The sequence below is a fragment of the Chiloscyllium plagiosum genome, unplaced genomic scaffold (genome assembly GCF_037043375.1).
Source record: "Chiloscyllium plagiosum isolate Xiang-an unplaced genomic scaffold, Cpla_swu_hap1 HiC_scaffold_45, whole genome shotgun sequence".
Lineage (NCBI taxonomy): Eukaryota > Metazoa > Chordata > Chondrichthyes > Orectolobiformes > Hemiscylliidae > Chiloscyllium > Chiloscyllium plagiosum.
In genome coordinates, this window is record NW_028270183.1 from 8707313 (window position 1) to 8772585 (window position 65273).

At 46.1% G+C, this 65273-nt stretch overlaps 1 protein-coding gene across 1 annotated transcript; it reads left to right on the forward strand.

Annotated features, from left to right (window-relative positions):
- Positions 1–6865: 6865 nt before the first annotated feature.
- trip10a (thyroid hormone receptor interactor 10a) lies at positions 6866–56953 on the forward strand. Its single transcript, XM_087983174.1, has 15 exons — positions 6866–6878; positions 8962–9115; positions 13294–13350; positions 15453–15600; positions 16704–16766; positions 18406–18510; positions 20544–20672; positions 21929–22075; positions 23061–23258; positions 31396–31554; positions 40452–40561; positions 44946–45078; positions 46060–46178; positions 47267–47400; positions 49516–56953. Exons 1-15 carry the CDS (start codon positions 6866–6868, stop codon positions 49668–49670), a joined length of 1824 nt encoding a protein of 607 aa, XP_087839300.1. The 3' UTR covers positions 49671–56953.
- The last annotated feature ends 8320 nt before the right edge of the window (positions 56954–65273 follow it).

The following is a 65273-nucleotide window of genomic DNA, read 5'->3' on the forward strand; positions in this document are numbered from 1 at the left end:
TCTTCTCTCCCCTCTTCTCTCCCCTCTTCTCTCCCACTCTCTCCTCTCTTCTCTCTCCTCTCTCCTCTCTCCTCTCTCCTCTCTCCTCTCTCCTCTCTCCTCTCTCCTCTCTCTTCTCTCCTCTCTCCCCTCTCCCCTCTCCCCTCTCCCCTCTCCCTCTCCCCTCTCCCTCTCCCCTCTCCCCTCTCCCCTCTCCCCTCTCCCCTCTCCCCTCTCCCTCTCCCCTCTCCCCTCTCCTCTCCTCTCTCTCCTCTCTCTCCTCTCTCTCCTCTCTCTCCTCTCTCTCCTCTCTCTCCTCTCTCCTCCTCTCTCTCCTCTCTCTTTCTTCTCTCATCTCTCTTCTCCTCTTCTCTCCTCCTCCGTCCTCCTCTCTCTCCTCCTCTCTCTCCTCCTCTCTCTCCTCCTCTCTCTCCCCCCGCACTCTCCCCCCGCACTCTCCCCCCCCCGCACTCTCCCCCCGCACTCTCCCCCCCCCTCTCTTCCCCCCCTCTCTTCCCCCCCTCTCTTCCCCCCCCTCTCTTCCCCCCCCTCTCTTCCCCCCCCCTCTCTTCCCCCCCCTCTCTTCCCCCCCCTCTCTTCCCCCCCTCTCTTCCCCCCCCTCTCTTCCCCCCCCTCTCTTCCCCCCCACTCATCCCCCCCCCTCTCTTCCCCCCCCTCTCTTCCCCCCCCTCTCTTCCCCCCCTCTCTTCCCCCCATCTCTTCCCCCCCCCCTCTTCCCCCCCCCTCTTTCCCCCCCCCTCTTTTCCCCCCCCCTCATCCCCCCCCCCTCTTCCCCCCCCCCTCTTCCCCCCCCCTCTTCCCCCCCCCTCTTCCCCCCCCCTCTTCCCCCCCCCTCTTCCCCCCCCCTCTTCCCCCCCCTCTTCCCCCCCCCTCTTCCCCCCCCCTCTTCCCCCCCCTCTTCCCCCCCTCTTCCCCCCCCTCTTCCCCCCCCCTCTCCCCCCCCCTCTTCCCCCCCCCTCTTCCCCCCCCCTCTCCCCCCCCCCTCTTCCCCCCCTCTTTCCCCCCCCCTCTCTTCCCCCCCTCTCTCCCCCCCTCTCTTCCCCCCTCTCTTCCCCCCCTCTCTTCCCCCCCCTCTCTTCCCCCCCTCTCTTCCCCCCCTCTCTTCCCCCCCCCTCTTCCCCCCCCCCTCTTCCCCCCCCCTTCCCACCCCCCTCTTCCCCCCCCCTCTTCCCCCCCCTTCCCCCCCCCCCCTCTTCCCCCCCCCCCTCTTCCCCCCCCCCCCCTCACTCCCCCCCTCTCTCCCCCCCCCCTTACCCCCTCTTCCCCCCCCACCTCATCCCCCCCCCCACACTCCCCCCCCCCTTACCCCCCTCTTCCCCCCCCACTTCACCCCCCTCTTCCCCCCCCTCTCCCCCCTCTCAACCCCCCCTCTCTTCCCCCCCACTCTTCCCCCCCCACTCTCCCCCCCCCCTCACTCCCCCCCCCCTCATCCCCCCCCCTCTTCCCCCCCCCTCTCCCCCCCCTCTTCCCCCCCCACTTCCCCCCCTCACTTCCCCCCCACACTCCCCCACACTCCCCCCCTCTCATCCCCCCCCCCTCTCTCCCCCCCCCCTTAACCCCACCCTCCACCCCCCCTCTTCCCCCCCCTCTCCCCCCTCTCTTCCCCCCCTCTCTTCCCCCCCTCCTCCCCCCCCTCTCTTCCCCCCCCTCACATCCCCCCCCCCTCTTCCCCCCCCCTCTCTTCCCCCCCCACACTTCCCCCCCCCCTCTTCCCCCCCCCCTCTCTCCCCCCCCACTCTTCCCCCCCCCTCTTCCCCCCCCCACTTCCCCCCCCCACTACCCCCCCCACTTCCCCCCCCTCTCTTTCCCCCCCCTCCCCCCCCCTCCCATCTCCCCCCCCACCCTCTCCCCCCCCTCCCCCCCCCTCTCCCCCCCCCTCACCCCCCCCCTCTCTCCCCCCCCTCTCTCCCCCCCCTCCCCCCCCCTCACTCCCCCCCTCTCTCCCCCCCCCTCTCTCCCCCCCCCCTCTCACCCCCCCCCTCTCACCCCCCCCCCCTCTCCCCCCCCCACTCACCCCCCCCTCTCTCCCCCCCCCCTCCCCCCCCTCCCTCTCCCCCCCCACCCTCTCCCCCCCTCCCCCCCCCTCTCCCCCCCCCTCTCCCCCCCCCTCTCCCCCCCCCTCTCCCCCCCTCTCCCCCCCCCCCTCCCCCCCCCTCTCCCCCCCTCTCTCCCCCCCTCTCTCCCCCCCCTCTCTCCCCCCCCCTCTCTCCCCCCCCCCTCTCTCCCCCCCCCTCTCTCCCCCCCCCTCTCCCCCCCCCTCTCTCCCCCCCCCTCCTCCCCCCCCCTCTCTCCCCCCCCTCTCTCCCCCCCCTCTCTCCCCCCCCCTCTCTCCCCCCCCCTCTCTCCCCCCCCCTCTCTTCCCCCCCCTCTCTCCCCCCCTCTCTCCCCCCCTCTCTCCCCCCCCTCTCCCCCCCTCTCTCCCCCCCCTCTCTCCCCCCCCTCTCACCCCCCCCCCTCTCCCCCCCCTCTCCCCCCCCCTCTCCCCCCCCCTCTCTCCCCCCCCTCTCTCCCCCCCCCCTCTCCCCCCCCCCTCTCTCCCCCCCCCTCTCTCCCCCCCCTCTCTCCCCCCCTCTCTCCCCCCCCCCTCTCCCCCCCCCTCTCCCCCCCCCTCTCTCCCCCCCCCTCTCTCCTCCCCCCCCTCTCTCCCCCCCCCTCTCTCCCCCCCCTCTCTCCCCCCCCTCTCTCCCCCCCCTCTCCCCCCCTCTCTTCCCCCCCTCTCTTCCCCCCCCTCTCTCCCCCCCCTCTCTCCCCCCCCCTCTCCCCCCCCCTCTCTCCCCCCCCCTCTCTCCCCCCCCTCTCTCCCCCCCCTCTCTCCCCCCCCCTCTCCCCCCCCCTCTCTCCCCCCCTCTCTCCCCCCTCTCCCCCCCCCCTCTTCCCCCCCCTCTTCCCCCCCCTCTTCCCCCCCCTCTCCCCGCCCCTCCCCCCCCCTCTTCACCTCCCCCTCCCCCCCCCCTCCCCCCCCCTCCCCCCCTCTCTCCCCCCCCCCTCTCCCCCCCCCTCTCTCCCCCCCTCTCTCCCCCCCCTCTCTCCCCCCCCTCTCTCCCCCCCCCTCTCCCCCCTCTCTCCCCCCCTCCCCCCCATCTCTCCCCCCCTCCCCCCCCTCTCTCCCCCCCCTCCCCTCTCTTCCTCTCATCTCCTCTCTCCTACCTTCTCCTTTCTCTCTCTCTCTCTCTCTTCCCTCTCACCTCTCTCCCTTCCCTCTCCCCTCTCTCTTCTTTCTTCTCTCTTCTCTCCCTTCTCTCTCTCCTCTCCTCTCTTACCATCTCTCTCTCTCTCTCTTCTTTCTTGTGTGTGTGTGTCTCTCTCTCTCTTTTTCTTTCTTTCTTTCTCTCTCTCTCATCTCTCTCTCTTCTCTTCCCTCTCCCCTCTCTCTTCCCTCTCCCCTCTCTTCCCTCTCCCCTCTCTTCCCTCTCCCCTCTCTTCCCTCTCCCCTCCCCTCCCTTCCCTCTCCCCTCCCTCCCTTCCCTCTCCCCTCCCTTCCCTCTCCCCTCCCTTCCCTCTCCCCTCCCTTCCCTCTCCCCTCCCTCTCCCCTCCCTTCCCTCTCCCCTCCCTTCCCTCTCCCCTCCCTTCCCTCTCCCCTCCCTTCCCTCTCCCCTCCAATCCCTCTCCCCTCCAATCCCTCTCCCCTCCAATCCCTCTCCCCTCCAATCCCTCTCCCCTCCAATCCCTCTCCCCTCCAATCCCTCTCCCCTCCAATCCCTCTCCCCTCCAATCCCTCTCCCCTCCAATCCCTCTCCCCTCCAATCCCTCTCCCCTCCAATCCCTCTCCCCTCCAAGCCCTCTCCCCTCCATTCCCTCTCCCCTCCATTCCCTCTCCCCTCCATTCCCTCTCCCCTCCCTTTTCTCTCTTCTCTCTTCTCTCTCCTCTCCCCCCTCTCCTCCCCTCTTCTCTCTCTCTCTCTTTTCCCTCTCCCCCCTCTCTTCTTTCTCCTCTCTCTCTCTCTCTCTCTCTCTCTTTTCTCTTCTCTCCCCTCTCTCTCTTCTCTCTCTCTCCTCTTCTCTCCTCCCCTCTCCTCTCTCTCTCTTCTCTCCTCTCTCTCCTCTCTTCTCTCCTCTCTCTTTCAATGTACTATTTCAAGTGGCTCGCACTAAATGATACAGTTAACTCTATGCTTTCTCTTACGTGGAACAAAAATGTCCATCAACCCACTTTCTTAAATAAGTACAAAATTATTGATTTAACAAAGATGCAAAACTGGCTAATATGCACAGTTTTGTATGAAATCTACTAAAAACCCAAACCCCCCCCCCCCGCCCCACACACACACACACACACACACACACACACACACACACACACACACACACACACACACACACTCCAGGTCAGGGGAATACAATGGTTTTTCTTTGGAGAAAGTAAAAGAACAATTTTGGCCAATAGTTGTTGATTGTTGAAAGGAATTAGAAGAAAAAGGTATGGAATGAACATATTTCAAATTCTATGGATAGTTGGATTTATTTTTAAAAGGGTTGCACATTGGAATGTTTTGTTTTAAAATGACACTTCTGGGAGAGCACATGACAACTTTCATGGATTGATTGGACTAACTTGCTAGAAATCCACTGCCTGGATTTAAATGCTGCCTTTTTTTCCCAAGATCCTTTAAGGATGTCACTAGCGTAGCCTGCTGGGCGGCATGGTGGCTCAGTGGTTAGCACCACCTCCTCACAGCTTCAGGGACCCAGGCCACTCTCTGTGTGGAGTTTTCATGTTCTCCCGGTGTCTGCGTGGGTTTCCTCCCCCAATCCAAAGATGTGCAGGTCAGGTGAATTGGCCATGCTATATTGCCCATAGTGTTGGATGCATTAGCAGGGGTAAAGGTAGGGTAGGGGAATGAGTCTGGGTGAGTTATTCTTCAGAGGGTCGGTATGGACTTGTTCGGCCAAAGGGCTTGTTTCCGCACTGTAGGGAATCTAATGTGCATCCCTAATTACAAAGATGACAGTTAAGAGTTAAGGTGTTCAGATGGCAGCTGACCTGGGGTCTTGTCAGACACAGCTTGCTCAAGAAGCACAGTATCAAGAAGTTTTCTAGTAACTCTTCTAGAGGACACTGGGTTCCATGTGCAAGGTTCTTTCAGCAGAGGCAACCTGGACAGACTTTTATCAGGCTTTTGCCCCTTAACCACCAACAATGTAGTAATGTTACTGGACTGATAATCTCAGACTAAGGATCTGGGGTTGTGGGTTCAATCCCACCCTGACAGATGGTGAAGTTTGAATTCAGTAGAAGTCTGGCATGAAAAGCTGGCTGAATATCAGCCATGTAACTCCAATCTATTTGTCATTTTACAAAGAAAACTGTTGCACTAAATGTCCTTCAGGGAAGTAAATCTGCCAGATTTATCTGGTGTGGGCTACATCTGACTCCAGATCAATGTAGTTGTCTCTTATCGGCCCTGTGGGCAATTAGCGATGGACAACAAAGGCAGGCTCAGACAGTGAGGACAACATCCAGAGAGGAATAAAATAAGACAACCTATAAACCCAGGTAGTTGACGTTTTAAGATGTGAGTCCAAGCAATTCACTGAAGTTTTTCCCTTCTGACTTTGTAGAAGTGTCTTAGTTTGAAAGCAGTTCCAGTATGTCCTTTCATCAACCCCTGAGAACAAAATCCAGTTTCCACAGAATGTGAAACACATCCATTTTCCTGCGCGTCTTCAAAACTCAAGTCCTCACGGAAATGAAATTAAATATAAAGCCGTTGCGATATGTCATTTTTCGAGCATGCCTTTGTTTCTGAAACTGCGCAGCTTATTACTGCATGCCAATCCCCTCAGATATGCAAAAATCAAACTCCTAGGACTAGAAATGAAAGGTTTTTGTCTTGCGTAAAAACATGGAAACATTAAGGATATGATTTATAATGTGTTTGGTGCATTGTAATCTGAACTGATTCCAAAAGCAACAGAGTGGTGGCCTAAATCTGGGGAAGCTTTTGAATTCTTTTTTTTTCAAAGGGTTATTCGGAATCATCAAAGGGTTGAAAAATGGGGCAAGGTTCTGTCAGTGTCTCGTCCCAGTGCTATAATGAGGGAAACATTCAGTCTGTCTGAGGGAAAGCCAGCTACTATTTTCAATGCAGACTTCTGATTAGTGAAGTTCCTCTTGCTGTGCAAACAATTTATTATCTAACTTCCTATTTGGGTTAAAGTATATGAAATGTAGCCTTTTGACTTCTCCAATCTTTAGATATCCCTCTTTAAAATCTCTGCTTTTTCTCCCAACTCTTTGCCCAATTGTTTTTCAAACATCTGTTCATGGGATGGGGCATCGCTGGCTGGGCAGGCATTTACTACTCTCACCACTAATTGCCCTGAGGGCAGTTTAGGTGTCAACCCCATTGCTCATGGGTCAGGTGTCCCATGTAGGCCAGACCAGGAGAGGATGGCAAATTTCCTTTTACAAGGATGTTGCAAGGGTTGGAGGATTTGAGCTATAGGGAGAGGCTGAACAGGCTGGGGCTGTTTTCCCTGGAGCGTCGGAGGCTGAGGGGTGACCTTATAGAGATTTACAAAATTATGAGGGGCATGAATAGGATGAATAGGCAAAGTCTTTTCCCTGGGGTGGGGGAGTCCAGAACTAGATGGCATAGGCTTAGGGTGAGAGGGGAAAGATATAAAAGAGACCTAAGGGGCAACATTTTCACGCAGAGGGTGGTACGTGTATGGAATGAGCTGCCAGAGGAAGTGGTGGAAGCTGGTACAATTGCAACATTAAGAGGCATTTGGATGGGTATATGAAAGGAAGGGTTTGGAGGGATATGGGCCGGGTGCTGGCAGGTGGGACTAGACTGGGTGAGGATATCTGGTTGGGTCTGTTTTCCATGCTGTACACCCCTGATTCTGTGACTGTATGACATGAGTGAACCAGGTAGGATTTTACAATGGCTGTAATTAGGCTAGTTTTTCACTCCACATGTTTAAAACTTGAATTGGGTGGCATGCTCTTCGGGGGCTCAGTGTGGACCCGATGGGCCGAATGGCCTGCTTCCGCACTGTATGAATTCACAACTCACTGTCTGCCATGGTGGGATCCAAGCCAGGTCCTTGGAATATTGAGTTGGATTGCTAGTCCATTTTTACACATTAACACTGTGCCAATGCCCCTCGAGGTTAGTGAACTGCCTTAATATGTCCTTTGGTTGTTCATTTGTGCCTGTTAAGCACCCTGGGGTGCCTCATTTACTTAAAGATGTTATAAAGATGCAAGCTGTTTTCGAAGGTTCCCTCTGGGGAGCTGAGCGGATGATGTCAGCTCTCTCTCTCTCTCTCTCTCTCTCGCTCCTTAATTCCCTCTTTCCCGTAGCCAGGCACATATGTGTGCAGCTCTGCACAGTCTGAGGCAAGGTGACATGGCTTGTGTCAGCAGAATCACATCCTGTGCTCCCGACACCGAGATAAACTTCCTCCTGACCCCGTAAATCAACAAAATGTCGCCTAAGCGTTTAGAGCCAGTCTGTTCCCTTGGCCTTCTCTGACGTGATGCAATTTAAGTGAATTATTATGCCACAGTTTGAATATGGGATATCAAATAACAGTGAAATATATCTCTTAGCAGTGAAATGACCACAAGAGTGGACAGAACCCAAAGTCTTGTTATGAGTAGTTGGAGACTGTATCTCTCCCTCCATGTATCTTGTTATGCGTGTGATTTAAGGGAGCTGTGTGTACTCAGTGCCACTGTCTCTCTCCCTTCTTGTCAATTTGTTGATTTGAAAAACGTTGTTTGAAGAGGAGCTGTTCTTTCCTCAAAAGCCATGCTTTGGCTTTCTTAATACAGTTTCTCCATCCAAGAGGTGTCAGCCACAGCTCCATGATCAGAATTCCACGTTGAGGGTTGTGGGTTTAAATCCCACATACAGACCTGACACGCTATCGGCTGGCCATCAGTATAGTACTGAAGGAGAGGTACATCCTGAACAGCTGTGTGATGCAGGACTCTGTGTTGTACGGTCTGTCCCCTGGGACACAAACATTGACACTGCCTGGAGAACCATCAACTTAGTGAAAGACGCTATTTGATCTGCCTGAACCTTGTAAGTCTTCCAGAACAAGAAGTTGACTTTGACTGAGTATTGCACATCGTGAGGTCCAGGACCACCTGCTGAGGGATACACTAGAGTCTGGGACAGCTCTCTGCCGAAGTACAATGGGGTCCAATTGGTTATCAGACCCTCTGTATGCCTGAAAATCTATGTAGGTGATATCCTGCATGAGTAGGAAACCACAGGGAGTGTCAGATTCCAATGTTTGCTTTTCTTTATCTGCAGAGACTATACAGAACTGTTTTAGTACCTTGTGTGTGTACATAAAAGATAATTTTATGAATTAAGTATATTTTTGCCAAAAAATCGTACTGACGGGACAGTTGTCCTGGTATTGAACAGAAGAACAGGAGAGTTATCCCTGGTGACCTGACCAACATCAGCACCCAGATGGGTAACCAGTCATTAGCATATTTTGACTTGTGGGAGCTTGCTGTGCTAAAGCCAGCTGCTTTGCTTCCCACAACACGACAGGTGATGACCACCAAAAGCACATCATTTGCTGTTAAGCCGTTTGAGGTGATCTGAGGTCATGAGAACAATGTAATGAGTTATCTGTTTTTGTACACATTTTCCAAGGTTACCTTTCCCCCTTGGGTCGTTGACCTGAGGGGAACGTTTCATGTTGGAGGTGTGTTCAGTGACTCTGTCACTGAGCCCATGTGGTCTCCTTGTCGTGTGATCCCTGATCACCAGTGTGGGACTTCCCAAACAAGATCTACCATCACGTAAGAACCAGAAGCAGAGCAAGCTGATGTTTAATCTGTTGGCGGCTGTAACCAGTTCAATCGTTCACTTGGGCTCTAAGGGCATAGTGTGCTGATTGCCGCACAGATGGGGATGAGAACAGTGCTCTGCATTCTCGGTACCACATAGCAATGTAATTCCATTTTCCCGCCCAACTTGAAGTTCTGACCACCTGCTTTCTTGTCTGTTCCTTCACCAAGGACCAATATGACATCATAGACCGGCAGACCCAATGGGGGATTGACCTAATAGAGAAATACGTGAAGTTTGTGAAGGATCGGACGGAAATCGAGCAGTCATATGCCAAGCAGCTGAGGTAAGCTCGCAGCCTGTGGGTATTTGAAGCCCAGTCAGGTCCAGGCTTGAGGCCTAGTGTCTGGTTTCCGTTATGTCATCTTTAATCACTGCCCCTGTGAGCTCACAAACCCAGCCACATTCAACCCATTCCATCCTTGTTATGCAATTGGACGAATCTGTTAAAGAACCATTACTCTCACTTCCCCAAACTTAGCCAAAACAATCCCAAGATTCCGCCCAGTGAGTCTGGTAATATGAAGAATCAAACTGTGCGTGAGGAAGAATGAACTCTAATTGGGAATGTTTCAAAGAGCATTGAACACTCTGGTTTTTGGAATCAGAGCACACAGTGAAAATGAGTGATATCTGGCTGGGAGACTGAGCCTAACGCCAAACAGAGCAGAACTGGGCCTTGGCGTGGTACAAAAATGCTCCACGAGTTAATTGGCTTTATCTGAATCTTCCAATCCCAATAGGAAGGCCAGCATCTAAAACCATGAGGTGGAATGGGGAGATGCGCTATCTGCTTGAGGTTGTTGGAGCAGATCAAGAAACCTCCCTATGTTTTGGATGGAATCCTTATTCCAAGTCACCAAAGCAAATTAAAGAAAATTAGAGACAGAAATGTATTGGAACACAAATGGCAATTGCTGAAATTTTAATGACAAGCTGGGATAGGATATGGAAAGATTTTGGCAGCAATGTTTAAAAAGAGTGGCCCATGGTGACTCTCTGGGGGGGGCTGGTCCAATCAGTCTCATTTTGCAGTAATCCTGCCAGGTTAGTCTCTTTATGTATCTGACCAATTTCCTTTTGAATCATTGGTCATCTCCACTTCCACCTCCTTCCGAAGCAGCTTTTTCCATCCAGGTCATTACTAACTGCTTACATCAAAAAAGCTCTTCCTCACGTTGCCTACAGTTTACATACAAAAAATGTAAATAAAATAAAAATAAGTTGCATTTGTATAGCATCTTGGGATCCCCTAAAGCTCTTAATACCCAAGGAAGTACCCAGGAAGAGTAGTCCCCCTGTGATATCGTAACTTCAGGCCTTCCCTTTTTTGACCCATTGTTGATTGGCCTGAGACCCTTATTTGGTGACTCCAAATAATTTCTGTTGCTGCCCAGAATTGTCAATCCCTGTGGGTCTATTGGACTTTCTACCTGTTACCAGCTGCACAGCTCTGAATTCGAAACCCAACTTGGCGGACCTCCAGCAAGCTGAGATCTTCATCCATGACTGTAATTTTTAGCAGGAAATGTTCAAGGCATACTATGCCCTCCCCTCGCCTTTCCCCACCACAATATCCCATCCCCCACTATCCCATTCCCCAACTTGCTACCAGATCCCGCTGATGCAGAAAACGCAGTTGAAAAGATGTGTTTCACCATCTGGGGCTTACTTCCTTTTTCAAATGCCTTCAACAGCAGACCAAAAAAGGGCTGTCAATTGAAAATATTTCAGGAAGGATTCTAAGCTCACCACATTTCTGTCCTCCCAGATACTTATTCAGCTTCAACTGAGAGGCAGGTGCGTATTCACTGTTGGTTATCACATCTGGTTAAAGCAGTGGGAACAAGCACTAATTTATAGGCCTTGGATTATTTTATTGTTTAAAGTAGAGATGAAGAAAGGGAAAGACTCCCACATGCCCTTCCTTCCTCTCTGACCTTCACGTTCTCATCCCCTCTGCCATACATTGTCTTAAAGTGCTCACTTTCTCTCCATGTGCTCTCTGTGGAGTTTTTTGTATTGATGTTCTCTTATCTTCTCACTACCTCTCTGTCCTCATTCTCCCTCTCATTCATAAATCATAGAATCCCTACAGTGTGGAATCAAGCCCTTCGGCCCAACAAGTCCACCCCAACCCTCCAAAGAGTAATTAGCCCAGACCCATTCCCCTACCCTATTACTCTACATTTACCCTTGATGAGTGCACCTATCCGACATGTCCCTGAACACTATGGTCAGTTTAGCATGACCAATCCACCTCAACCTGCACATCCTTGGGCTGTGGGAGGAAACCAGAGCAAGCCCGCACCGACACGGAGAATGTGCAAATTCCACACAGACAGTCGCCCAAGGCCGGAATCGAACCTGGGTCCCTTGTGCTGTGAGGCAGCAGTGCTAACCACTGAGTCATCATACCACCCATCGTTGTCACACATACACATGAACACACTCATGTTTTCAGCAACATTAAAGTGACTGCATGCTCTCTGCTTAAGGAACCTTTACAAGATCTTGCCCTGTCCAGTTGGTAAATGCAGTGTGGCATTCCCTCGGTCTTATTCCCATTCTGTGCAACTGGGAGCAGTGGATCACCGCTGAGACCCTGCGAAAGGGGAAATTGGACATGAATCTTGCTCCTGGTCACAGTCCCTGACCCCTGTTGCTGCAGAAAAATAGCAGGTTCACATCCGACTACCTTGGGATGCTTTCCACAGTTGAATATCCTGTCAGCATTTACTCCCGCACAGCTCACAAATTTGAAAAAAAGTCTTGAGTGCGAGGTTTAGGAAAAAGGGGGCTGTTTCTATACGATGTTCATTCCACCGGGAGTGAACGTGGACTGGAGCAAGAACTGAGGAAGTAGAGGAATTTTATTTAAAGAGGCCCTGTATTGGAATTTCTTCCTAACGCAGAATATATAGAATGCAATTTGATTCAATGGAGACTTTCCATCACCACCTCCATTTCCTTTTCTCCCCCAAGCAGGACATTCAAATCATGATCATAGAATCCCTACAGTATGAAAACAGGCCATTTGGCCCATTGAATCCCCACCGACCCTCTGAAGATCATACCAGCCAGACCCAATCTTATCCCTGCATTTCCCATGGTTAATCCACCTTGCGTATCCCTGACACTGTTGCTAAATTGAGCAATTTAGCGTAGCTAATCTGCACATCTTTGGTCTGTGGAAGGAAACCCACGCAGACACTGGGAGAATGTGCAAACTCCACCCAGACAGTCGTCCAAGGCAGGAATTGAACCTGGGACCCTGGTGCTGTGAGGCAGCAGCGCTAACCACTGAGCCACTGTACTGTCCAGATCCCAGTCCCCACATTACCTATATTGCACTGCGATGTAACTCCAAACATTTACTCCATTAGAGCTATTATTGAAGCAGTATCCCATTCTGAGAATCTGTATGGCTGAAAGTTGAAACGTTTTGCTTAGATAAAGGAATTAAATGGTGAAGCTTGAGTGGTGTAGAAATGCTGAGACCCAAACCATGACCACAACCTCCATTTTGTCTGTGCTGTCGTCTATGACCTCAGCGTTTTAATTCTATAAAATGATTTAATTTTGTTTGCAGAGGCACATTTTGTATTAATAATGCTGTGGTTTACAGAAAACTGGAGTATTAGTGCAGAGACAGTGGGATAGATTGAGCAAGATCTGGTCTGAAAGTGCTTCATTCCCAAAATGAGATGCTAAAAATCAGGGAAGGGTCCTAATTTGCATAGAGCAAAAGACACAAGCTCGAAGGAGGAAAGACTGTATACTACAGCGCAGTAGACAGCAAATGTGTTTACATTTTGCATAATATTATCTGTAGATGAAGGTAGCTCCTTCAGTACTGGATTGTCTTCCCCATTGAGCGTGTTTAGTCACCATCCACCAGAATATTCAGGAGATGGTGCTGTTAGATGAGGTTCAGATATCTGCTAGAAACTGGAACAAGAAAAACCCATTTTCGCCCCATTCACTGAGATCACGGCGAATCCGTGACCTAACTCTGTGTTTCAAATCCTGAATACCACTGATTAAAACAGTTCTATCAATCTCCGATTTAAAGTTGATGATTGACCGAGCTTTGAATGGTGCTTGTAGAAGAGCGTTCCAACTTCTACCATTCTCTGTGTGCAGATTTGTTAGCTCCCCTTGAAAGATCTGACCTTTTAATGTTGAGACTAGGCCCCTCTGTCCAAGACTTGTTAACCAGTGGTAATAATTTCTCATTATCTAATCTATCGATTCCCCTTAATGTAATGGAAAGGTCAATCCAATCTACTATTAACCTTGTAACTGTAAGGGAGTTCAATTGTCATTTCTGTAAATTTCCCCGTGTCATTTAATTGAGGGCTCAGGTATCACTCTGTGGTCTAACCAGGGCTTTGCATCATCATGGACCAATGAGGAGAAGAGTGGTTTGCTCCAAGTGATGATTGTGCTTCCTTCCCTCAGGACATTGGTGAAGAAATACAGCCCCAAGAGGGTCTCGAAGGAAGACCATGAAATGAAGTAAGTCGCTATCACTCGGCTGAAGTGAACAGAGGTACCTTGTTACATCTGGAAGCGGGGCATGGTTATGGTCACACTGGGTCGTTGAAGAGGTTATGTTGCACTGACAGACCCCAGGAGCAATTTGGAATTGGATTCTTTTGAGTGCAGGAGATGTGCTGTCCCCAAGGGTGAGGGGAGGGGAGGGGATGGGATGGAAGATTCTTCAGATTCTTTAAGATGGGGTCAGATGATCACTCCAGAAGGTGAACATAGTGCTCACGAGTCTCTGCCGGGTGTTCCTAGGCTGAGTTGCTATTATGTGGAGAGGGGTTTTAGTTTCTGTCCCCATTTCTGAGAGGGCCATTTATCCTGGATTGTTATCGTAGGGCCCTTCAGTGGCTGACTTAAGTGAAACACTGGCAGATTTAGGGAGATCTGGTGTGTGTGTGTGTGTGTGAGTGTGTGTGTGGGTGAGAGAGAGAGAGAGAGAGAGAGAGACAGACAGAGGTTGGTGCTGGCACCAGGGCCCAATAAAAGGACCTCAGAAGTTTAGTTTAGTACTTAATACTGGGCTCGTGTCAGGAGCACGTGATTTCTGCCTTTGGCCCCGCACTCCAATGTGTATGTGTGTCCGCGTGCATAAATGTATTGACTGTTGGGATGCTAGGGGAACTGTTTATGCCCAAGTAACTGGTCCTTCAGGAATTACCAGGTGACTACAAAAGCTCCATGATAGCGTTTCTGGGACTGGAGCCAGATCCTTTTATTCACTCCGCGATAATGAAGTTGTTTTGCTAGCTTTCAAAGCATGCAATTCACTACCAGACATCTGAAGAAACTCAGTGGTCAGTTGTCAATGAGTTTTCTGTTCTACAGAGAGAGAAAATCAAGTGGTTTCTTGTCGTCTTCAAGTTTCCAGATGTGGCCAGGGAGAGAGAATCTGTCGGACACTTAACCATTGAAATGCTGGGGAAAATTAGAGTCCACTGCAGCAGTAAACACAAACTTTAATTGGTGGGCTTTGAATTCTCAATCCCAGATTGTTAATTCCCCTCAGATTGTGGTAGGAATGTTCCAATGACACACCACAACTAAAACAATGCATTCCTGACAAACGCTAAGTGAATGTGTTCTTTATTACTGCAGGCATTGAAGGAGTTTGGTAGAGGTGTGTACTGATGAGGCGTTTTCCAGTCTCCTCATTGCGAGGCATCATGGGTTGTATTGCACACCATTTCTCCAGCTCATTGGAGCTGGGAAATGCCCCTCCAGTCAGTGTGGTGTTACACGTATCCATTCCAGCAGAGTGCTTGCGTTTAGCAGATGAAGAGTCCAATTGAGACTCCTTCACACTCTGACAAGGAAGCTCCTGGTGGTCAGCCTGAGTTGGAATCAAAGTGGGGCCAATGTCCTGGTTGGTTTGTGCGAGGCTGTAAACCTTGCTTCCCTGGAGCACGTGCCTCTTCAATAATGGGCGAATAATTTGATCTGAGACTCTTTCCACTTAGAATCTAGGCAGCAGGAGAGATCCTTTGACCCTTTCCCTTTGTCATGTCCCATTCGGAGCCCTGCACCCCCTCACGGTGATGCGTTCTGATAGGGAGACCAATGAGAAAAGAGCCTGACAGCAGGGAGGTTCGGTGTGCAGGGTCGGCTGGGATTATTTACAGAGGTATTGCAGTTAATCCCCAATGAACGAGGCTGTATTTAATCTTGTATTACTTGGTGTTGGAGAATAGCTGCAGAACTCTTCAATAACAGTAACTACTGAGTAAAAGGCAGTGGTTGGGGTCATTGTCAATCGATATATATTAGAAAGCCCCTACACTTGGTTCTCTTGTGTGTGGGCAGAAAGGTGCACTCTGGTTGCATGGCAGCCATTAAATCAACTTTGGGATTTCCTTCCCTAATTATATATTGGTGAGGTCAGGTCATAATGCCCACTGTCTCCTAATGTTGTGTAACTATTTGTACCAACTGGAGTGAGATATTGGAGAGATGTTTTGAGGTGGGAACTATGCAGGGGTCTGGACTGAGAGGGGATGGGAAAATTATCCCAAGGGAAATATTTCAATTGAATTTGAATCAATTATCACTCCTTGTTTTATTCCTCCCTGCAGGTTCTCCCAGTATCAGGCCTTCATCAACATTCTCAATGAATTGAATGACTACGCTGGGCAGCGGGAGATTATAGCAGAGAACCTGATGCAGAATATCTTTGCCCAGTTGTTGAAATACTTGCACGAAAATAAACAGGAACGCAAGATGGTATGGCACAATGCTGCTCTGTGTTCATCCCTTCCCTACACCCCCTCCCCAGGTTGGCAAATTGATTCCCCGTCTGGTTGTTTCCATGATATATTCAGATGGTTTCTGAGTAATGTGTTTTAAGGATTCATTAATGTGAAGGAACCTATCAGGAAAAGTAATCACAACAGAAGATAATTTCACATTCAGATTGAGGTAGCTTTAGAAAAACGTTGCACAAAAATAAATGTGACTTCAAGCTCCACCTGATGGCATGAATCCAGGATATTAAACAAAGTTTCTGCAGAGATGGTGGGTGCACTGGCTGTAATCCTTCAAAATTCATGAGGTTCTTGAAAGGTCCCTGTCGATAGAAAACTATTGTCCTTAACCCAAAAAAGGAAAGAGGTGGCCATTTGGCCCCTCAAGTTTTCTCCGCCATTTAATACGATCATGGCTGATCTCATCTTGGCCTCGACTCCACTTTCGTATTACAGTGAATAATTATTGTAAAGAGGGAACTGCACAGAGCATGGGTGAGGCTAGGCACAGCTTGGAGATTTTGTATCCTTATTTAAGGAGCAAGATGGTTGCACCGAGACTTCTCTAAGAAGGCTAACAGTGCTGAGTCCTGGGATGGAAGGGTTGTTTTGTGAGGAAAGAGAGAGCAGATTAGACCTACACTCACTAGAATCCAGAAAATGTGAGCTTGCCTCATTCAAACATACAAGGAGACTTGATGGTGTTGACACTGTTTGTGTGTGTGTGTGTGTGTGTGTGTGTGTTCCTCCTTGTGGGAAGGTCGAGAAATAGTGGTCACATTTTTCAAGTCAGGGACCTTTCAGTCGAAGATGCAAGTGAGGAGGAATTTTATCTTTCAAGGGTTGTTAATCTCTGGAAGTCGCTCACCCAGCGCACAGTGGAGGCTGGATCACGGAATGTATTCACACCCGAGTTTGATGACGTGCAGTGAGGAAAATGAAAGTGAGATCTTGATCAGATCAGCTATGGATTGAGTGAATGACAGAGCAACCTCAACAGTCCAAAGACCCTTTCCCTTCTCCTGTTTCTAATGTTCGGATGTGGTGGTGTCTTTTTGATAATGGAGTCCTTTGTCTTTTCAGCATCTTCTGGAAGGAAGAAAAGCTCAACAGAACCTGGAAACTAGTTTTAAACAGCTGGACAATGTAAGTTTATTGAATGAGCTAAAAAAAAGATTTCCGTTAGTGACAAGATGCATTTGTTTGCCATGATTTTGACTTTTTGTTTTCACTCATTGACCTTTAACAACCACAAAACCATCTTCCTTTGTATGACTCCAACCAGCAGAGAGCTTTCCTACTGATTCTCATTGACTTGAGTTCTCCCGTGGCCCCATGGTACCACACACAGCCAAGTGCAGCCTCAGTGTCAAGAGCTGTCACTCTCTACTCCCCTCTGGAGTTCAGCTCTTAGGTCCATGTTTGGACCAAGGCTGTAATGAGGCCAAAGGCTGAGTGTCCCTGGTGGAACCCAAGCTGCGTGTTAATGAGCAACTTATTCCTTTTGCAGTTGTCGCTTGATAGTAATGTCGATGGCCTTATCTACTGTTTTGCTGCTGATCACGTGTGGACCGATAGGATGGTAATTGGTGGGCTTGGATTAGTCCTGGTTTTTGTGCACAGGGGTAACTGGGCAATTTTCCACATGATGAAGTGGATGCTGGCACCAGTCCTGTTTTGGAAGAAGTGGTCTCAGGGATTGGGTTGGTTGAAGACTGACGTGTGGAACCTGGGGATTTCATTAGGAGGCTGAGAGAGATCATTCGTACAGCACTTCTGGCCATAGGTAGATGCAAAACCAGCAGCCCTGTCTTTTGCCCTCGTGTGTTGGGCTCCCCCATCATTGAAGTTGGGGATCCTCCACCACCTGTTAGTTGTTTAATTGTCCATCACCTTTCCCAACTAGATGTGCAGGACTGCAGGGTTTATCTGATCTGTTGTTGTGGGATCAAACCGCCCTGCTTAGTGCATGTTGTTTCCACTGTTTGGCATGCAGGTTGCCCTGTGTTGGCGTTTTATTTGTCGGCCAGCCTGTGTTTGCTCCCAGCATTCCCTCCTGCACTCCTAATGGAACCCATATTGACCTCCTGGTTTGGTAGCACAGTTAGAGTGGAAGATACACAACCTGACCCTCCTAGTGCAGTGTTCGAATACAGTTCTGAAGCTGTTGAAGGCCTGTAGCGGATCTTGGATGCCCTGTTTTGAGTTGCCAGATCCGTTCAGAATCTATCCCGTTGATACATTGATAGCGTCACACCGTGTGATAGTGAGTATCCTCATTGTGAAGGTGGGATTTTGTGTTCAGCTCCCAGATGTTGGCGGGGAGGGCTGTACAGGGTCAATCGGATGCCATTTCCAGTGGCAAAGTCAATGCCAGGAGGTCTGTCTGCTCTATTTTCCTTTTGAGACTTTTTAGCAGTTTTCATATAACTGAGTGGCTTGCTGTGTCATTTGAAGGGGCAGTTAAGAGTCTCACATGGTGCTGGTGTGTGGGGCACACATGTAGACCAGACCATGTAAGGATAGCAGATTTCCTTCCCTCTAGGCCTTTAGTGAACCAGTTGGGGTTTTCTAACCATTGACAAAGGTTGTGTGATCACCATTCTGGTGTTTATGATTTCACATTCGCGTATTGAATTTCAGTTTCACCATCTGCCGTGATGGTCTTCAAATCTCTTTAGCAGATGGGTTTAAACCCCACCCCCCCCCCCAAGGTACTGCCGTTTCCTAAGCCATCCAGCTGGAGTTGCAGTCAGTTTAAATCTGACTATCTGTGTCCCCACAGGCAAAAAGGAGGTTTGAACGAGACTGCAAGGAGGCAGAGAAGGCAATGCAGAATGCAGAAAAAGCCGACCATGACATCAACGCCACCAAAGCTGATGTGGAAAAGGTAGACTTGGCGTTCAGTCCAGCCCTCCAAGTTCCTTTCCCTCGAGACCTTTCAGAACTTCATCCCAATGTGTGGTGGCTATGATTCCCACAGCACATCACGGTTTCTCTAATTTGTCACTGAAGTGATACAGAGAAGGCCTGTTTTGGAAATGCTGCTCTGGCTTAGATGAACTCACATCCGTGAAACAGCTTCATGTAATCTTTACTCTGTATTTGACCTCTCTAAACAAGGGTGTACTTGAATTAATACAAAGTGCACATGACCTTTTTGTTTAGGTACTTTATAGCCTTCTGCACTCAACATAGAGTACAGCCGTTCCAGACTGTAAACTCTGTCCCTCTACTTTGGTTCCTTCACACATTTTAGTTTCACTTTTAGTCAACTGCATACTTTCTTCAGGCACATCTTTTCTTTTGTTTCTTTTCTTTTTATAAGTAGAATCCCTACAGTGTGGAAACAGGCCCTTCGGCCCAACAAGTCCACACCGACTCTCCGAAGAGTATCCCACTAAGACTTATTTCCCATTACTCTACACTTACACCTGGCTAACGCACCTAACCTACACATCCCTGAACACTATGGGCAATTTACCATGGCCAATCCATTCTAACTTGCAAATCTTTGGATTGTCGGAGGAAACCCGGAGCACCCGGAGGAAACCCCGCAAACAAGGGGAGAATGTGCAAACTCCACACAGACAGTCGCCTGAGGGTGGAATCGAACCCGGGTCCCTGGCGCTGTGAGGCAGCAGTCCGAACCACTCAGCCACCGTCCTTATAGAATCCCTACAATGTGGAAACAGGCCCTACAGCCCAACAAGTCCACACCAACTCTCCGAAGAGTAACCCATCCCTCATTCCTGTTCGCTTCCCCTGAAACACTAAATCATCTGTCACTGAATCTTTTTTGTCTTCCAATCTATCACAGACTTTCCTTCTGTCCTTGTCCCACTGACCACTTTCTCAAAACCTGTTACATCGCTAGCTTTTCCAAGTTCTAATGAAAGATCATCGAGCTGAAATATTGATTTTTTTTTAAACTCTCTTCCACAAATACTGCCTAACCTGCTAACCTTCCCATTTTCTGTTCTTCATTTAGCTTTGCAGCATCCACAGTATCCTTTATGATCTCTGCTTTCTAATTCAGTTCTAAAGGTTGTTTGCCTGTAGTTTAAAAGAGTTAATGGGAGTTTGTAAATAAGAAGATAACGTGTAATACCTCATGACTCCTCAGAGGTGGTTCTGTCTGGTTCTGTGTTGGTCTTGTGTTGTATGTAGTTACCACTTAAACCGTTCAAATAAAGATGATGTTTACCAGCACTAAATACTCTTGTAATCTTTATCTGTCTGGGGCCCAACCAAAGTGGAGGATAGAAGTGTGAAAATGAATATAATTTTTTGATGTGCACTTTTAATTTTTTTTTAATTATAGAATTCCTAGTTATAGGTTTTGATTCTGATTTCAATAGTGAAGGGGAGGTGGCTCAATGGTTAGCGCTGCTGCCTCGCAGCGGCAGGGACCTGGGTTCGATTCCAGCCTCGGGTCACTGTCTGTGTGGAGTTTGTACGTTCTCCCCGTGTCTGCGTGGGTTTCCTCCGGGTGCTCGGGTTTCCTCCCACGGTCCAAAGATGTGCAGGTCAGGGTGGATTGGCCAAGCTAAACTGCCCATAATGTTCAGGGATGTGTATGGTTATGTGCATTGGTCAGGGGTAAATGTAGAATAATAGGGTAGGGGAATGGGTCTGGTGAACTGGCCATGCTAAATTGTCTATAGTGTTAGATGCATTAGTCAGAGGGAAATGGGTCTGGCTGGGTTACTCTTCGGGGGGGTCGGTGTGGACTGGTTGGGCTGAAGAGCAGAAGGGGGGATTCTACCAGATGTCCTGGCCAAAAGACACTGTAGGGATTCTAATCTCAACTGTTGGCAGGAAGGTGTCGTCCATACACTTCCCACTTTGAACATAAGTGGATTGATGCAATGCACCCTTCACTGTTGAAGTATAAATTGTGTTTATTTGTTTGTCTCTCAGGCAAAACAACAGGCAAATCTGCGGAATCACATGGTGGAAGAAAGCAAGAATGAGTACGCCTCACAACTACAGAAATACAACAAGGACCAGAATCAGTTTTATTTTGTGGAGATGCCTCATGTTTTTAACGTAAGTCAAAGAAATTGGCACTTGGGAGCATCGAAACTAGGTGAGGTAAATTTAGCTGGAAGTAGGTTTGGAAAAAGTATTTGTGTCAGAGGCATTTGGAGAAAGCTGGGCAAGTTTAAGCATAGAATGCAGAATAGAGTTGGCTGTTAACTTGTTGAAATTTAGCCTCTCAAAGGAATGAACTTTGGGTTAATTTTATTTGAGTGCATTACTTGTAGGTAGCTGGTTATCACACCAGATTAGATGTTAAGTTCCTTCCTATTCCTGCAAACTCTCTTTAGCTACTGAGGATTGCCAACACTCTGCGTCACCCAGATGTTTCTCTGGACAATTATAAATTAACCCATTAGGACATGGCAATGAAAAATCCTAGCAGTAAAATCATAAGAGGCGATAAAACATCATACATTTCTTTTAAAATGGAAAAGAAAACATTTTGTTTATTAGCTATTAAAACGTATTTGGCACGTGGAGCATGGCTGTATGACTGGTAGTCAAAAATCGACCAACAGGTAATCCGATAAAGAATCTCGTTGAGGATGAACAGGTTTCATATGGAAGTGCATGTACAGTAGGCCATTCAGCCCCATGAATCAGCTCTGGTCAGATCTGCTTTTCCACCTACTCCTGATGACCTTTTTTACACTCTTGCACTACAAGAATGTTGGGTGGCCAGTGACCGGAATGTGAGTGTGGGATAGCTGAGGGATGAAATGCCCAGGAATATATCCAACCAGAGTTGACAATCCAGGTTAAAACCTTAATAATCAGTATTGGAAGCTATTGGTTTCGCCATTGTGACATTGATAGGTATTGCTCTGTGAATGGTGGGAAGCCATCACGATTTCCCCTCTGCCCTTCAGTTATTTCACGGGGCGGCACGGTGGCTCAGTGGTTAGCGCTGCTGCCTCACAGCACCAGGGACCCGGGTTCAATTCCAGCCTCGGGCGACTGTCTGTGTGGAGTTTCCACATTCTCCCTGTGCCTGCGTGGGTCCTCTCCCATGATCCAAAGATGTGCAGGTTAAGTGAATTGGCCATGGGAAATTGCCCCATAGTGTTCAGGGATGTGTAGGTTTAGGTGCATTAGTCAGGGGTAAATGTAGAATAATAGGGTAGAGGAATGGGTTTGGGTGGGATACTCTTCAGGGGGTCGGTGTGTACTTGTTGGCCCAAAGGGCCTGTTTCCACATTGTAGGGGCTCTAATTCCTGAGTCGTCTCCTTTATCAATCAAGTTGCTGCATGTGTTTTTACAGAAACTTCAGGAGATGGATGAAAAGCGGATACAGAAGCTGTGCGAAGCATACAAAATGTTTGCAGACACAGAGCGCCAAGTCATGCCGATCATTGGGAAGTGTCTGGACGGGATGACGAAAGCTGCGGAATCTGTAAACGAGAGCGGGGTACGTGAGAGCTGCCGACCATTCAGATTGTTTGGCCACTGGGCATGTGTGGGACGTGGCTCAGTGAGTAGCACTCGCACCCCGGGGTCAGAATGTCATGGGTTCACGTCTCCTTCAGAGATTTGAGGACAGACTCCAGGCTCATCCTTTCTGTATGCAGTATTGAGGGAATGCAGCATTCAGCTGTGTCTGCCCTCTCGGGTAAGTGTCAAAGATGGCAAAGGAACGGTTTTGAAGAGCAGAAGGGGGATTCTACCAGATGTCCTGGCCAAAAGACAGATCACCTGGTCATTTTGGCAGCACGGTGGCTCAGTGGTTAGCACTGCTGCCTCACCGCACCAGGTACCTGGGTTCGATTCCAGCGTTGGGCGACTGTCTGTGTGGAGTTTGCGCATTCTCCCCATGGGTTTCCTCCAGGTGCTCAGGTCTCCTCCCACAGTCCGAAGATGTGCAGGTTCGGTGAATTGGCCATGTTAAATTGACCCATAGTGATCAGGCTAGATGTGCAGGCTAAGTGGATTAACTATGAGAAATGTGGGCTTACAGGGATATGACCCTCTTCAGAGGGTCAGTGCAGACTCGATGGGCCAAGTTTATTGCATTTTCTGATCATCAGTTGTTGCCTGAGGGATCTCGCTGTGCACAGTTGGCTACTGCACTTCAACACTAACTATTCTTCAAAAATACTGACTTGGCTCTGAAGAGTTTGGGGACGTCCTGATAGGTCAAGTGGAAGTACAAGTCTTTGTTTGCAAAACAGCTCAATTTGCTGCAGAACATTGAGTGCTTTCCTTGGCTTTCAGAATACTGAATCTGGATTCATCGCACGCGGTCGGCCCCCAAAGTACACCTCAGTTCTAGATGCAAAGGAATAATTTTCTCCTGCAAAACACCCTTTAATATCGTTGTTCCCTGGCTGTGTGGATGGCATTGTTTAAAAGCAAGCCTGCTTCATATGTTTTTCTTTTTGCTCACCTTTAATCAGGATTCACAAGTGCTGATTGAGGCGCACAAGTCAGGATTTGAGAGACCAGGGGAGCTCGAGTTTGAAGACTACAGCCAGATGATTAATCGGACTTCATCAGAGAACAGTATTGGTTCTCTTAAATCTGAGCCGAAGACCGACCATAGGACCATTAGCAAAAGCAAGACCAAACGCTGGCCATTCGGAAAAAAAAACAAGGTAGAGACAAATACACACAGCTATCAGTGAGGCTAGCAGATGAGTCCAATGTGCTTGAATGGTTGCTAACAATTCTAACACGAGGCATTGATTTGTGATTTTATTGATTTCACCTCACAACTTACAGCTGTGTTTTATATTTTACTGACTTTCTTTCCTAGACAGCGATACTTATTTCTGTTCTCTCCGTTACCTTGTATGAACCTGCTTGTCACTGGGATCCGTTTCTGGATTACACTTGCATGTGGATCAGTATTTTAGCTTCTTTGTTTCCTTCCCCCTTCTCTCTCTCTTTCCAAGGCGCACACGCGCGCACACACGCACACACAGAGCAGAGGCTCATGCACACACACACGCTGATGTTACATCGGACTGTGGCCCTAGTGCTCTGTTGGGTGAACAGAAGAGATCCCACTGCACCAGTGCAAAAATGAGCAGGTTCTCCTGTCAAAAGGCTGTCAGGGATATGATGACAATCGCCTACCTCACTGCTGTGGGTTGGGGGCTCATGGTCCTCAAATTGATTGCCGTGTTACCTCCACTACAGCAACAACTGCACTTTGAAAGCTGCTGGTTGGCCGTGAGAGGTGGTATATAAATGCAAGTGTTTCTTTCAATACTGGGTGTTAGGGCATCACTGCTGAATCCAGCTCTTTGACGGCATACACGCTCATTCCCCAGGAATAGTTACTGAACAGTTACCAGACCCTGCCTGATTTATTGTCTCTCTTTCCCCTTCCTCCTCCTTCCTTTCCCAGCTTCTGCTGGATCTGATTGTTCTACCCTTACCATTGCCAGCTGCAATAACTTAATTCATTTGGGAATCAACTCTGGATCTTTCCTGTCTCTGCAGCTTCTGGCCTAGAGTACTTTATCCACTTGACTCTCAGGAGAACTGCATGTTTAACCATTTTCTGTCCCTGTTTAAGGATATTGCAGTTGTGCACTTCTGGGGGAAAAAAAGACCCATTTATCAGATGTGGGCATCGCTGGTTGACCAGTCTCTATTGCCCTTGATAAGTTAGTGGGGAACCATGATCTTAAACTGCAACAGTCTTGGGGTGCTGGTACACCACAGAGAGATCCAGAGCTTTGACCCAGTGACAGCAAGGGAAGTGCCATCATTCCGAGTCAGAATGGTGTGTGGTTTGGAGGCAAGTGATGGTCTTTCCATGCATCTAATGCCCATGTCCTTCAGGGCTGCAGAAGTTGCAGGTTTGGAAAAGGTGGGAGAATTTGGCGGACCTACAGCCGATTTAGCCTCCAACAGTACGTCCTCTGGTTTCTGGTTTCAGTAGTGAGAGGGATTTGATTCCCTGATCCAGACTTTACTGGTGCCAGCCATGGTTTCAATTGCCAATGCACTTGAACAGAAATCCAGGCTCAGAAAAGAGTATTGCATTGTCAGAGATTCCATCCTTCTAATTGTGACTTGCTCTGTGCTCTTGGATAGACGTGACAGATCCCATGACAAATCCCGTGATCTTGGAACAGTTATCCCTCGTGTCTTGGCCAGTATTTATCTCTCAGCTAACATCACTAAGACAGATTATCTGCCTGTGGTTGCAACGACATGTGTTGGAGCCTGTTGTGAGTAAACTGGTTCCATGGTTAAAAGTACTTCACTGTTAGTAGAGTGGTTTGGGATGTCTGGTGGTCATGACGGGTGCTACGTAAATACAAGAACTCTCCTTTAAGTCCAAAGGAGCTAAAAAGGAACAAGTCAAGGCAGGCAGTTGAAAGTTTTTTTTTTTAATATTGGTACTTATTCATTCTCACAATGGGCTCCACTGCCAAGATTGTGATTCATTACCTTCAGGAGATGGTCAGTCAGCAGTATGAACTGCTGTAGTTTTGGGTGGTTACTGGACTCCGATCGGATTTAGACTCTGCTAAGAAAAGCACTGAGTCACGCGAACCAGGAACGCCTCATGTCTTGGTCCCAGTTGTACACCAAAATTCACCGATCAGCCAAAACGGCCTACCGTGACTGGCCCCTGTGTCTCCCAGCTCAGTGAGGGTTAAGGTATGGTTCCCACTCCTCTCCTGACCCAGTAACTGGTGGGTTGAAAGTCGGCATCGGATGCAGCTGTGGTGAGGTAGGCAGACAGTATGTTGGCTTTCTTAATGAGATTACTGGAGTAAGGATGGTCTTGCTGCAATTGTACGGGGCCTTGCTGAGACCGCACCTGGAGTGGGATAGTTTTGGTCTCCTTCTCTGAGGAGGGATGTTCTGGATATGGAGGGACTGCAACAAGGGCTTATTTCCAGACTGGTTTCTAGGATGGCAGGACTGATGCATGAAAAGATTCTACATTGGTTAGGATTACATTGACTGGAGTTGGGAAGAATCAGCTGGGGGGAATCACATGCAGATCTATAAAATTCAAACAGGGCTGGGGTATATTCTGGAAGGATGTTTCTCATGACCAGAGGAGTTCAGGACCAGCATCACTATCTAAGGATACAGGGTTGGACATTTTAAGACTGAGATGAGGAGAAATTACTTTACCCAGAACCTGGTGAAGCTGTCACAGAAAGCTATTGAAGCCAGAACATCAAACGTTTTAAAGAAGGATTCAGATAGAATTCTTGGGGCTAAAGGGACCAAAAGGTATGGGGTGTAAGGAACAGGAGACTGAGTTGGATGATCAGCCTTGATTGTATGAAATGGTGGTCAGGCTTGAAGGGCCGAAAGGCCTACTCCTGCCATTTTCTAGGAGTTGACAACAGAAAACCCTTGCATTTATCTAGCACCTTTAATATTGTAACATATTGCAGGAGATGATATTTTTGACTGCAAGCCAAATGAGTTTTGGGCAGCAGCTTGGTCATTGAGGCTTCCTGGGGAGCATGTGCCCACTTCACCTGGGTGCGACCAGGCCCTCATGCCTGCCTCGTGCACCCTGTCCAACTCCATACCTGACCAACCATAGGTAGACAGCTAAGGTTTGGTCAAATAGATGGGTTCCTGCTGAACTGCCCGAGCCAACGAGACCATAGCCCCTCCTCAGGAGCTCAGCTTGCCAGCAGTGGTCGATGTTACCTTCACGGGGTGTCCTCCTCTACTTAGTTTGTAAATCTTGAGGGATGGAGCCAGCTATTGTTGGTCAGTATTTCTGCAGCTCTCTCTTCTGTTAACTCCAGGCGGCAATGTTTCATCAAAAAGGGCAGGTTGGTGTTCCTGCTGATGTTCCAACGCAGCTTTCTAATTGACTGACGGAAGACTAGTCTCACGCTGTCTCCTTCTTTCAGTCCTTGTAAAACACAACAGGCTCTGTCCATCCCTCCTCGAGGTGACCACTTGCCATTGGGGAGACTTGGCAGTCTAGTATCCAGAGAGCTGACACTGCTGGACACTGTCCTTACCATATGTCCACCTGCTGAGGAGTGAAAATGCTGGGGTTTTCCCCCACATACCCCTGCTGCCTTATCCCAGGGGTATCAGTAGTCGTTGTACCCTCATCACTGGCCTGACCTGTTGAGCACTTTGGCATCTCCTGAGGTTTCCCTCATTTGATAGAAATGCAAATCTTCCTTTTCCTTCTATCCAGGCTTATTCTTCCTGGTTGAATCTTCATTCGTTTTCCATTTTCTTTGATGATGTGACCTTGTTGCTGCAATAACTGTTCATTTTTTTTCTTGCAGTGGGTTGTGGACCGCGATATCAAATAATCTTTTAATCTTCTCTTTGTGCAACCACTCTCCCCAACCAAACCCTTCACCGACCAAACAATACAAAAGCTTTGTGAAGTAGCCGTAATACTGCTCCTTGGGCATTCAGCATGCATGCAATCTAACCAGCTTTAATGGGCACCAATGGAACATTTGGCATGTAGTGGTCTAACTCAACAATGACCATGTCGGAGCGCATGGAATGTCTCTTTGAACTCTGAGAAAGAAGGGTGCAACGATTAGCAATATTCTTGAGTCCATTGTAGCAAGAGGATAGGTTTGCAATGGCTTGCCCTGTTAATCACCCATCCAGCCCCCCAGTGGAGGGAGGTTTGTGTGTTTCTCTGACGGCCAGCAGGTATAGAATGAGTTGAAAGATGATAAATGTCAGTGCGGTATTGCGTTGTGAAAGATGAGAGAGATCACTGGTTTAATCCAAGCTTGGTGAGTTCCCGGTTGGTCTTCATATTCCCTCTGACCAAAGTAAGAATTACAGTTTATCCACCAGCTCCTGACCCTCGGGCTCAATAGCCTGTGAATAGCCACTGTCCAAACTCACGCCAGGACAGGTGCTGTCAGAGTGACATCTTTAGAATTTATGTCTCCAGTAGAGGAAGGAATAAATGAGAAGAAATAATAAATAAAATACTCTCACTTCCTTCAGCAGCCGAAGTGGCATTGCTCTCAAACTGGGATTTGGCAATAATCTTTGCTTTCTCAACATGGGTGGTTCAGTTAGTGATTTTCTGAAGATTCTTCCCCTCGTTGTGGATTTAATGCACGGGGCATGAGTTACTTCCAGTTGCAACATTTACTGGACTAATGGAAAACGAGCACAAAACTGAGAGAAGAGAGTTACAGAACATCTCCAGTGCAAACAACCCAAATCTTTAGCAGCAATCTATGCTTTGCCCTCTTCAATTTACACCTCACAGATTTTTCACTGTGCGTTATTTAAATGTTTCTCTGTCAGTCTCAGCTTTTATAGCTTCCATACATTTAGATTGAGAAATGGGAATGTGGGTGAGTTAACAGGGCCGGGTGCAGTTTGGCAATTTCGAATACCCACTCTCTTCCACCTGTATCCTTTCCACCCACCCCCAGTCCCATCAAAACCAGGACAGTTGATCCCGACGGGATCTCGGAGTGTGCCAGGTGACTGAGTTTCACAGCCTAGCTTGCCACTTGTACCTGGCACTTTGCTTTTCACTTCACAGTTGCTGGACCAAGGCTTCTGTCATGAATAAAGCTGTACTGTTGAGTAATTTCCAGGAACCGATAAATATCCGTCTCCTGTCGAGCGAATGACTCAAGTAGGTGAAACAGCTACACCTGAGCACTCTGCAGGTGTTTGGATAGTAAATATACCATGTAGGTGAAAATGTGCTGAGCCCAATCCATAATACTGAATTTCCACAACAGGTTAGGTCATGGGAGTTTACAACACAAGCCAACTACCTTCAGCCCATCGTGTCAGTTAATGGCTCTTTAAAAGAGTTGCACTTAGTCCCCTTCCCTTTGCCCTTTAACCCTGGCAAACGCCACATCCTCAAGAATCTGTCCAACTCCCTTTAATTATTTATCAAGTCCACCACCATTTCAGTTAAAGCATACCAGATCCTGATAGCTCTCTGATGCTCCTGGATTTCTCATCAGCCTGCTTTTAGACGTTTTGCTGATAGTGTTTTGGATCTATGTTCTCTGGGGTAGTAACAAAACAGCTTTCTTCTTTCTCTGTCCACCTCCCTGCTCCAAGTAGACCAGACCTATCTTTTCCAAAATACCCTTGGTAATGAACTCCTGTAACCCTCAGTGTTGAAATTGGCTGTGGTTCTCTTGAGCTAGATGGCCTGTAATGGTTGTGGGGAACAATACCATCTGGATTCTTGCTCCCAGTCTCTGTCCAGTTCCTTCTTGGTAAAATTTGAACCTTTTTCTTTAAGTCCTCAGAGGACCTGGTTGGGCAAAGGCTGCTCATAGCTAGTTGTGGCATTGTCACAAGAGACCAAGAGGGCACCGAAGACATGGCTTGACTAACGCAGCTGTAACCTTCAGCACCAGTGAGACGAGAGGAGGAAATAGATTGTACATTTGCATTTGGATGGGGGATGGTTTTCTAAATCTGAGTGTCAAAAGTCCATGAGTGCTAAGTGCTTCCTGTAATTGTTGCACCCTTCATCGTGTTTGACTTGAATCGGCTGAGCTGCAGCACAGGATTGTGGGCTGTGAAATGCTTCCTTATCTTCAGCCTTTCACTTCATTTTTAAAAGCGTGACCAACTTCATGAATGATTTCGTACCCTGCTCTTTCCGGCCAAGAGAACAACATTGGGCCATAGAACTGTGCTTAATGCCAAACGCAGGGAAACCCTGATACTGGTGTGGCCTCAACATTGTGATGAGCCAGACTTTTTTTTTATATGAACGTTTCCTACGCCTGAACCCATTTGGGAGAGGCTGGGGTGTGGTGAAGGAAATAGAGAAGTTCATTGAATCAGAGTCTTCACATGAGCAACACAGGGCCCAGGGGGTTGACATGAGAACATTACCTGACCCAAATATCCCACCCAATGCCCAGGGAGAGCCATAAAAAATTAACTTGGAAACAGGCCATTCAGCCCTTCAAACCCATTGCACCATTCATTTCGATCATGGTGGATTGAAAGACACCCATGACCTGTACAAGGGCAGATGCCATTGTGAAGATCATTACGTACTAGTAATAGTCCATAGATATTTGTATCTTTTTTGGTACCTCTTTTGGAACAGCTTTATGCTTTTAAATGTGCTCAGGGGTTTGATTTGTACAAATACACAAATTTGCTTTGAGGTTTCCCACCATCAATTTTAATCATCTGTGGATTTGATCTGACAGTTTCTGATGACAATCTTAAGTGACTTGGTAACTGTTGACCCTGGTCCTATCCCTAATCCAACATGAGTCCCAAAAACTTGGTTAAAGAGTTTTGCAACATGAGGCTGGATGGGAAATCCGAATGAATTTGGTCTGACAACTTTCCCTACTTAATCCTCACTTTGCAGCATTTAACTCTGACATTTTTTAAGTTTGTGCATGAGATTATGGATTTATCACAGTGTTATTCTAAGCAGCTCTTGAACAGCGTCTAGCCTGATGAGTTTGATTCAAGTGCTACTGTTTGTGGAATGGAAAGTCAAGAAGGAGTTCTCTAGATTTTCTTCTGTATTTCACAAAAATAAAAGAAAAATTAGTCTCTTCAGCTGGATTTTCAACAGGTTATTTTCAGCCCTAAACCTGGTTCCTGGGCAATACTGAGTTTGGGAAAGGCAGGGGGATTGCAATTCTCTTAACATCACTGAGGCAACCAGTCTTATGCAGTTTGCCCGCCTGGAAAATGCCAGTGTGTTGGAGAGAACAGATTTCAGATCAACAACAATGGCCATTGTGGGATTGGTAATTTGTCTAAATTTAGATATCTGCTGCTTGTGGAGAATGAATATCTGAGCATAAGGACATGGAAATAGTCTCCTGCCCAGCAAGAATCAACATCTTTTGCGAGAAAAATGAGAGCTATACGAAATCAAAAGGTATATTTCTAGGGAGAGTCTCAGATATTGAGCAGACACTGTAATCCAAGGCAGCACTTGACAAAATTTGTTTCTGTCTGGTTAATGAAGGTTGCTGTGCTTTCTGTTACACTGCTGTCATGGCTAATTTACCCAGTTGGCTCCATATGTCAAATATCCCCCATAAACCCTGCATACTCAGGGAAAGGTGTGTTGAAGCCCGGGGTGAGTTTGTGGACAGTTTTTCATCGATATTCATTCTGGGCCTGCGTTTATTGCCCGTGCCTAGTTACCCCGAGAAACTAGTGGGATGAGCTACCTTGAACTGCAGACTGTTTGTTTGGTTGAAGTTATGTGAATGGTTTGCTAAGGTGTTTTCAGAGTGCAGTTGAGAGTCAGCGACGTCGCTGGGGCCCCTGGAGTCTTTCTCAGGTCAGGGTGAAGATGCCAAGTTGAGCTTCATGTAAAAGTTGCCACAAAGATTGCCCAACGACGCTGGATTTTGAGTTTCTGCTTCAATGGGGTGACAATCCCTATATCCCCACACACCCCCCCCCCCCCACCCCAAAATAAACTCTCAATCATGAGGCCGTGTGAGCGATTGTCGCAATCTGATAAAGTTGCAAAGCTTGTGCTAACTTTGCCTGTCCGTCAGGGAAGGGAAGTGGGAACAGGGGTAGGACCAGGAGGTGGGGGCTCACCTCACTAGGACTGTGATTGCATCATTGCTGGAAGTGAAGGTGTGGAAGAGACACTGTGGAGGTGAACTCCAAAGGAATTGTGCCTGCCTTGGTTTAGTAACTGAATGGCTGAAGGACTTTTCAAGAGCTGCATTGGACCTTGCTGTTTGTCCTCCCTTTCTTTCTCCCTTCTGTTGTTTTACACCATGGGTTGATTTCTCCCCTTTACATTAACAGCTTCCACCCCTCCCCTTCTCACCTTTGAACTTTTACCCCTCGTCTTTCGCTAATGGGCACCCGTCCCCCAAGTTCACCAGGGATCCGCTGTCTTACTGTCTGAACGAGATAAAGACAGTGAAACCCAGGATCCCTTCTTTCCAAAGCTTACGGAGGGGGGTAAGTTGGTTTCCTTTCAAATACTCGCATGCTGAAGGTGTCACCTTGAATGGGAAGCTGAGAAGCCTTTTGGCCTGACTTTTAATGCTGACTTTTGTCGGGGCTGATGACTGCTTTACACTCTTTGGGGAATTTGTAAGATTTCCCTTCCAAGTTACAAAAAAGGACCTTCAATTACGTTTCTTGCATTTGGTTAGAGGAAAGGGAGAAGAGCTCCGGGGCAATATGAATGCAGGAGTGATAGAGAAAGGCAGATTATCGTATCCGAGTGTAACAGATTGGCAAGCACGACTTTGGTCGCTAAGGTCAACACAGCACTGAAGACTAGGGAAGGAAGGTGCAAGAGGGTTGGAGAACGGCTGCTTTTAACCCTGACCCAGATCAGAAGAGCTTGATTTTCAGTTAGCCATGTCATTGAGTGAATGCAAATTGGAAATTCCAGAATTCAGAACATTCCACCTTCAAGCTGAAGGATGGGAGGGTAAAGGAATTAGACTCTGACTTCCAGGTGAGAGAATACAGCAACACATACACACACGTACACATACACACACGTACACATACACACACGTACACGTACACACACGTACATGTACACACACGTACACATACACACACGTACACATACACACACGTACACATACACACACGTACACATACACACACGACACACACACACCTGTGAATCCCAAATCCCAGTAATGTCCGTTTGCCACATATTAGAACTCCTAACATGTGCATGAATGATATGTGGAGAGTCTAGTGACATTACTAATACATCACCATATTCCCTGTCATTCCCAGTCGACTGAATAAATATCATCTTGTATGTATTTGTCAAGTAGTTGATCTACATTATGTTTTGTCAATAGAGACACTGTTGTAACTTGATAGTTACTGCACAGGCTGTTCTATCCTGGGAAGGCATTACAAACCACTACCCTGATTATGTCAGACTCGGCCAATAAATATATTCCCAAATGTATTGCTAACTGGAGCACCCACTTTAATAGAATCAAATATCAGGAAAAGATTTTAAAGGTCACAATAGCGCTACCTGGTTGCATGATAATATTGAGCAAGTTTGTTTTATCATCATTCAGAAACTAACCAGCCTGTCTTGTTTTGACTAACAGGAATTTCGCTGGTTTTCTCTTTATTTAGATAATCCTTTGTAGTTTTCTGTTTTTCAGTTTGATCGCCATGTTGCCTAACCGTTTCATTTACGTTTCTGACATCCTTAACTATATGGTTTAATCCAAAAGACAACACAAGTACTTTCAGGATCTAAGTATGTAGTTTTATCTGATTTCTGAAAGATAAGGTAGACATTTTTCACATAACATAGCCCACTAAGTTGGAGAATCAGCTGATGTCACACTGTCAATTATTGGCCTTTCTACAGAACCTCAGAAGAACTAGGAGCTGGAAATTCCTTCTCTCGAGCCTGTTCCACCATTTAATACAATCGTGGCTAATGCATCTCGCCCTCAACCCCAATCTCCTTTCAGCTCTCTCTAACCCTTTCACCCATTACTAATTAATCTATCTCATCCATTAAAGTTAACGCAAAATCCCAGCAACCACCACAGTCTGTGGTAGTGAACTCCACAGATTCACCACCCTTTGAGTGAAGTAATTTCTCATCTCTGTTTTAAATCTGCTACCCCTTATCCTAAAACTCTTTCCAGTTTGCCTCAAATGCGTTTAACTCTAACTTCCCTGCACAGATGCTGCCAGGCCTGCTGAGCTTTTTTAGCAAGTTCTGTTTTTGTTTCTGAGTTAATATTTAGTTGTATTGAATTCCACTTTTCTATCTTCCCTCCTTTCCACATTTCCATGATGAAAATAAATTCCTTTGCAATTCTTAATTTGAAAAATAATCGTCTAAAATTAATAAATTCCTCCTGGAGTTAGTTCTTGGAATACCTCTCATTGGTTTCTAGTTAGGTCAGGAAAGGATTTCATACGTGGATAAGGAGATGGGTTCAGAACATTGAAATTCTGTGTACACCCGTCGCTATTTTGTACAAGTGCGATAAACTCTGTGAGCCTCATTTATGCGATCGTTGGATTACTTTTATAAAAAGCCATTTCAAGTCAAAATTGGGATACAGGGACGGAACAAAACCACTGACGTGCCCTTGTCTGTCAAAGTAGTGGTTTTGGTGAGGTTGATCAGGAGATAAATAGACTGGCAATTGTGGAGTAACATCTCGCAGAAAGCATATGAAAAATTGGTAATCTTTCCTCTCCTAAATTCCCTTTGCCCGCAGTGCCTAGCAAAATGCTGGGAACCCACAAACATGAAGATTCAGTTGGAATTTCCACAGTGGAGGCTGATACCCTTTGTTTTGTTTGAAAGGGTGCTGAGGGATGAAGACCGACTTAATTTAGGATGGCACGATGGCTCAATGGTTAGCACTGCTGCCTCACAGCGCCAGGGACCCGGGTTCAATTCCATCCTCATGGTGACTGTGTGGAGTTGGCGCGTTCTCCCCCATGTCTGAGTGGGTTTCCTCTGGGTGCTCTGGCTTCCTTCCACAGTCCAAATCTGTGCAGGTTAGGATGGATTGACCAAGCTAAGTTTCCCATAGTAGCCAGGGGTGTGCAGGCTAGCTGGACATGGAACCTTGTTTGGAGTGGGGCAGTAAATGGGCTGACTGTTTGGATCAGCTGTGCTCGCAAATATTGAAAGCACCCAGGGAGGGTGAGGAGAGAAACCGAAGACAGTTTCAGTCATCGAGCTGGTAAAAATAACCCCTTACCGCAGAAAACGTTTGAGGCTGAAGCACTGAATGTTTTCAAGAATGACTTAACTATAGTTCTTGGGACCAAAGGCATCAAAGGGAAGAAAGCAGGGTACAGGGAATTGAGTTGGATCAAAACTTTCTGGAGAAACTGAGCAGGTCTGGTAGGATCTGTGGAGAGAGAAACAGTTAACGTTTCAAGTCCAGCTCTGAATAAGAGTCACTGGACTCCGTGTTAACTCTGCTTTCTCTCCTGGGGTGGCACGGTGGCTCAGTGGTTAGCACTGCTGCCTCACAGCACCAGGGTCCCAGGTTTGATTCCAGCCTCAGGCAACTGTCTGTTTGGAGTTTCCACATTCTCCCTGTGTCTGCGTGGGTTTCCTCCAGGTGCTCCGGTTTCCTCCCACAGTCCAAAGATGTGCAGGTTAGGGTGGATTGGCCATGCTAAATTGTCCCATAGTGTTCAGGGATGTGTAGGTTAGGTGCATCAGTCAGGGGAAATGTAGAGTAATAGGGGAGGGAAATGGGTCTGGGTGGGATGCTCTTCTGAGGGTCACTGTGGACTTGGTGGGCCAAATGGCCTGTTTACACACTGTAGGAATTCTTCTCTGTGAGGTGCTGCCAGACCTGCCGGGTTTCTCCAGCAATTCCTATTTTTGTTTCACGTCTTCAACATCTGCACTTCTTTGTTGTTGGAGGCGGAGCTGGGTGGATTGGCCTGCTTCCTGTTCCTATTTTCTATGTCTGTAATTAGCGAGCTGTGTCATAGTTTGTAGTCAGGCACTAGGACCATGAGGAAGAGCATGATGCTATTCTATTTGTGCCACCCGTTTCCTGCCAGATGGTGCACTGTGGTCGCAAACAACTGGATTGCGATCCACCAAGAAGGAAAGATAACAAATTTTGAAGCAAAACAAGTTGGTGACATTTCGGGGGAGGAACATTCTGTCGATTGGCAGGTTTCAAATTGCCCTGTGAGCTAGAGTTCTCAGACACTTGGTTTCATAAACACTGAGTACAACAACAAAGTGGTTCTGCCAAAATTTAGTGAATCACAGGGTCAGGCCTCTGCTAGAAGGTTGTATCCAATTCTGGATACTTCAGGAAGAATGCCAAGGTCTGGCAGAGAGTACAGAGGGAATTTCTAAGAGATTAGTATTGGGGTGAGTCCTCAGGTGTATCATGAAGCACGATGAAAATTGACATTGATCTCCTCTGGAGCAGAGGTGGTTCAGGATCGATAAAAGGTTTACAAAACTTTGGAAGATTCTGATCGACAAACTAAGGAGAAACTGTTCTCAATGGCAGAGGCTCAGTGACACGAGGATTTATTAGTGTCATTGGCAGGCACAGCCGAGAGAAGTTGAGAATTTTTTTTCTAATGCAGTGAGTTGCATTGATTTGGAATGTGCTGCCTGAAATGGAGACTGAACCAGACCCAGTCGTAACTTTGGAAAGGAAGTTGGCTAAGTGTTTGACGGGGGAAGAGAACAACTATACGGGGCCAGTGGGAAAAGAGCAAGAAGAGCGAGTCTATTGGAGAGTGCTTTCAAAGAGCTAGTACAGGCAGGGTGGGCTGAATGGCCTCTACCTGTGCTGTGCCAGTCCGTGATTCAACGCAGTGTTGTGGGTGTGTGAGATCTCAGAATGCCTCTGCTATAGCAGAGCACTAAGTGAGAGTTGGCCAATCGATTGTGAGCAAGCATGGCTGGGGCAGGCAGATTGGCCTGGGCTGTGTTGGCAATTGTTGTCCACCACCAGTGACTTCAAGTACAGGAGCTAGTTTGGTACAGGGAATGCTGCCCTCCAGCACAGGTTCGAGGTACGCAGAAGAAAACACGTAAGAGAAATGAGGAAATATTTCATTTTAGGCAAGCTATTGTTTACCCTAATTCTTCTCGGTGTGTGGATTAGATTAGCCTGTCCTCTGATTGAAAGACTTGTAAACACAAGTGTTGCCGTCACTGCTGAAATCCAGTGAGAAACACAAAACTCTTTCCTACACTCGAGACCATTGTACTGTCATTTCTTGCCTTGAGCTTGTGGGAGGTATTTTGTGTGTGTTTACCATCCTGCAACACTTCCAGACAGGGAATGATGGATCCTGCAGTTCCTCATCTGACCTGGGCATCAACCTTAAAATGGCACCCCCTGCTGCCCGGTTGTGAGACTTCCCTTTCACCAAAGAAAACCCAAAGCAGAATCAATGTCAGGCTAGTCTTAAACAAAAACAGAAATTGCTGGGGAAACTCTCTTCGCCCGAACTTCAGATACTTGTTTCTTCAATCACTAAGATTGCTGGCTTTCACTTTGGAGTTATCTGATTCTGCCACACTCCCATCCTCTCCCTCAGCCCCAGCCCAGTCCCAGCCACTCAGCTGCGGAAACAGTCAGAAAGATGACGTCCCCATTTGCGGCAGTGTTGATCAATAGGACTTTGATGACCGCTTGAGCTTGCTGTAGTTATCTTTATTAGCCAAACTATTCACAAAAAAATGGGGCAAATCTTGTTGAAATCTTCCAGGGAGAGACTGGCATTGAGGGACAGGAGTCAAGATAAGTATGCCACAGCCAAGCAATTCTGTCACAAAAATAAAACCATAGTAACGAGGTCAGCCAGGTGTACCTTACAGAATGAGTTCCCTGACTGGACTGGCTTTTGCCCGAAACGTTGATTTTACTGCTCCTCAGATGCTGCCTGAACTGCTATGCTTTTCCAGCACCACTAATCCAGAACCTGGTCCAATCAGGGAGCCCTGGCTGACAGATATAAACAGGAGGGTCAGGGGTTCTGTTCACTCGGACAGCTGGCTCTGAGGGAGCTGGATTAGTGTCAAGGACTCTCCACATGTAAATGAAGGGTGACTTGGTGACAGGATAGTGGTGTCTGTGGAGTTATTCCACTGTGGATAGTGGAAATCCAACAAAAAACAAATTTGCTGGAGAAACACAGATGTGGTAGCAAATGTGGACATAAAACAGTCAATGTTTTGGATCCAGTGTTCTGATGAAGGGTCATGGAGTCATCGAGATGTACAGCACAGAAACCGGCCCTTCGGTCCACCTTGTCCATGCCAACCAGATATCCCAACCCAATCTAGTTCCACTTGCCAGCGCCCGGCCCATATCCCTCTAAACCCTTCCTATTCATATACCCATCCAGATGCCTTTTAAATGTTGCAACTGTACCAGCCTCCACCACTTCCTCTGGCAGGTGAAAGTGAGGACTGCAGATTCTGGAGATTAGAGCCAAGAATGTGGTGCTGGAAAAGCACAGCTGGTAAGGCAGTATCCGAGGAGCATGGGGAACGGCTTTCAGGCAAAAGCCCTTCAGCAGGAATGATGAAGCGCTTTTGCCCGAAAGTTGATTTTCCTGCTCCTCAGATGCTGCCTGACCAGCTGTGCTTTTCCAGCACCATTCTCTTGGCACTCCCTCTGGCAGCTCATTCCATGCACGTACTAACCTCTGTGTGAAAGAATTGCCCCGTAGGTCTCTTTTTATATCTTTCCCCTCTTACCCTAAACCTATCCCCTCTAGTTCTGGACTCCCCTATTTCAGGGAAAAGACTTTGTCTATTTACCCTATCTATGCCCCTCATGATTTTATAAACCTCTCTAAGGTCACCCCTCAGCCTCTGATGCTCTGGGGAAAACAGCCCCAGCCTATTCAGCCTCTCCCCATAGCTCAAACCCTTCAACCCTGGCAACATCCTTGTAAATCCTTTCTGTGCCCTTTCACTGGACCCGAAATTGCTGACTGTGCCAAAAGTATTTTTGTATTAGCAATATTCACTGTACAACACTTAGTTGTGGTGCAGCAACTAAAATATTTCAATATGCTTTCATTTCCTTCAGTGAGGGCCTCTTTATCCTGAGCCTTCCTGCAGCTGGACACCTGCTTTCTTATAGTCAGGATGTTTCTCTTGTGTTTTCTTGACATAGCCACAGATTATTTCAGATCAGTCTGGAGCTGGGACCCAGTCGTGTGGTCTGCTTACAGGTCCCTAGTGATTTGGTTAAAGTCTCTCACTGGATGCACATCTGTTCTCCTCCTGTGAAGGGCAGAGGTATTGGGATAGGACTGACCCACAATCTCCCGTGGTTGAAAACACTCATAACTGCTGTCTCATGCTCCACCCTCCATGGAGTCCAGCTCTGCCATCCTGCCTTTCGATAATAAAACAAAGAATCTGAAACAAAAACATTGTGCTGGAGAAACTCAGCAGGTTTCTGTGGGGAGGAAAAAAAAAACAAGTTAACATCTCCACTCCATTGACCCTTGGTCTGAACTGAAAGCAGCTGGGAAATGGTGCTTTACGCTGATGTGTGGAGTTCGAAAAGGGGCAGTGGTGGGGTGGGAGTGGTTGAATGGATGGAGATGGTACGTAGGGAGGGACAAATAAAAGGAAATGCACAGAAAAGCTAGAAGAAAGAGAAAGATGCGGAATGGGTGCTATCGGGAAATGTGAACATTGAAAATGGGTTGGCTGTGCTGATAGATCTCAATACAGAACAGGGTCTGGGGCATGGGGTTAGGTAATGACCATGGAGGAAGCCATTCACTTTTTAAAATTGTTTAGCTCAGAGTTAAGTCCTGAGGGCTGTGCTGTACCTTCGGCAGAAGATGAGGTGTTGTTTCTCTGCTTACCTTGAGTCTTATCAACCTGGCAGCCAGTCCTGTCTCACCTACACTGACCCACTGTCCCCCAGTGTCCCCCAGGCTTTTCTGTGGTTTCCCTTGTACTGTCACTGAACCATCCTTCAGCCTGTAACTCCCATGAGCTGCTTGTTCCTCTGACCCAAGTTCCTCTCTGTCCCAGATGTGCTTACAAATTAGGGGCAGCATTTGGCCTTTCTGCCCCTTGAGCCTTGACTCGTGTTCGGTAGGTAAAAGTTTCCTAAAGCACGGGCTGTTCTCAGACCTGATGTGTTGAAGGTGGTTCGAGAAAGTTGCTGCTTTGAAAATTTATTAGTGCTCTGCGAGCAGCATTGCAATGGGAGGTTCAAACGTTTTTTTTTTATTGCTGACTGATGCTAATTTTCAGGAAAAAATATCTGTGGTAACCATGAGGATTAAATAATGAAGTTAGCCTGTTTTGGCCAGAGTTAACCTGAGCAAAAGAAAATAGTGTTTAAATCAAACAGTGTGACAGGATTCAACCAGATAAAAGCGTTTTAAACTTTTGTTAAAACTCAAGTTTGGCCTCAGATAAAGTGTTGTGTACAGAAACAACTTCAGAGTTACAGGGGGAAGGATCTCCAGTTCCCTGGAATGATTGGGCAGCACGGTGGTTCAGTGGTTAGCACTGCTGCCTCACAGCGTCAGGGACCCGAGTTTGATTCCTGCCCCCGAGTGCCCATCTGTGTGGAGTTTGCACATTGTCTGGGTTTCCTCCAGCTTCCTCCCACAATCCAAAGATGTGCAGGTCAGGTGAATTGGCCATACTAAATTGCCTATAGTGTTAGGTGCATTAGTCAAAGATAAATGTAGGGGAATGGGTCTGGGTGGGTTACTCTTTGGAGGATCGGTGTGGACTTGTTGGGCTGAAGGGCCTGTTTCCATACTGTAAGGAATCTAGTCTAAATCTTAAAAAAAAGTTGAGAGGCAATTTAGTTGTCGTGCTCAAAATTATGAAGAGTCCGGATAGAGTGGGGCAGAAATACTATGCATTCGGAGAAGGGTGAAGAAATTTTTAAAAATGATTTCCAAAAAGAAGTGATAAGAGAAACTTTCTTTGCTCTGCTCGGAGTGTGGAATGCATGGCCTGGGAGTGGGACTGGGGCAAATACAATCGTAGCTTTCAGAAGGCAGTTGGACAAGTGCCTGAAGAGAGGATTTGCAAAGCAATGGGTAGTTTCAGGAAGTGGCACTTGCTGAGTTACTGCTGGAGTGAATTCACATGGATGCAGTAGACTGAATGGCCTCCTACTAGGAAGTAACTCGATCTTTTCCCTATAACCAAATCATGTTGGCTTTTGGGAATATGGTGGTGGTGGTGGTGGTGGTGGGTGTGGGGGGGGGGGGGGGGGGGTGCGTGGGGGGGGGGGGGGGTGCGTGGGGGGGAGAGAACTCCTGTTTTTGTTGCTGTACTTTGTAGCAACCTTGTATGACGTGATCACTCACTAACCCAGGTTTGTTCCTCACAGCTCATTGTATCTGAGGACTTTAGTCACCTACCCCCTGAGCAGCGTCGAAAAAAACTTCAGCAGAAAATTGAAGATCTGAACAAGGAGCTGCAGAAACAAGTGGACCAGAGGTAAATTCTGCAAATGGTGTATTGGGGCTTCAGGAAAGCAGCAGAAACTGCTTCCCGCTGCCTTCCAGCAGTGACAAAAAAATGCAAATTTGCGCTAACTACAAAAGGCCATTTGTTTCCAAGTAAACCAACAATTGTTCTTCACAAAAGCAATCCCATAAGCTGCCAAAGGAGAGAATCACAGCCCCAACACTTGAAATCTTCAAGACCACAACTTCTCGATTTTAAAATTTTCATTTTCAGGACCTCCATTTCAGCACATAGTTTTAATTATTTTTATTCCTTCGTGGGTTGTGGGCAACACTGGCAAGGCCAGAATTTGTTGCCCATGAGCAGAGCGGCTCACCAGGGCCATTTCGGTGGGCATTTTTAGAGTCACCCATATTGCTGTGGGCTGTAGGTAAGAACAGCACACTTTCTTCCTTCAAGGACATCAGTGAACCAAACGTGTTCTTAGAGCAACTGATGATGGTTTCCATGGTAACCATAACTGAGACTAATTTTGCATTCCAGATTGTACTAATTGAATGGAAATTCCACCAGCCGTCACGATAGGAATCGAGACCATGTCCCCAGAGCACGAGCCTATGTCTGGATTGCTAGCCTCGTGACATTGCTATGTCACCTCCAGCTTCCTCAGGAGGTGGTGGAATATGAATATTAGTCTGTGATGCTGACATAATCGGAGCAGATGCAAAGTGGAACCCAATTTTGTTTCCTCCGTGTGATTTGAACGGCTCTTTTAGTGGTTGTAATCCCGATTGTTCACTTGTGCAGTTTTGAAATCACATAGGGTACTGCCTCATCCAGATTAGAATTGGACAGTTTTGAATTTATCTGTTGCATTTTCTTGCAGACTACATAGCTAACTTCTTCATTTCTTTTTGTCTTGATGGGGGACTGAATCAAGTCCATGTCTTCTCTGATCAATAGCATGAAGAGACAGAACAGTTCTCTAACCGTTTGCTAAAATCCACACAGATCAGCGATTGAACCGAGGGACTGTCTTGTGTGCCTCAGTTCCAAATTGAGGAGAATACACTCTATCGAAGGTATATATGGTCAAATTAGGAGCAGCAGACCATTCAGCCCTTCAAATCTGCTGTGCCATTCAATTAGCTGATCTAACTTTGGCCGATACTCCACTTCCTGTCTACCCTTGATATCCTTTGACCCGTTTGTCAGTCAAGAGTCTTTATAACTCTTTATAAATGTTCTGGAGCAGAGAGTTCCACAGACTTGTGACCTTCTGAAACAAAAGCATTCCTTCTTATCTCTGTCTTCAGTGGGTGGTCCTTTATTTTTAAACTATCCGCTGACTTTACTATCTCCCACACAGGGCAACATCCTTTCAGTATCCACCCTGAAATGTACTCTCGGAATCTTTTATTTTTCAATAAGATCGCTTCTGGTTCTTGTAAACTCCACTGATTACAGACCCAAACTGCCAAACCGTTTAGCCTAAGATAACCATCCTACTCCAGAAATCACGCAGCACGGTGGCTCAGTGGTTAGCCCTGCTGCCTCACAGCACCAGGGACCCTGTTTTAATTCCAGCCTCGAGCAATTGTCTGTGTGGAGTTTACACATTTTCCCCACATCTGCGTGGGTTTTACCCCAGATGCTCTGGTTTTCTCCCACAGTCCAAAGATGTGCAGGTCAGGGTGGATTGGCCATGGGAAATTGCCCATAGTGTCCAGGGACGTGTGGGTTAGGTGCATTAGTCAGGGGTAAATATAGGATAAGAGGGTTGGAGAATGGGTCTGGGTGGATTACTGTTCGGAGGGTCGGTGTGGACATGTTAGGCCCAAGGGCCTGTTTCCAAACTGTAATTCTGTGAACTGTCTGTGATCAGGTTCAAGTCTGAAAGGAAATGGTCATGAGATGGCAATTGCTAACACTACGGTTGTGGGAGTGGCCACGTTATCTCCAACTCGTTCTGTTAATGCAAATAAGCACTAAAACAGTGATGATTAATGATGGCTTTCAGTTACTTCAGGATTGACTCACGTTGAGATGGGTCAGTAAAGTTTTGATGAGTGTAACTGAATTGCTCATTTATTTTCTCATCTCTGTGGTGATTTTTTAATTTGAGAAGTGATAAAACTGAACTGTGACCGGTCACACATGATAATGTTCTTTGCTGCATGTATTTCAAGTAAATTATCTCTCTGTTGCCCAACCCTTAGTAAATTGTGTCCACAGAATGAAGCATTTATTGCAGGTCCATTTACAGCAGTTGTAATCAGACGTTTTACCTGTAGCAAAGATCATGTCTCTCACTTTATGTATTTTTACATTCAGCTAACTTGAGTTTTATGATGGAATCGCTACGTAATTAAAGAGCAGGATTATCATAACAGTAGTGGTTTAGGCTACTCATGTGGCAAATGGAGCCTTATGTGTCTGATTTGGCACACAGAGTGATGCCAACACAGTGGGTCCAATTTTGCTATCAGCTGAGGTTACCATGAAGGATTTGCCTTCTCGACTCTTTTTTTCTCCTGAGGAGTGGTGACCCTTTGGTTAAACCCACCACCAGTCATCTCTCTAATGAGAGAATAGCTCAATGGTCTGGGAAGATTACAGCAACTTGACCCTTTTACGGTCAAAAGCCCTAACAAACAGGTGACCAATGTTTCTCTGCACCTGGTATTGCAAGGTGATCTCCCGTCCGAGTATTAACCAGGCCTGAGTCTGCTTAGCTTCTGACATCACACGAGGTTGGGTGTTTTCAGGCGAGTATGGCGATGGACAAAAAGAGGGCAAAAAAACATTGCGCTGTTGATGAGTCACAGTCTGGGGGAGTATTTTAGGAAAATCTGTAGCGCTATTTCTCTGGGGGTTGTAGATGCTTTTCTCCAATCAGTGACCTTTCCAGTGATATTAATACACACCGCAAGAATAGGTTGAACTTGAACATGGGACCCCTAGATCAGAGCTAGGGAAACTACCAGTCGGGTGACGAAACCTGAGAATCTCACTCCAATTTGTGCTCATTAGTTGGCTTGTCCACTTTTGTTTCGATCTCCGGATGTGAAAAGCACTGCACCTTGCGATTTTAACTTATTGGGAGTTCAGAATCTTAAGGGCTGATGAAGGGCTCTGGCCCGAAACCTCGATTCTCCTGCTCCTCGGATGCTGCCTCACCTGCTGTGCTTTTCCAGCAATGCACTCTCAGTTCAGAATGTTAACACTTACCAACATTTGAGGTGCTCAAACGTTAGCAGAGAGCTGGATTTAATCTCTTATATGTGATCTTTAAGATTTCGTCACATGAACGTGCTTCACCAACGAGGGATAAACAATTTGGAAGCTCCTGTTACAGGTTACTGCTGTGCTTGCTTAGTTCTCAATGAATTATGAGCAATGGTATTGGCCACACAACACGGTGCATTACTGCTTCTCTCTCTCTCTCTTTCTTTCTCTCTCTCTCTCTCTATTTCTTTCTCATTTTGAACAATTCTCTTTCTTTTCATAGTCCAACAATAGCAGAAGTAATTGGGGTGCTTTCTCCCCCCCCCCCCCCCCCCCCAAACCAGCCACCCAACTTCATCTCCAATGCTCATACTGACAGACTGACTACTGCCTCCCCTCTCCATTATAGACTTCTTCAGTCTTGGCTGAGGTTGGGTGAGGATCAGTATGGAATTTGATGAAAATCAGCTGCATTTTTCACTCTGCTGTTAGCGTCATGCCACTAAAGAGCTAACCCACCGGGTGTAATAAGAATGCCCAACAGTCAAGACATACCTATGTAGGCTGGTATGTTTTGGGTGAGGTGCAAGAGGATAACTGGCAATAGTGGAACAGAACCCCAGCTCGATGTCAGACCATCATGTCTAGAATGAAGGGATTTATAAGACCATAACAAATCGGAACAAGGGGGCCATTCAGCCCCTTGAGCCTACTCCACCATTCAATAGGAAAGTGGCTGATCCAACATTTCATTCGTCCCCTTTCCAGCCCTTTCCACATAACACTCGATGTCCCAACTGATCAAGCAGTTTTAAATATACACAAGGACTATGCCCCTATAGCTCTCTGTGGCAAGGAGTTCCAAAGGTACTCAACTCTCTGAGAGAAGAAATTCCTCCTCCTCTCAGCCTTAAATTCTGAGACTGTGCCTTCTGGTCATACACTCTCCCATGAGGAGAAACATCCTCCCAGATTGACCCTGTCAAGCCCCTTAAGAATCAGATTTGTTTCAATGAGATCACCTCTTGTTCTTCTAAACTCCAGTGAGTAGAGTCCCATGCTTAGCTCATTAGACAATCCGTGTGTACCAGGGATCATCCAGGTTCCATCATTTGATTTATGTTTTGTACATGTGGCTAGGAATAGAAATGGAGGATTGATGTTCTGCCTTGATTTGCTCTCTCAGCGAAGCATTAGATAAGATGAAAGATGTCTATCAACGGAACCCACAGATGGGCGATCCAATCAGCCTTGAGCCCCGAATAATGGAGACAAACCAACAGATTGAGAGGCTACGGAATGAGATTCAGAAGTACGAGGTGAGAACCTGTAGTTTATCGTTTCGGGAAGCGGGAGTGTTTTCAACTCAGATCAGCCGCGATAGAGAAATCTCAACAGGAATAATTAATATTTTGGCAAATGTGAGACGGGATTAATGGTTTGAAGTTGGGCTGTTAACAATCTCTCATCTCCAAGGAGGCAAAACTAACCCTCAAAGTAGCCCTGAGAGGTTTGGCCCATAGACCACTATCAAAGTACGGCTTTCTGATTATTTTGGGAGTTCCATTCTCAGTTTACCTGTGAGGAAGATGCACCACTTCAAGAGAAACACAACCTGAGCAACATTGGTTCAGTAAGATTAGATTCCCTCTGGTATGGAAACAGACCCTTCGGCCCAACTAGTCCACACTGACCCTCCGAAGAGTAACCCACCCAGACCCATTCCCCATATTTACCCCTGACTAATGCACCTAACTCTATGGGCAATTTAGCATGACCAATTTGCCCTCATCTGCACATCTTTGGACTGTGGGAGGAAACTGGAGCACCTGGAGGAAACCCACCCAGACACGGGGAGAATGTGCAAACTCCACACTGTCGCCCGAGGCTAGAATCGAACTTGGGACCCTGGCGCTGTGAGGTGGCAGTGTTAACCACTGAGCCACCGTGCTGCCCTAAGGCAGGTCTATGCCAATCAGCTAGGGAACTGGGTGGGAAATGTAGCAGTAAAGGATGAGAGAAAAGTATAAAGTGTAAAAGATAGTAACAGAGAAAGCTGGGGAAACTAGTAATTCTGGCAGCATCTGTGGGGAGATAAGTAATTAATGTTTTGAGTCCTTCATGACTCTTCTATTTTTCGGAGTAAAAGAGTCATATTAGACCCCATTAACCCTGTTTCTCCCTCCGCAGTTGAGTTTTCCAGCATTTTCTGTTATTATTTCAGATCTCCAGTATCCACAGTACTTTGATTAAATACATGCAAGCGATATGGTACAATGATCTTTGGTTTTGTTTTGAAGATGTGGCTGGCTGATGCAGAAGCGAAATTGGTTTCACGCAATGACAGCTTCGTGCAGTACACTGCTCACTGTGAGCGTTCTCCCTCCTTGAATAACAATGGGTCGCATGATAAGGAAAGGTAAGTGAGTCCCTTGGATAGTTCTCCCGGCTTCCATTTATTCAGTGGCAACTTGAGTCATTTATTGCAAACGCTATACTTGTTTAGGCCATTGAATGGACAGTACCTGCACTCACTGTGGCTGTCCAAACCAGTGTCAGGGCAGACTCACCAAATCTCATCAAACTCTCTTCAGTCCATGCTGTTTCCATCTCCCCTGCAGTAATTACAGAATCACACAATTGTTACAATGCAGAAGCAGACCATTTGGTGCATAGTGTCTGCATCAGCTCTCTCAACATTTTAACTGAGTGCCAATCTCCTGCCTTTTGCGGGGGGGGGGTGGTCAATGTGGACTCAATGGGCCAATGGCCTGCTCTCTGTGTAAGGACTCTATGATCAATGCCCTAGGGCAGCATGGTGGCTCAGTGGTTAGCACTGCAGCCTCACAGCACCAGGGAGCCAGGTTCGATTCCAGCCTTGGGTGACTGTCTGTGTGGAGTTTGCACGTTCTCCCCGTGTCTGCGTGGGTTTCCTCCGGGTGCTCCGGTTTCCTCCCACAATCCAAAGATGTGCAGGTCAGGGTGAATTGGACATGCTAAATTGACCATAGTGTTCAGGGATGTGTAGGTTAGGTGCATTAGTCATGGGACATGTAGAGTAATAGGGGAGGGGAATGGGCTTGGGTGGGATACTCTTCGGAGGGTCAGTGTGGACTTGCTGGGCCAAAGGAATTCTTAAAAACAAAGTTGTGTAGAATGGCACAGGAGTATTGCTGAGTCTCTACAGAGGGTAGATAGGGCTTCATTGCCTGAAAGGTGGCATCTCAGACAGTGCAGCACTCCAGTATTCCTCAGACACTTGTAGTGTCAGCCTAGATTTTCTACTAGTTAAGACATGGGCAACAGAATTTTCAATAAACCTCCCATTTACGTAGGATAAAATATGTGGGGCCAGCCAGGAGTGCAGAATAATAGTCAATCTAAGGGCAATAAGTAGTCAACACAGAGCAGTCTGACGCGGACACTTATCCACTGATACACAGCTGACACCTGAGATTTGAGTTCCAAATTGGTTTGAAATGTTTGTTCCTTTTCTTCTTAAACCAGCCCCGACACAACTTATTCTGATGATAGCGGCCAGGAACCATTGGTGCAACCTTCTCCTGTCTCAGAATTTGATGATTTTGAGGACGATCTTGCTCATCCAATAGGAAGCTCAACTGCTCTGTATCCATTTGATGGTAAGGTGGATGACCTTCCTGAAATAACTAAGACAGAAGTGAAGCTGTTGGGAAAATGGGCATTGATGCTTTGTCCTTGAACAAAATCTGCCACCAAGGAGCTATATCTGAATGCAATCCTTTTTAAAATCTGCCACCAAGGGGCTATATCTGAATGCAGCCCTTTTTCTTTGGGAGCTCTGTGTAAGTGAGATTTAAGATTTAAAATGTGGGCCAACATGAAAAATCTACAAGGTTTTTAAGAAAAGAGGCAGAGACCAGATTCACATTTTGCTGACTACAAAGTACAATCTGTTTTAGATTTTGGTATGAGTTAGAGAGCACGATATTATTCCGTCCTCCAGGAGATATTTAGACCCTGGTTCTTGTTCCTCCTCCATATGCCACAACATCTGGGTCCACTTTTCCCATCTCAATACTCTTTGTCATCACTACCTTCTGTATAAAGAGTAACCTCCACACAGTCATGTGCCCAGTTTCCCAGCATTAAAGTATTCCTAATAAGATTCTGTCTATTTCACAAAGTCCTCGTATAGATAGCTAATATTTAAGATAATATTGGGCAAGCTCGCAGGTTGACCGTGAACTACATGTGCAACCTTTAGTTGTATAAATCCAAATGGACTTGTGCTCAATAACTAGGACTGAATTCACTGCAGGAATGTTCATGGAGCCAAATCAATGGCTTGATAGTGTGTCCTCACAGTCCAATCATCCCTGCACCAACCCAGACTGAGAATGGTTTTCCAAACTAATCAAATATTTAGAACTTGCCCAACTGCAGCAATGAATTCAGAAGCTGCATTTGTGTGTGTGTGTGTGTGTGTGTGTGTATTTGTGAGAAAGCGTGCTTTCCCATTTTGTTTTGTTTCCCTCTTTTCCATCCATTGACCTCAAAGTAGTTTAGCTTTAACCAGTCAGCTCTCCCATTGGCCCAGTCCTAGTTACAGATCTTTGTGTGCACACCAAAGGTGTTGTGTTTGGGTGACTGTCTAACTGCATTTATGTTAAGGTAGCAAAATAGAGCAGAAATCCAAACCCTCCATCACCATGCCCTCATTGGGATTATCTCGAAGGTGCGCAAGCAATATCAGCTTTGACCTGATCTGATGATTTGGCACAGTGTTAGAGTGCATGGCACACCTCACTCTTCAGCCTGGGTGGGGAGCCCTCGCTCTTTTTCTTGAACATAAAGAAATGCTCCCTTTGTACGGTGCCTTTCACAACCCTCAGGATATCCCGAAGTATTTCGGAACCTGTTTGTTCTGAAAGGGTGATCCGTTTGTAATCTAGGAAACATTGCAGTCATTTAGTGTGCAGCAAGCTCCCACAGAAAACAGTCGTGATTTGGGAATGACGGTGTTGGACTGGGGTGTACAAAGTTAAAAATCACACAACACCTGGTTATAGTCCAACAGGTTAAATTGGAAGGACTAGCATCAGGTGGAGAAGCAGTACTCCAAAAGCTAGTGCTTCCAATTAAACCTGGACTATATCCTGGTGTTGTGTGATTTTTAACAGAAAACAGTGTGATTGTGACCAGGTAATCTCTCCTATTTTAGTGATGTTAGTTGAGGGGCAAATATTGGCAAGAACATTTCTGCTCCATTTTTCAGTTGTGCCATTCTTTAAGCCCTCCTGAAGGAAGAGTTGGACCTCTGTTTAATGGTTAATCCAAAAGGTAGCACCGCTGAAGGTACAGCACTCCCATTAGTACTGCACTAGGGGCATCAGCCTAGAATTTGCACTCAAGCTTGGAATGGGACTCAAATCCACAACCTTCTAACTCTGAGGGGAATGACAACCACTGAGCCATAGCTGAGGCACCATTTCTACTTCCTCTCGCTCCAACCACACCACTCGTTCATAACGCTGCAATAATAGTTGAACTCCGAGAGTCCAAACAGAGTTTGTCTCTAACATCAACAAATTTCTGGACGTGTGGTGTGGTGTTGAGATAGATGATCAGCCATGATCAAATTGAGTGCAGGAGTGGGCTCGATGGGCTGAATGGCCTACTCCTGTCCCAGTCCCAGCTCTTGAGCACATAGGCATGCACACTGAAGGGTTGTGTGGACAAAACAATGAGTTAACACTCTGATTTGTTCCTTGCAGGTAACAGCGAAGGCACCATTCCAATGGCAGAGGGAGAGGTGCTGCAACTGATTGAGGAGGACAAGGGTGATGGATGGACCCGGGTGAGGCGGAGCGATGGGGAGGAAGGCTACGTACCCACCTCCTACGTGAAAATCACCCTGAGCAGGAAGTGAGCCAGGATTTGCCAGTGGTCATAAGACATTTATCCTCTGGTTCGCAGTGTCTCATTTTCTTTCTTTGAACCAGGATGGAGCAGATGGAGAACGTTCTGTGGGATAGATGGTTCCATGGACAAGTGGGAGAGGGACGAGGGTTAACTGACCCTCAGTGGTATTCACATTGGAAAATAAAAAACCCGAGAGTCGCTTAGTTACATTTGTAATACCTTCGGCACGTTATTAGGAAAGCATCTATGATCTTTCAGTCCACTATAAGATGACTCTGTCCAGCTGCAGTTTATGCTGGTACAATAGATACCACTCTAATGTACATAATATGTAGTAATAACTGTATTTAGGGATGAACATGCTGATCACCGATGGCATCTTTTATATAGGTATTTTGCATTGAATATAAGTTTCTTTTGTCCACATTTGTGGAATCATTTCAGGCGAGAAATAGGACAACATGCAGAACATACCCTGGAATCTGGTTGAAGGGCTTGTACAAACCGGATGATGATGCTTGCAAGGGAAGAAATCTAAGCTGCCAAAGCACCCTGTTGTTTAATGTCATGGCTTTGTTAGAAGGATATGAAAATCCTGCGAGAGTTGGCCCGTGCCTATTTCAAAAACAACAAGGCGTAGGGTCACAGGAAAATCCAAGCTCTCTCTTTGGAGCTGCTGGGGTCCACCTAGATGAAACAGACTGGTGAAGGCCAACACTAAGAAGCTGCTTGCCCAAAAGTGTAGGGTACAGACGATGGGCTCTTCAAATGGCTGGATGCTGGACAGCAAAGGTCCCTGCCCAGCTCAGCCATAGTCCTGACGGTCCTTTTATTTTTAACCAGCATTCGCAGCCTTCTGGGATTTTTAATGAACACGACTGTCGTGATGTCTCTGGAGATTTAAATTAAAAAGAGGAAGGTGGCAGTCCCAGATTCAAGTGCATACCTGCTGTGCTTTTATCGTAGAACATCGACTGGAATCATCGCCGAATTAATTGGTGTTTTAAGCGTAAATCATTCGGGAGGCAGACATGAGTTGAGCACAGCAGCAAATTCTTCCAGAGTTGATAAGTGTGTCGGGAGTCCTGACTCAAAACATCGCGTCAGTTCTTTGGTGGTGTTTTGTGAGCTGTTCAGAATGTAGCCTATCTGTTATATCCTGGTGCAAAAACTACATTATGAATCATTTGTGATTGTATCATAGACTAATAATGCACTTGACGTTACAATAGGACAGTAACATGATTGTTACACCACCTGGTTTTAATCCTGTAATAAAATGCTATTCCAACTGAGGACTCCATGTCTTATCACCTCTTATAAATACTCAACAGCTTGCATTGAAGCTATCTAGACGTGATGGTTTTCCCCACTGGGTTTCTGTAATCTCATTTGTCATTCAGGCAGATCCAAAACACAACGTTGGATGGAGAGACATTTTGGGAAGAGTGTGGGTGAGAGAGAGAAGCTTGGGAGCTTGTTCCTTTTCCACATTTCCTCTATCTTGGTTTGATGATTCCAAGAAGAGATGAAACCCTCCTCTCTACTTGTTCACTTTGATGCACTCCATATTTTTCATGCTGCGACTTTGTACATCATCTTACAGAGGCGTTTTGTTTAAATAAACATGAATGTTGTCCACCCTGCACGCTAACTTTCATGTCTTCCCAGAGGCCAATGATTGACGTTGATCTGAGCTACTCACTGACATCTGGCCTAGCTCACCAGCTGTGATCAGTACAGCCATTCACCAGATCAAGTAAGGGCAGTGTACTGGGGTTTTATTTTACTCAACTGTTTTGATTATTTTAATCACTCTCACGTGCCATCCTGTCCTCCAGTTTCAGAGTACCTTGATGAAATACAACTTGTATTTATAAGGGATCCTAAGTATAGAAGCTGTAGCAACATAACTTGCCTCTCAAAGGCTCAATGTAAGAGATATCACCAGAACGTGTGGTGAAGGTTTGAGACGGACTTTTAAGGAAATGAAGGGTTTTGGAAGAAAGAGTTAGGACCTGAGTCAGGATGCAGCCCTGGTGATGACCAGTGGGTCATGAGACAGCCTTGGGTGGAACAGCACTTGATCATCTATTGCACGCTGTGGTTCTGACATTGCAAGGGACCCCCAAAGAAAAGTCCCTTCCCTTCTGAGTTTACAGTGAGTCATCACTTTGAGGCTTGTTTCAGGAGAACTTTGAAGAAACAGGTATCTTCCTGCTGTGGAAAGCAGGAGAAATCAAGAAATATTTTGCAAAAGTGAGGAGGAGTTTTATTTGAGAGTAATCTTTTCTTAACAAATAAATCCTTTCCGCATTGTCTTCAGTGGGGACTTGTAATGTGTGGGGTGCAGTTTTACCCTTCTGACAACTGGATTGTTTTTTTCTGGTTTCATTAAAATGCCTGTGCAGACAGAGCTGTCATTTATAATTGAAACTTGGTAAATAAAAGCAGGAGAGAAAATATTCAGCCCTTGAGCCTGCTCTGCCATTCAATGAGATCGAGGCTGATCTACCTCAATGTCATTTTGTGCACTTCCTTTGTCTAAAGTGCCTTCTCTCTTTTGATTTCCCCTTGGGTCAGCACAGTTAAGAATAAATTGCCCTGATCACTCTCTTTGAGTGTGTTCTTTTTGCAGGCGCTTACAGTGTGGCTAGACAGTTAAAACCCTACTCTCACTCTTTCCTCCCCCCCCCCCCCCTTGTCACACTGTGTACAGTTCAAGGGATCTCTGCTGAGGAAGGTGGCAGTTGGGAGAATTGCTACCAGCTCTGCATTCCCAAATTAAGTGGAAAGGTGCTTCTGATAAATGGTCATCGATCTGAAAAGTTAATTCATTCCCCCCCCACCCACACAGATGCTGCCTGAGCCTGTTGAATATTCCCAGCAACGTTCATTTTTACTGTGGGATAAAGACCAACGCAGTCCTCCTTGTTTTGGGGAGGAAAGGGGGTGCAGGGCATTATTGAGTGATATGGGAGCATGCGGAGAATGTACATCAGGTGAGGGTTCGGCAGTGTCTGGCAGTTTCCAAGTATTCATTGCTTCAGCCTTTGAATAGGCCAGGGAAAATGTCTTCCATTGACATACTCTTGACTCTGACTCCAAGTCATACAGCACAGAAACAGACCCTTCGGTCCAACTAGTCCACACTGACCATGTTCCCAAACTAAACTAGTCCCGCCTGCCAGCACTTGGCCTGTATCCCTCCAAATAGAGTCATAGAATCATAGAGATATACAGCACGGAAACAGACCCTTTGGTCCAACCCATCCATGCCGACCAGATATCCCAACCCAATCTAGTCCCACCTGCCAGCACCCGGCCCATATCCCTCCAAACCCTTCCCATTCATATACCCATCCAAATGCCTCTTAAATGTTGCAATTGTACCAGCCTCCACCACTTCCTCTGGCAGCTCATTCCATACACGTACCACCCTTTCCATGAAAAAGTTGCCCCTTAGGTCTCTTTTATATCTTTCCCCTCTCACCCTAAATCTATGCCCTCTAGTTCTGGACTCCCCAACCCCAGGGAAAAGACTTTGCCTATTTATCCTATCCATGCCCCTCATAATTTTGTAAACGTCTATATGATCGCCCCTCAGCATCTGATGCTCCAGGGAAAACAGCCCCAGCCTGTTCAGCCTCTCCCTGTAGCTCAGGTCCACCAACCCTGGCAACATCCTTGTAAATCTTTTCTGAACCCTTTCAAGTTTCACAACATCTTTCCGATAAGAAGGAGACCAGAATTGCATGCAATGTTCCAACAGTGGCCTAACCACTGTACAGCCGCAACATGACCTCCCAACTCCTGTACTCAATACCCTGACCAATAAAGGAAAGCATACCAAACGTCGCCTTCACTATCCTATCTACCTGCGACTTCACTTTCAAGGAGCTATTAACCTGCACTCTAAGGTCTCTTTGTTCAGCAACACTCCCTAGGATCTTACCATTAAGTGTATAAGTCCTGCTAAGATTTGCTTTCCCAAAATGCAACACCTCACATTTATTTGAATTAAACTCCATCTGCCACTTCTCATCCCATTGGCCCATCTGGTCCAAATCCTGTTGTAATCTGAGGTAACCCTCTTTTCTTTCCACTACACCTCCAATTTTGGTGTCATCTGCCAACTTACTAACTCTACCTTTTATGCTCACATCCAAATCATTTATGTAAATGACAAAAAGTAGAGGACCCAGCACCGATCCTTGTGGCACTCCACTGGTCACAGGCCTCCAATCTGAAAAACAACCCTCCCCCACCACCCTCTGTCTTCTACCTTTGAGCCAGTTCTGTATCCAAATGGCTAGTCTTTCTTATTCATGAACTTATCCAAATGTATTTTAAATGTTCTAACTGTACCTGCATCCACCACTTCCTCTGGCAGTTCATTTCACACACAAACCACTCTGTATAAAAGTAAAGTTGCCCTTAATGTTGTTTTAAATCTTTCTCCTCACATCTTAATGCCCCCCTAGTTTTGAACTCCCCCACCCTAGGGAAAAGACCCTTGTTGTTCACCTTATCTGTACCCCTCATGATTTTATAAACCTCAGCAAGATCACCCCTCAATCTCCTGCGCTCCAGTGAGAAAAGTCCCAGCCTTTCCAGGTTATTTTTATACCTAAAACCATCCAGTCCTGGCAACATCCTGGTAATTTTTTTTCTGAACCCTGTCTAGTTTATTAGTGACATTCCTAAAACAGGGTGACCAGAAATGCAAACAGTGCTCTAGATGTGGCCTCACCAACGTTCTGTCCAACCTCAACATGAATCCCAACTCCTGTACTCAGGTGTGAGCAATGAAGGTAAGCGTACTCAACACCTTAACCACCTTGCCTATCTGTGACTGAAATTTCAAAGAATTATGTGCCTGAACCTCTCAATCTCTCTGTTCTACAGCACTATCCAGCGCCCCCTACCATTAATTGTATAAGTCGTGCTCTCGTTTGCATTACCAAAACACACTACCTCATATTTATCCAAATTACATCTGCCACTCCTCATCCCACTGAACCCAATGATTCAGAGAACCTTCTTCGCTATCCACTGTGCCACTAATTTTGGTGTCAACTGCAAACTTACTAACCATGCTTCCTATATTCTCATCCAAATCAGTTATGTAAATGATAAACAAGAGTGGCCCCAGTACTGAACACTGCTGGACATAGACCTCTGGACCAAAAAAACAAGCCTCTACCACCACCCTCTGTCTCCTACCGTCATACCAATCTCTTATCCAATTGGCAACCTTACCCTGAATCCCATGTGATCTAACTTTGCTAATTAGTCAAAGGCTTTACCAAAGCCCAAGTAAACAATTTCTACCGCTGTGCCCTAATCAATCTTTTTGGTTACTTCGAAAAAAACTCAGCTCGTTAATATTTCAACCATCTGCTGTTACTCTTTATGAGACTCTATTTCCCTTGCACAAAGCCATGCAGACCCTATCCCTAATTAATCTTTGCCTCTCCAAATGCATGTCGATCCTATCTTTCATAATCACCTCCAACAACATACCCGTCACCAATGCCAAGACTCACCGGTCTGTAGTTTCCAGGCTGCTTCTTACAGTCTTGTTTTTAAAAATGCCACAATATTAGCCAACCTGCAGTCCTCTGGGTACTTCACCTGTGTTTATAGATAATACAAATACTTCTGTTAAGGCCCCACAATTTCCTACCTAACTTCCCACAACGGGCTGGGAAACACTTGATCAGATCCTGGAGATTTATCTACCTTTATGATTTCTAAGACCTCCAGTACTTCCTGTTCTGTAATGTGAACTGTTTTATCTTGATTTGCATTAATGCTGTACTGTTACACATTGGCTATGTACACCTTCTGTATAGGATAACAGAACATAGCATTTCTTTTACTGATAAACTTATTGGCTCTTTTAAAGCTTCCACAAACAACGTCTGGTTTCACTCACTGGTGAAATACCTAGCTTCATGACATCTACAAATATTCAATATAATTTGAACTTGGAAATGCTGAGTAAAATAACTCCATGCTTACTGAACTGAAAATATGCTTGGAATAATATGGTGTATTACTCTGTCCATCTTTAGTGTTTAAACTGCAAATAGTGTTTTATCACTGCTGTGTTCTTTTAGCCTAAAAAGGTTGGACTGGTTTTGCTTCACAGCGTATAATGGCCAGATAACGCAGTGATTCTGAAATGGCTGAAGACTTTGAGTTCAGTTGCCAACTCCGTTTGCCTCATTAAAAAGGGGAGGGGAGATTGCCATTGTCAAAAGCAGCTTGTGTGTTTGAGTTAATGAGTCACCATCCTATTTATATTTAACTTTTAAGTTTGTAAATTAATTTTAATATATTTCATTAGTATTTCAACCACCTGCTGCTACTCTTTATTTTTTAACACTTCATTCCGATGGAACATGTTAATTTTGTTAAGCCTTTTATAGTTCCCCACTATTCAATCTATTTTTGCGCATTGGGACTGGGACCCTGATTGAGGTCTCAGTATTTTTGCTTTCGGTTGACCAATCAAATCAACCTTTGATGAGCACTGGAAGAGGTGTATCATTTTTCTTTCCCGAAATGGTCTTTCTGGACTTGTTCACTGTGCAAATTCAGTGCAACACCTGAACAAAGCTCACTCCGGGAAGCTGCTGGGAAGACATGGTAATGTTTTCTACGTCTTAGGGTGGAGTTAAATTAATGCTGTTTTTCATTTCATTCAGTCACAGGATGTGCACATTGCAACATTGCTTGCCTGTTTGTAATTGCCCTGGAGAGCAAGGCAGTGAGCTGTCTCCTTGAAGACAACTGAGTTAGGCTGTTTTAAAGGAGAGTTCAGAGTCTGCCATATTGCTACTTGTCTGGAAGCAATGTCTGAGCACTAAGATTGAGCTTAAAGTTTGCTGAGGAAAGAGGTACTTTTGAAGTTTTGAGCCTAATCCATTGCTAAAATACAAGTGCCAAAATGATATTTGGCTCTGAAGATGTTTACAGCATTACTGGTCACAACATGATGGACATATGCCAATTCCCAAATGTAATGGGATTATGACCCCCCACACCCTTGTGAATCAACACAATGGTTCGCTTCACAACCTCAGTTGATTAGTTCAGTCTGAGTTACCTATAGTGCAATTTACATATCAAGATTAAAATTCAAAATATTCTCTCGGCTCCTCATGGTGATGGGCTGGATACTATTTCTCTCTAATGTGTTACTGTTGCCTACTTTAAATGTATAACATTTTGCAAAAATAATAAAATAATGCCTGAAACGTCAGGTACTTATGGTAACTACCTCATTGTGTTGCTTTTTTTTTAATAAGAGTCCAAGATGTCTACAGCACAGAAAAAGGCCCTTCAGCCCATCAGTCTGCAACAATCAAAAACAATCACCTAACTATTCTAATCTCATTTCCAACACTTGGCCCATTGCCTTGCATGCTTTGGTTTCACAAGTATACTTCTAAATATTCATGTTATGAGGATTCCTGACTCTACCATCCTTATAGGCAATGAGTTCCAAATTCCCACCATCCTCTGGGTGAAACAAATATTCCCTGCATCCCCTCTAAACTTACTGCCCTTTACCTTAAATCTATGATCTTGGTCAATGATCCCGGTACCCAGGAGATCCCGGTATCCTTCCTGTCTATCCTAACTATGCTCCTCTTAATTTTATACACCTCACTCAGGCCACCACCCCAGTCTTCTCTGCTTCAAGGAAAGCAAATCAAGCACTTTTTCCCTCTCATTTCGGTTCCTCCTGTTAATAAGACATTGCTGTTAGTGTTACTCTTGGACAAGTTGCTCAAGAAGTGTACAATATGATTGGATGAACTTCTATTAGATTGTTTCCCTCCAGACAGTGCAGCTGTGGTTGGGACTCCCTGTGTAGGAATTCCTTAGAGCCATCAGAGCATTATTACTTTGCAATGTGTATCTAACTTAGTTAAGTTGATGGAATAATTTGACATTTCCAGGTATAAAAGATCTTGGCCACTTGTTTAACGATTGATCAGGTCCATTGATCTGATAGGCAACTAAAACATTTTTAATTGGTCTGTTACATTTATCTTTCTCTGTAATATGATGGACATTTGTTGGTGTGGCATTGCGCAGGTTCTGGTCACCCACTGGATCTTGAGGTTTGAAAACCAATGATGAGGCACCAACAGGATATTTGACTGTGGTGGCAGTACGTTTCAGCTCAAGTTCTATCTTTCCCACAATTCTGGGAGGAAACTGAGTGCCAAGGCCCTGAATGATATTGGCAGCCCTTGCCCAAGTGAGGCATGTACACCAGTCATCACCAGATCTGGAGACAATCTGGAACCTTTCTATGTGTAGGGATCAGTTAGGTGAAGATCGGGCACTTAGGAGGACAATTACCTCCACTCTTATCAGTGGCCTTTTCCCTTGAAGGGAGAGGAACAACCAAAGTGCCTAAACTGAATCCACCAACCAATAATCTGTGCTGAATGGTGAGTGTTGGGTTTGGCTTGTTTGGTTCGCACTGTGTCATAATCGACTATGTCTAGGCTCCCACCTGGAAACCCAGACATGTTGTTGAATGTTTTCATGGGGGTACCATCCAGAATAAGTCAATATCTACAATTCAGCAATGGGCTGATGATGGAGAAACTTAGATGTTGGGCTGGGAGGTTTTGGAGAATTGTGACTTCTCCTTCGTGGCTCAGTGGTTTGGTGAACTACTGGTTGATACACCAAAGTCAGGTCTTAAGTTAATTTCCCTAACCATGTTTCTGGTAGTTGTAGGCTTGTGCAGTTTTCAGGGAAATGTTCACAGAGCCATGCGTCAATTTGACTGCCATAGTAAGGGAGAAACTCCATAATAAACATTTAAAAAAGAGATGGTTGCCATCTTCAAATGTTTTAACAGTACCAAGTCAGAAAGGGAAGTCACTATTAGTTCTCGAGGACTGCTTGCTCATTAGAGAGAAGCGACTGGTGGTGGTTGACCTGAGGGCCACCACACGTTGGGCAAGGGGAAGAAGTTGAGAAGGAGGATAACCTCAGCTGGAACAGGAATTGAACTCATAGCATGATAGCCCGGCCTTTCAGCTAACCAATCAAACCGACCCAATAACACGTATTGCACAGAAATGGACAATTTGACTCATCCAATCCCAGCTCATGTTTATGATCCACACAATCCTCCTCCCAACCCCACTTTCTCAGTCTAGCAATATATGCTTCTATTCCTTGGGGGCTAGCTTTAAGAGCAGACATGGACTTGATGGACTGAATTGCCTCCTCCGTCCTCTAAACCATTTTGAATTCTTTCTCCATCATGTTTGTTCAGCTTCTTCTTAACAGTATCCAAGCAAATTCCATATCTAAATCACCCTTTGGGTAAAGGGGTTTCTTTTGAATTTCTAACTGAACTTTATCAATGACTATCTTATGTTTGTGGTCTTTATGTTTGGTCTCCCCAGCAAGCAGAAGTTTTCTCCATATCTAGCTTGCTTCCTAATTTCAACAGCGTTTATTGGGTCACCCTCTTAATATTCTGCTTTCTGGATAATGAGCTCCAGTCTTTTCCATTGTTAACAATGGGTTTATCCGCAGTGGTCATTAATCACACTCTGGTTTGCAGTATTACTGGCCTCCTGCTAAGAGGATGGACATGCAGCAAGCCAAGTCCGTTGTGAATGAACTATCTTCACATGAGGTAAAAACAATGACTGCAGATGCTGGAAACCAGATTCTGGATCAGTGGTGCTGGAAGAGCACAGCAATTCAGGCAGCATCCGAGGACAGGCAAAATCGACGTTTCGGGCAAAAGCCCTTCATCAGGAATAAAGGCAGAGAGCCTGAAGCATGGAGAGATAAGCTAGAGGAGGGTGGGGGTGGGAGAGAGTGGCATAGAGTACAATAGGTCAGTGGGGAAGGAGATGAAGGTGATAGGTCAGGGAGGAGAGGGTGGAGTGGATAGGTGGAAAAGGAGCTGGGCAGGTCGGACAAGTCCGGACAGGTCAGGGGATCGAGTTTCTGGAGGTTAGAAGCTAGGATGAGGTGGGGGAAGGGGAAATGAGGAAACTGTTAAAATCCACATTGATGCCCTGGGGTTGAAGTGTTCCGAGGCGGAAGATGAGGCGTTCTTCCTCCAGGCGTCTGGTGGTGAGGGAGCGGCGGTGGAGGAGGCCCAGCACCTCCATATCCTCGGCAGAGTGGGAGGGGGAGTTGAAATGTTGAGCCACTGGGCGATGTGGTTGATTGGTGCGGGTGTCTCGGAGATGTTCCCTAAAGCGCTCTGCTAGGAGGCGTCCAGTCTCCCCAATGTAGAGGAGACCGCATCGGGAGCAACGGATACAATAGATGATCTGTACCCTGACCTGTCCGGACTTGTCCGACCTGCCCAGCTCCTTTTCCACCTATCCACTCCACCCTCTCCTCCCTGACCTATCTTCACATGGTATACTTTTGATGGCTGAAGAGGCCAATTCATGACAGGCAGTTTCTTCCATCAAGTGTTTATCCTATGTCTTTGTGAGTTTATTGCTTTCGGTATTGGCACCTGTTACCAAGCTGCTGTGGGCACTGATTATCACGGTGGTGAACACAGGACCACAGGGGCCATTTTCCTCTGTCATTAGGTGGTATCTTCCAGGTAGAAGAATCAAAGCCTTCACGTCACAATTGCTGGTATCCCTGAGCATCCAGCTGGTTGGCTGGCTCCAGCTACCTTGCCATACAAAAACAAAATCTTAATGGTATTTGATTGTCTCCAGGCCGCAAACATGCTCAAGCCTGGAATGTTCTCCTCCACTTGCTGAATCCGAATGTATTTAGGATGCGTCATGTAGGCAGTGAGTAACAGCAACACAAACCAGGAAGTTTCAGTTACCATTTCTGGTCTTCAGTTAGCAATCCCCAAGCTCTGCAATTCTCTTCCTGAATTTCTCTGTCTCTGTCTCTCTCTCTGCTTTGCAACACTCCTTCAAACCTAACTCCTTAGCTGCGCTTACATCAAATTTTGTTCAGTAACGTTTTTTTTATCTTGTTCATGAGATGTGGGAATCACTGGTTAAGCCAGCATTTACTGTCCAGAGTGCTAAGAACAATACAGTATAGGAACAGGCCCTTTGGCCCTCCAAGCCTGTGCTGATATATTTTGCACATTTAAGAGTTCACCCACATTGCTGTGGGTCAGACCAGATAAGGACAGCAGATTTCCTTCCCTAAAGGACATTGGTGAACCAGATAGATTTTCCTGACAATCAACAAAGGTCTTACAATCATCGTTAAACATTCCATTCCACATTTTCATTGAAATTCAAACTTCACCATCTACCACTGTGGGATACAAACCCAGGACCTGGAACATCATCTGGGTCTCTGAAATGATAGTCTAGCGGTAATTCCACTCGGTCAATGCCTCCCAATAATCCAGTGAAATAACGTGCTTTACTGCAGTAAATATATGTTAAATGTGTTAAATTGGCCATGTTAAATTGGCCATGATAAATTGTTCCATAGCATTAGGTGCATTAGTCAGGGTAGGGGAATGGGTCTGGATGGGTTACTCTTCGGAGGGTCGGTGTGGGCGTGTGGGCCGAAGGGCCTGTTTCCATACTGTAGGTAATCTAATATAAATGCAAGTTGTTGTGGTCCTTGATGTTTATTCTGGTGGAAAGACAAACCTGATCTTTGTTTAAAGGTTACAACTTTCAGTCATTTATTCCCAAATAATCTTGTTCAAAAAAATCAGTATACAACATTGTATTCGTTCCTGACGGGACAGTGGTGATGAATTCCCTATTTTTCCTGCTTACTTCATTATGGAATGGTTCCCAGTACAAATGCTCCCTGGTGAGGACATGTTACTGGAAACACTTGATTCCAACTTTCTGTTTTGAATTATGGATCCCACCTGGGGCCACTACGCTGGGAACAATGTATGCCCTTATCTAACACTCAGACCATGCTCTCTTTTGAGAAGCTCTTAGAAGAAATTATACAAGTACAGAATCTCTGTTTCAAAACGAAAACAAAAACCTATTTACCATTTATTACTTGGTTCCCAGGAAGATATGAATGTAGAAACATCATCTGACTTTTGTTCTGAATCATAGTTTTGCCCAATCCTATTCCTGTGGAAAAAGATTGATTAGTTCCATGAGGAGTGATGACCTTTGGCGTTCCCACAACTAATCATGTCATGTGAGTTTTCACAGTTGATTCAATCCTGGCCACAGGATTGGTCTGGTAATTTGGGAGTAATTCCATGTTTAAATAACCGCATCTGATGTTTGTTGTCCACATTCCCAGGTGAAGGTCACCCCCAACTGAGCTGCCTGATCCAGAGGACATTATCTCAGCAGTTCTCAGCTTTAGCAAAGGGAGGGAGTCAGAAAAAACTACATGCTATGATAAACACATCGATTACTTGGTCTACTCGGAGGTCAGTCAGCTCAGTTGGTGAGATGCTCGTTTGCAGTACAAAGTTCAATTCCCACTGGCTGAGATCACCATGAAGGACTCCCCTTCTCCATCTCTCCCCTTGTCTGAGGTGTGGTGACCCTCAGTTAGACCATCACAGGTTGTCTCTTTGAAGAGACAGCAGCCCTATGGACTGGTAAGACTATGACATCTTTATATTTACTTGGTCTGCAGAGTTAATTTTTTTACATCTGCTGATGACCATAACCATTAAGTTCTGTTTTCACTGAAGATATTTGGAAATATGCTTATCTGAAGAAAGAAGACTTGCATTTATATAGCATCTTTCATGACTTCAGGCGGGCCTGATAAGTAGTGTAGTTACTGTTGTAATTGTTGTGGGGAAAACACCAGCCAATATGTACATGGCAAACTCCCACAAACAGCAATATGATAATAACCATGTATATTTTTTAGTGTTGTTGACTGAAGGTAAAGGTTGGCCTGGACTCTGGTGAAGAATGCATAGCATTCTTCCAACAATGCCTTGTTACCTTTTAACACCTCAAATTATTGAGGAGTCTGGTTTAATGACTTGTTTGAATGTCAGCACTCAGAACAGTACATCCCTCCCTCAGTATTATACCCAGAGTGTCTTTCCAGATTATTACATGGTCAAGTCTTTAGATTGAGACTTGATCTGATGAGCTTCTGATTGACTTGGCTAAGGCTAACTGCCCCAACGAAACCCCGGATTTGTGAAAGGACAAATATCATTTCTGAAATCACACTGACCTTTTTTATGCTCTTCAGGTGAGTATCCTATGACATGACCTCAACCATTTCCCCACAGTTAATAATGACTTAACCAGTGTACAATTCCTGAGTCCATCTTTCCTTCATTATATCAGTGACTGCACTTGAAAAATACTCCACTCGCAGAACAAGCTTTTGGGGCAACCTGAGGTCACGTCATGCTCATTCTCAATGCAAGTTCTTCCTTAAAGAAACATGTGAGAGTTGAGTGCAGTCATACAGAAAACTCTCCAGTCTTCATGCATAGGTTCTGTGTTCATGGAGCACCTTAAATATGAACCAGAACTATTTCTTTATTCCCTCATAATTTCTACATAATTTCCATATGATGCCTTGCAGCCATGAATTCTTTTGAGTTTCCGAATAACACATGCTTCATTCTTGTCCGCATATGTTATAAATTCCCAGGATAATTTAACTGGGTTTGAAATTTGGAATTAATTTAACACACCTGACATTTCCGGAGACTCCAAATATTTCAAAACAGTTTATTCCTCAAAGGACTGATCCAGCCTTAGCTCCAACTGCATCTTCCATAGCTGACTGTTCCTCGTTGTTTGATCCTTATTTCTTAGGCCCAAAATTCCGGTGGCCCCTTGCACATTTTATTCGTAGCCCATTTTAATTCATTAAGATTGAATTCATTTAAAATCTTTGGCAAAAAAAAAATCTAGAGGGGAGATCTGGAAAAATCATCATCTTCTGATGGTTGTCAGGATCTGTGCCTGAACTGGTGGTGTTTAGATGATTCCATAAACAATTTCAAAAGGAGTTGGATAGATGTTTGAGGATGAAGAACTTGTAGGGTTCCAGTTGAGAAATCATACACAATTGTTCCGTTAAAAATGTAGCGTGGGCAAAATGGTGACCTCTTATGCTGTGAGTTTCCTAGGTTCTGTGAATCTTAAAGTTACATTTCTTAAGAATTTTTCTTGGTATCACTCATTTCAGAGGCTGTTGACATCAAAGGTTAGACCAGCCTATTGTCCAACCCTAAATTGCTCTTCAAGGGTATTTAAGGATAAGCAATTATTTTTTTTCCTGGCAATTTGTACTCTAGAATCTGTACTTCGGTACTTTGGTACCTCAGATGGCAGTGTATGTGACAACTAGTCAACTTTTCACTGTACTTGTGTGAGTACATGTGATAATAAAGCTAATTTGATTCAATAAATTCTGGCTGAGCCGATGACACCCACATCACATGAAAGAATTACGTAAAAAAAGTTTGGTCTTTTTGCACTCTGATGCCAGCAAATTGCTGAGGGAGTTTATGGGGCTGTTACTCACAAGACATTAAATTCAAGCCTTCTCTGATTCTGGTGGATGTCCATGAATTCATGGTTTAGATGGTTATCACTTGGAAGGAGACCAGCTATTCTGATGATCATGTGATGAGGACTGAGTGAAATATGGTCGAGTCAATTATGTTAATTTTTTAGTCTGTCCATTGAGAAACTCCAGTCGTTTGATTAATGCAATATGAATAGATGTTTCCAACAAAACTTTTTATTCTGTTGATAAAATCTTTCATCACAGGCACATTCTTGTCTAGTCACGAAGGGAAGGGAATCATTGCATCTGCAATGTTGGCAGTGATGTATAGGGCGAGTATACAACACTGCAGTGCCGTCAATGATTCCTATGATTGAACAGTCTCCCACAAATGGGAAAAGAATAGGATCAGCTTCTGATAAATTTCCATCACAAAAGATCTGCTTCAAATATGCAGCTCAATTGTTTCAATATCAGAACCTTGTTTGTTGTGGATTCAGTCCTGTTTTCTGCACAACTGATTAACATTTTTGCCAAAATAAACCAGGAGCAGAATTCATGATATAACCCAAGCTTTCTCTGATGGATCCTTATCGCTGAATCAGTTAACGCTGCACAGTCCTAGATTCAAAGCTGGGATCTTCTCTAACCATCTCCTAGATAACTTGGCTGTGAGATTATGGAAGGGAGAGATTATGGGACAAACTTGATGGACCAGCTTATTAATTCCTACCCATAATTTTAAGCACTATATCATGTCATATTTTGGATAATTGTCAATGTCATCAAACTTCATGGAAGGTATCTCTGTGTGAGACTCAGTAAGATTTCTTGCCATATCATCCCAGACCCAGCTCATTAACTACCGACATGCTCCTCAAGCATCCTTTTCATCTGATGCTGGCTGGATCCTGCTACTTGCCGTATCCAGAAGAACTTGCCACTGCTGCCATATTCAGGATTAGGTCAAAATCATTCAAAGGTCATTGTGCACCTGGACAAACGCTGTCAATCTGAAGTTGCCATGCACGGTGACTGTTATTTTCCCCAGACATGGCAGAGCAGGGGATGTTGGCACCTCGCTTTGTGGATAGGGATCTGGTGGGTGGGGTGGTGCAGA

What these genes read in the sequence shown, in the direction of transcription:
- trip10a (XM_087983174.1), top strand. An exon ending in CATTCGGAAAAAAAAACAAG is followed by an intron (nt 23,259 to 31,395) that starts GTAGAGACAAAT and finishes TTACATTAACAG; the next exon opens with CTTCCACCCCTCCCCTTCTC. An exon ending in GGGTCGCATGATAAGGAAAG is followed by an intron (nt 46,179 to 47,266) that starts GTAAGTGAGTCC and finishes TTCTTAAACCAG; the next exon opens with CCCCGACACAACTTATTCTG.